General features: G+C 41.5%; 2 protein-coding genes across 2 annotated transcripts in view; both read right to left on the reverse strand.

The window, feature by feature from the left end:
- Nucleotides 1–22,719: 22,719 nt before the first annotated feature.
- TEX26 (testis expressed 26) lies at nucleotides 22,720–55,631 on the reverse strand. The gene is made up of 7 exons (XM_035003598.1): nucleotides 54,955–55,631; nucleotides 49,615–49,696; nucleotides 45,124–45,289; nucleotides 40,639–40,795; nucleotides 30,500–30,676; nucleotides 28,614–28,775; nucleotides 22,720–23,361 (listed from the first exon to the last, which is right to left on the reverse strand). Exons 1-7 carry the CDS (start codon nucleotides 55,175–55,177, stop codon nucleotides 23,267–23,269), a joined length of 1,062 nt encoding a protein of 353 aa, XP_034859489.1. The 5' UTR covers nucleotides 55,178–55,631; the 3' UTR covers nucleotides 22,720–23,266.
- A 5,173-nt stretch (nucleotides 55,632–60,804) lies between these two features.
- MEDAG (mesenteric estrogen dependent adipogenesis) overlaps nucleotides 60,805–72,089 on the reverse strand; it is a 17,217-nt gene continuing 5,932 nt past the window's right edge. The window contains exons 2-5 of the mRNA XM_035003599.1: nucleotides 67,621–67,730; nucleotides 64,512–64,624; nucleotides 63,800–64,085; nucleotides 60,805–62,009 (exon numbers count right to left, since the gene is read on the reverse strand). Of these exons, the coding sequence (XP_034859490.1) occupies nucleotides 61,885–62,009; nucleotides 63,800–64,085; nucleotides 64,512–64,624; nucleotides 67,621–67,730 (634 nt within the window). The 3' untranslated portion in view covers nucleotides 60,805–61,884. The remainder of the gene's footprint in view (nucleotides 62,010–63,799; nucleotides 64,086–64,511; nucleotides 64,625–67,620; nucleotides 67,731–72,089) is intronic.

A 72,089-nucleotide genomic window follows, 5' to 3' on the forward strand; every position in this document is an offset into this window, starting at 1 on the left:
CTATTGTTATTCTACTTATTATCCAGCTTAGCTGAATCTATACCCCCCCAAACCTGCAGCTAGTCTACTAGCTCCTGAGTTTTGGAAACGGTGACCCTTCAGAATGAGGGTGGGCATGGTGGCATAGCATTGTTGAAATTATCTGTTCATGTCTTCATTCATTCTCTTACTTGGATCAACATTTATTAAGCCCATGACCTATAGACATTGTGTTAGACCCTGACACTATGAAGACAAAACAGTACAGACAGGTGAGCCAATAATTTTAACACTGCAATAAGTGCCATGTTGGAGGGTCTCTGTTGGAGCCCTGTAACAACAGAGGGGAAGCACTTAACTCTGGCTGGACAGGTTAGGGTGGGGAGGTACTTCCCAAAGGAGAAGCCATTGAAGAGATAAGTATTAGTTTTCCAGGAAGACTAGAGGGACTGTGCCTTCCAGGAAGAGACAAAGTGAGTAAAACAGAGGCAAGAATGAACTGGATGCTGGATGTAGTCATGGAGCTGCAGGCAGTTGAGCAGGGAGACAAAAGATAGAAGGGCAAAAAATCAGTGGAGGGTCAGATCCTGAAGGAGCGGGTATGTCGTACTAAGGAGATTTCATCCTTAAGCAATGGAGAGCCACCTCAGCAAGACATTTTAGAAAGGCAGTTCGTTCTGCAGCAAGGAGGAGAGATGAGAAGGGACAGAGGCTGTCTGGAGCAGTCTAAGAGAGAACTGCAGAGGGCCTGAACCACAGCAGTAGCAGGAATGGAGATATGGGTAGATGTATGAAGTAACAGGCTTCCGTGACTTTGTTGTTGGGCAGATGAAGAATGAATGGCTCCAGAGTTCTGGATGACATAAATGGGGAGAGTTTGTTAGAAAACCATGGGGGAAGAAAAAGACGTGCCACTTCAGATCAGACTGAACTGAAGCTCCTGTTGAGATAGCTAGGAACAGGGGTCCACCAGGCAATCAGAAGTAGAGTGCTGGAGTTCAGGGGACTGGTCTGGGAGACCTCCCCACAGAGGTCATTGTAGCATGAGGGGAGGCAAGGAAGGAAGGTGTGTGGAGAGTGTCCTGGTCTCAGAAATGTCAGTGTCACTGACATGCCTATACACAAAGAGCCAAGCACCTAATGGTGATGCTCAAGGTCAACATTTCAGAGGGAAAAATGCACACAGGTAATAAAAAAGGATCAGGTCTTGGGGCAGATATTGGGAAATATGAAGCCAGAAGACTTGAGAACAAGGGAGAGAAGAGCAAGAGGCAAACTCTGGAGCCAGAGACATTGGTGCTCGCAGCAAGGTGGAGGTGGGGGTTCCACTGTTCCTGAAATCCAGGGCAACCTTCACTGGCTGCAGGATCTCTCCTTTTGGTTGTCCTTATGGCTTCTGGTCCCAGCATGCTGAAAGCTGCTCCTGTCTCATTTCCTGGGAATGACCCCGCTGTTGAACCAGCTGCCCAGTCCCAGAGACTGAGACCTTTTTAATTCTTTCTTCTCCCTACTTTCCTGGAAGCAGAATCACCATTTGAACAGCTGCCCAAACTCAGAAATGTGGACATCATGTTCCTCTTTCTCACCCTCCATCCTCTTGATCTGCCCAGTCACCAAGTCATTCCATCCTGTTATCCTCTGTTCCCATGACCCCCAACCTGAGTGGTTTCTGGGTCTCCCTGACTTTTGAATCTGTCATCCCTGATTCTTCTCAACCCCAGATCTGCTTTCCTGAAGACCCTTTCCTCATGCCATCCCTCTACTGGGAGCCCAGCAGCTCCCCACTGCCCTACGGTCTGTACAAACCCGCCGCTCTCTGGTTTTCTGACCTAGGGCAAATTGTTTAACTTCTGTGACCTTAATTTTCTTGTCTGTAAAGTGAGGTGGTTGGATCAACTGATCTTCCAAGGGCTTCTTATGATTTCTCTGCTGCAGTTTAAAGACTCTCTTCACCTCACACCTGTTAGGATGTCTTATTATCAAAAGACAAGGGATAACAAATGTGGGCGAGAATGTGGAGTAAAGGGGATTCCTGTGCACTGGTGGTGGGAATGTAAACTGGTGCAGCCATTATGGAAAACTGTTGGAAGTTCCTCGAAAAATTAAAAATAAAAATACCATATGATTCAGCGATCCCACTTCTGGGTGTTTATCCAAAAGAAAAAATAAGGAAATCCTGTCTTTTGCAATAACATGGATGAACCTGGAAAGCATTATGCTAAGTGAAATAGACGAGATGGAGAAAGACAAATACTACATGGTATCAATTATTTGTGGATCTAAAAAAAGTCAAACTCATAAAAACAGAAGAAAGTGGTGGTTGTCAGGAGCTGGGGGGAGGGAAAATAGGGAGAGGTTGATAAAAAGGTATAAACTTTCAGTTATAAGGTTAATAAGGTCTGAAGATCTAATGTATAACATGGTGACTACAGGTGATGATACTGCATTATATAATTAAAATTATATACTCCGTCTCTAACGGAGTAGAACTTAAATGTTCTCACTTAAAGAAAGGTCGGGGGAAAAAAGACTCTCCTGATGGGTCTCCACCCCTACTCACATAAACCCACATGGTTACAGGGCTCCTCCCCAACCTAGGAATGAACAGTGCTAGTCTCACCTAAGATCCTCTGCTCATATTGTCACCTGAGGCACCTCCTGGCTGTAGTGGGTGTATAAACTGAGGTAGAAGCCTCAATCACAAGTCAAGGCCTGTTGCCATGCAGTGGCAGCGGTGGGATATAGCCTAGGTCTCTCTGTCAGTTTGCTCTTCTTTGAATCTGACCAAGACTAGGGCCAGCGAGGGAGGACAGGTCATGTTATAGCATCATAAAACATCACCTAATTCTAGGGAATGCAAGTTGGTACAGCCACTTTGGAAAACAGTGTGGAGGTTCCTCAAAAAATTAAAAATAGAGCTACCCTATGACCCAGCAATTGCACTACTGGGTATTTACCCCAAAGACACAGATGTAGTGAAAAGAAGGGCCATAAGCACCCCAATGTTCATAGCAGCAATGTCCACAATAGCCAAACTGTGGAAAGAGCCGAAATGCCCTTCAACAGACAAATGGATAAAGAAGATGTGGTTCATATGTATAATGGAATATTACTCAGCCATCAGAAAAGATGAATACCCAACTTTTACATCAACATGGTTGGGACTGGAGGAGATTATACTAAGTGAAATAAGTCAAGCAGAGAAAGTCAATTATCATACGGTTTCACTTATTTGCAGAACATAAGGAATAGCATGGAGGACATTAGGAGAAGGAAGGGAAAAGTGAAGGGGGGGAAATTGGAGGGGGAGACAAACCGTGACAGACTATGGACTCCGAGAAACAAACTGAGGGTTTTAGAGGGGAGGTGGGTGGAGGGATGGGTTAGCCCAGTGATGGGTATTAAGGAGGGCATGTATTGCATGGAGCACTGGGTGTTATACGAAAACAATGAATCATGGAACACTACATCAAAAACTAATGATGTACTGTATGGTGACTAACATAACTTAACAAAATAAAATAAAATTTTTAAAAATCACCTAATTCTAAATGTTTTCATAATTTTTGTGAATATCAGTGTCTCTCTCATCTGGAACATCTCATAATTCAGTTTGTGTCCCCACCCAATATATATGCTGAAGCCCTGATCCCCAGAGTGATAGTACTTGGAGATTCAGTCATGAAAGCAGAATCTTCCTCAATGAGATTAGTGCCCTTGTAAAAAGAAACACAAGAGGGATGATGTTTTTCCATAATGTGAGTATACAAGAAGTTGATTGTTTATAAACTGGGAAGAGAACCCTCAACAAGACTCCCACTGTGCCCACTATGCCAGCACCCTGATGCTTGGGCTTCTGGTCTCCAGAACTGTGAGAAGTTAATGTCTACTTTTATGCCACCCAGTCTGTGGTATTTTGTTATGGCTGCCTGAGCTGACTAAGACAGACTCTTTTGACAATGAATTCTGGTTTCTGTTGACATATTTAAATGGAACCATCATGGACCATTCCTGTGTGCCCTCCCTTCCTGCAGCCCTTTTAATGGGACCTGCCTGCCTCTCACCCCATTCCCAGTATTGGCATTTGCCCGACCACCTTCTCCTTTCCCTTCTTGCCTTTTTGTTTCTTGCTCTTGTTTTCTCAACCAACATCTGATCAGGCCCTCTTTGGGCAAAGACCCATTGGGCCCAGTGTTCTAGTTTACTAACCAGCCTGTTCCCTCACCTCTGACCTTCAGCAGCTATGGCAGAGTTTCTTGTCACCTGCTCTCATCCACACAGCTCCTTCCATGGTCCCCACTCTGTCCCCCAGCCTTCTTAAACAGAGTCACAGAAGGGATATTGAAGAAGTCCTATGCAAATAGGAGTTTTAAAAAGCTGAGCAGTTCAATCAAGAACTAATCCAAACCATCACAGGGGTGCATTTGTGCGGCGGTCAGATCAGAGCCAACACTAACATCCTTGGCTCCCTTGGATTCTGTCTGCAGAATGTGCTTACCAGGCTGGGAGACATGGGCCTGTTTCAGATCACGAGCTGGCATGCCCTGGTTGCCCATGGCAACCCAGCTGCGCTGGAGTGTTAGCATTTGTAAATGTGTGTGGGCTTAAAATTATATTATTGATTCTGTCTGGAAGACGATAGTCTGATTTGTATATAGCTCTGAATAAATTACTCATTATCCTTTACAGCCATCAGAGTATGAGTCTCTCTCTTTCTCCTTTTAAAAAAAAATTAGAGAGGCAGAAAATTGTGTCAGCAGATGTGAAATGAAATGTTTCCCATAACAACCATACTACAGGAACCAACATCTAGGGCACCAGCCTGGGAAATTGTCTGGGCATTCCTGAATAGATAACTAATGGGATGCCTTTGGGAAGGATGGAGACTATATCAGGTAGTCTATTCCAAAGGGACTGTAAGGTGTAGTTTGAATTACAGTGACAAGCAGATGGGAACAGAGAAGAAGCAGTCCCACCCTGGGCTTGATCAGTTCAAGCTGAACCCAATCTTTCTCTTCTGTTTTCTTTCACATGTAGTATATACTCGGGCAGATAGAAGTATTGTTCTGATTCATCACCCTTCCCATATCCATGCAACTTGCCCTGTAACTCAGTAGATGGTCCCACAAAAGGCATCATGTACTGCTCTTAGTCTTTTAGCTTGCTTTGACTAGTTGGCCAAAGAGGCAGTCTGCCAGTTACAGGCCTGGGCTTTAAGAGGCTTCAGGTGTTTCCATTTGCCCTCCTGTGCCTTTATTGTCATCACCATGAGAAGAACTTCCCTTGGGAAGCTGCTGCCCCTTTGGTTGGGACCCACAAGTGGAATAAAGTCACCCCCTGTCAAACCCAGCTTCAAGAACTACCCCAGCAATGCCCAACCTAGATGAGCCACTTCAGCCAAGCTGAAGATGCATGGGAAATAAATGCTCATTGCTCTATGCCATCAAGATTTTCTAGGTGCTTATTAAGCAGCAGTAGCTGACTGGTGTAATTCTCCATCTTTTCAACGTCATAGCTTATTAGCATCATTGATGATGGAAAAGACAAGAATAACATCTCTCAGCTTTCCATTTCATTAGTCACTGATCACAAGCCTTATTGGGGGAAAATGTAGGTCATGCATTACAACTTCAATTCACCCTGGGCTCTCATCGTATGCTGCACCACCAAACACGGCATTGCTACCAGGAGCAGTATGGGGGCCAATGCCTCTGAGAGAAATTGTAAAATTTCATGTCCACCCCTTCTTTAGTGCTCATGGAAGTCCTGTCAAAAGATTGATGGGATTATGTTTGAATTGGAGAGGAAGAATGGCATTGTACCTCTCAGAAAGTGCTGTGAATGTTTCTTTCAATTTATCCCAGAATGAACATCTTTATCAGAATGTCACCCATTATTACCCTCATGCTTTTTCTAACCTCCACACTTCCATTCTCCAGTCAAGGTATGTACCACATAAGCACATTCAATCAATTTTCAACAAATATTTATTGAGCACCTACTATGGGCTGGACCCTTGGAGTGGCACGTTAGAGCCATGTTGAAAAGTGGTTGTGATGGACAGTTAAGGAAGGTAAGTGTCAAGACGGACTCCCACACATCTGTTCTGAAAAACTAGGCAGATGGAGGTGCTGTTTACTAGGATGGGAAAGCCTGTAGAAGGGCTGGTTTGGGGGAAAACTAAAAGTTCAGTTGATGTACATGTTTGAGATGCTTCTGAAACACAAAAGTAAGCTGTCAAGTGGGTAGTTAGATGCCAAATGTGGAGCTCAGAGGAGAGTTATGGGCTGAAGATATCAATTTGGAGGGTTGCCAGCATGTAAATGGCATTTAAAACCATAGGACTGGATGAGATTTTCTAAGCAGAGTACACATAGAGAGGGGAAGAGGGCCCAGGCTGAGTCCTAAGGAATCCCAATATTTCAAGGACAGGCAGAGGAAGGGAAGTAAGAAGACCACAAATGAGCAGCTAAAAAGATAGGAAGAAAACCAGAGTGCCCATGCATTTCTACCCAGCAGCATCTCTCCCCCACCCTGCCTTTGATGACAGAACTCTGCCTTTGTTTGTGTAGGTGTTGGGGGCCATGCCCTTCCTGAAAACAAGGCTCCTCCCTAGTCTCAGGGGGTGGTGAATCATGGGGTCTACAACAACAAAAGTAACCCACTGTCCTTGCTGGTTTGGGTTTAGTCATGAGCACGTAACACAACTTGGCCAATCAAATGTGAGTGGAAGTCCACTGGGTGGCTACTGGGAAAAGTTTCATGTTTTTAAAAAGTGAAGAAAAGGACACAGAATTCTTCTCCTGCCTTAGATGTGGACTCTGGTTGGAGATACTGTAACCACATGCAACCCAGATAAATGTGAGACCAAAAGCCCGAACAAGGAGGATAGAAAGGATACTTGTGTTAAGTAACACTTTGAGTTGTTGAAGTAACCAACCTCGGAGCACTCCCTGCCAACAAAGTGATGTTGTGAGGTAATCAATTTTCTAAATGTGTAGGTGTTGTGGGTCTTCTATGACCTGTAGCACTAAGCCTCCTAGATGGTACCTGTGGTTTCACAAGACAGAGAGTAAAGTGACTCACACCTACTGGTAACATGATTATGCCAAGGGCTTGAAGGTGATGTTTTGGCCATACCTTAATGGTTTCTTTTGACTTCTTTGAGGAACTAGCAATTAACCAATTTTTAAGTGTATTCTTTGTCAATATAAATATTAATTTAATACTCTGTTTACAGTTTGTTTCTTTCCACAGTCAAAAAACATTTTTCTGCCAAGCTAAAAGCACATTTTGTCTTAGCCAACTCAGAAAACATGGATCACTTTTAATTATGATACTTCATCAACACTTGGCCAGTAAGAAGGATGGGTTGAAAGACTGAGTTGGAAATATTCTAGGGCTTCTTTTTCTGCCAATATGACTGGGCAATGTGAGAAAGAAAAAATAGACACCTAATGGTCAGGACAACAAGAAAATTAGATGGAAACAAATATAAATAAAGTACCTTGAAGTCAAAATGTTTGATGACACTTAGTACTTTAATTAGCCAGATTTTAAGATAATGACTGCAGAGTCTGTACCTTCAAATGGTTTGGGACGTCCTTAAAGCTCTTTGAATAGTGTTCTTTTTATTCAATTAATGCTTCTGAAAGAGCTTTAATTTTGTATTAATCAAAAGCCCTCTCGTGATGTTCTCAGGACTTACTCAAATTCAAGGTTTGTTTTTTTCTTAAGTGCAATTAAATTATCAAGGCAGAGGCTCTGATTACAGATACAAAATTCCATAGCAACAGCCAGTTAAGCACACTGAGCCCAATCCACTGCTGCACACTGATGTTCGTGCCAGGCCAGGGGGTGTGGTCAGGCTCCACAATGAATGCGACAAACTTCCCTTTACCTTCCTTCTGAGGAACAAAACCTGCTTCCTTAACAACATAAACCATTACATTATAATATCCACTGTTATGGCAAACAGCTCTCTGTACTCAAGCAGAATTCTAGAAAATTCTATGAGATTAAAAAAAAAAAGCAAGGAATGAAGGTAACTTTTCTTACCTGTTAACATGAGATGTTTCTTTTTTTTCTTTTTTTTTTTAAAGATTTTATTTATTTATTTGACAGAGAGAGAGACAGCGAGAGAGGGAACACAAGCAGGGGGAGTGGGAGAGGGAGAAGCAGGCTCCCCGCAGAGCAGGGAGCCCGATGCGGGACTCGATCCCAGGACCCTGGGATCATGACCTGAGCCGAAGGCAGTCGCTCAACCAACTGAGCCACCCAGGCGCCCCAACATGAGATGTTTCTAACCTTCCCAAAGCAGAGCCTGCTCTTTTTCCTCTCCAGTTCATGCTATCAGACAACACAACCTGCCAGGTACTCCTTTACTAATTAGAATGGTGTCCACTCGGTCCCCTAGAACAATTACTAATGATCAGAGAGATGCCAGCTGAAGAAAATCTTGCTGCTTTTTTGCTGGGATCAGCCAATGCTAATGAGCTCTGCCCACGGTGGTGGCGTGCCCTTCACTGCCAGGGTTTGTAACTGGAGTACCAGGCTAGGTTCCTCTTCTCTCTGCTCCTCCCCAGGTACATTAATCCCATCACCTGAGAAGGTAATTGATGCTAACATGAAGTTGGGGGTGGGGTGAGGAGGAAATGCCAGGGAGTGAACAAAGAGGAAAATAACTCTGGTATTAAATGTACTCTCTTATCACTTTGCCCTGCAGGGGCACAATAATAATAATAATTATATTTGAGTGATACCCACTGTCCAAAACTGAACCCTTGATTACCCAACCCCACTCCCCCACCTTCCCTAACTCAGATAGCAACTCCATTTTTCCAATTGCTTATGGAAAAACTCTTGGAATTATCTCCTTCTATTTCCTCCCAAACACACATTCAGTCCACCAACAAATTCTATAGGTTCTACTTTTGAAATATCTCCAGAATCCAACCATTCCTTACTTTCCCCACCAACACCTCCTAGTCTGAGCTAACTCATGTCTCTTGCCTGGAATTGGCACTAGCCTCATGTTGGTTTCCCTGTTTTAATTTCTGCCTTCCTACTATACATTCCGTGTAGAGAGACATCTTTTAAAAGCAGAAGTTGGATAATGTCAATCTTCTACTCATGCCATGACTCTCATCTCATTCAAGCAAAATCCATAGCCTGACCTTAACTCCTACCACTATCTTCTGGCTTCTCTAGGACCACACTAATCTTCTCTTAGAACATACAGGGCTTCTGCCATTGTTCCCTCTATGTGGAAGGCCCTTCCTTCATCTATCCACAAGATTCCTCCCTTCTCTCTGACTTCTGTTAGGAATGAGCTCAATGCCCCCTTATAAATGCCTTCCTGACCACCCCACCGAAAACAGCAACCCCTCATGCCTCTCTTTCACTAGTCTGCTGTATTTTCCTTCATACTTCTGAATTCCACAATGTATCATATATTTACATGGTGTATTATATGTGAAATACATACTTGTATTATGTTTATGTTTTTCTTCATACTGCTGTAACTCTCATTGTATCATGCATTTATTAGTTTGTTATTAATTTTTTTAAAGATTTTATTTACTTATTTATTTATTTGAAAAAAAGAGCACGAGCAGAGGCAGAGGGAGAGGGAGAAGCAGACTCCCCACCGAGCAGGCAACCTGATGTGGGGCTCCATCCCAGGATCCTGAGATCATGACCTGAACCAAAGGCAGAGGCTTCATCGACTGAACCACCCAGGCACCTCTGGAGATGCTCTGACTTTAAGCACTACATGTGATATATCATTTGGTAGCACTCTGATATCCATTCCTCGAGATAAAGTGCACCATGTTAGACATCAGTGTATTTTTGTTTTATTTTACACTAATGTGAAGTTGTACAATTTTATAGAAATGGCATAACATCATTTTGTATTCTACTTTTTTCACTTAGCAAGATGTCTAGATTGTGTTTCTTTATCAATAGAGGCCTTACTGTATGCATGGTGTTCCATTCTGAATTTACTAACACTCCCTTATTAATGGAAATAAAAATCATTGACATTTTTCTCCAGGTTTAGGGAAAGCTTTGATTTAAAAACCAAACTGGGCATGTAACTTTCCCCATTCAGGCAAAGATCTCATTATGGTAAATTCATGAGGGGGAACTCTGAAACGTATTGCCAAACTGAGGTCATACTGCATAGGGTGGGCCCTTGTCCAATTTGAAGAATGTCCTTATGAGAAGAGAGAAATTTGGACAGAGACACAGAGGTAAGATGGTCTTGCGAAGACACAAAGACACAGAAAGAATGCTGTGTGCCATGGAAGCAGAGGTTGAAGTGCTGATTCTACAAATCATGAAATGCCTAGGGTTAGCAGAAGCTGGAGGAAGCCTGGAAGGATTCTCTCCTGGAGGCTTTGGAGGGAGCAGGGCCCTGCCAACACCTTAATTTCTGACTTCTAGCCTCCCAGACTGTGAGACAATAATTTCTCTCGTCTCAAGCCACCCAGTTTGTGGTACCTTGTTTCAACAGCCCTAGCAAACTAATGCCCACCCCAACCACACACAAAAGCATCCTTTCCCACCCTTGCCAACTCTGTTTGGTTCATCTTTGCCAGCATGGCATACCTTTGCTTATCTTTCCGTTAAGGTGTTTGTTAATTTCTGATTGATTTATAAAAACTATTTGAATCTACTATTGCTACTTTGTTATATGTGATACTGATACTTCTGTTGTCTCTCACTTTTATGGCAGAGATTCTTTGGGGTGGGGGCTATTTTGGCCATACTGAAGGTTTTAATTTTTAGGTGGACAAATTTAGTAGTCTCTTTATTTAAGAATCTGGGTTTTTTTACCCTAGCTAGGAAAAAAAAAATTCTTCTAGTGTCTGGATGATTTCATTTTTTAAACATTTTACATTTATTTACTTTATCCATCTGCAATTTATTAAGCGAGTGATGTACAGATACCTTTCAATGACATTTATTTGATAAGCCATTTCCTTCCCATGGTTTTATACTGGCACCTTTATTATATACCAAATTGTCATATATACTTTAGTCTTTTCCTGGCCTATTTTTGTTCCATTAATCTGTTCATTTTCCCCTGCACCTGTGACAGAGGGTCGTATGGTAACTTTACCACACATTTTAATATTTGTAAAGGGCATTTTAACTCAATTATTTTCTCCAATTGTCTTCTGGATTAAAATTTTCATGGTTATTCTTGACATTTATTCTTTCCAAATGAGCTTTAGAATTTTTTTGTCAAGTTACATACACAGCTATCCATACTCATGAAAATACAGTAGGAAATTTTATTGATATTAAGTTTATAAGTCAGTTTAGGAGAAAGTGGCATTTTTACAGTATTGAATCTTCTGTATGAAACTATACTGCTTCTTTATTTACTCAAGACTTACTTCATGTTCCTTAGAGAATTTTATGAGTTTTCTTCATATGGGTCCTGTGCATTTCTAATTAAATGTTACCCAAAGTATTTTATGGGGGTTTATAGTTACTATAAAAATAAGAAAAATTAAACTAATAAAATAAAACTAAAAAACTAATAAAATTAGTTAATAACTGACTACTGATTATTTATATCCACCAATTAATTATAAAAAGCGAGTCAATAAGATTTTTAAAAACACTGTATGATTTTTAGTGATATAATTAACATGCCAAAGCATTCATCCTTTTAATTTTTTTAGTTTTATTGAGATATAATTGATATATAACATTGTATAAGTTTAAGGTATACAATGTAATGATTTGATACATGTTGATATTGTGAAATGATCACCACAATAAGTTTGGTTAACATCCATCACCTCATATAGTTACATATTTTTTCTTGTGATGAGAACGTTTAAGATCTATTGTCTTAGCAACTTTCAAATATACGATACAGCATTGCAAATTATATCATGCTGTACATTGCATCCCCAGGACTTATTTATCTTATAAATGGAAGTGGGAAACTGTTAAAAGACAAATAAAAACCATATTTCTGACTTTCAGTTTCTGCTCAGGGATCTGGAGACCTAGAAAGGGTAGAATTTCTACCCTTAGAAGAACAACAGAAAGCTGGACAAACTGCAAGTTTGCAACTTGTTTTGTGCCTATCACAGAGGGCAACCGACTAGCCCCAAGTCTAAGGAGGCTACAGACATCTGCAGGATGAGATGGGAAGTAGTATTCGCTGACCTGGGACAGAAGCAGCTGGACACCAGAAAGAATTCAGCAATAATAGTTAGTAATCTGATGGAGACTGAATATGGGCTGGCAAGAGTGTGTGGAGCCCAGGGACGCAGCACATATAGGAGGAGTTCCCACCCCCTTACAGACTTCTCCATGGACCCCACAAGGAGTTCATAAAAGGGACTGGTGATTCTCCGGAGAAAACATGGCGCAGGCCTTAGGGAGAGTAGCTACCACAGACTCCTTTCTCCCCTAAGAAATAAAGGATTTAATCTATAGGGGGAAAGAAAATAACACTGCCTTTAGGGTACAGGTGAAAACCCATTGCTGCTGAGGGAAGGGAAGTGAAAATATCCTCTACTCATGGGAGAGGAACAGGAACAAGGACTGGACTCAGAACTACAGCTGGAGGGGAGGCAGGAGTCCCGAGAAGGCCACATCCCAGGACCCAGGAACACAGTATCTGCCTAAGAATAAAGCTTAACCAGACAACAAAGAACACCCCTCCCCCCCCCCATCACCACCATAAGGCTAACAAGCTCTGTAATGAGTAATAGTAGAATACTGCTGGGAGAATTGCAAGTGCATTCTCAGGAGGTGCATTATATAGGAAAGACCTAAAGTTGAGGATGGAGCAGGAATTGAAAACACCCTCTGGAAAACCAGCTGCTACCCTACAAGGTACTGTTACACTACAAGGTATTGTTAGAGGAATCTGAAGCCTGTGGTGCTACTGAGGGTAACCATAGCAAGTTATACAGTCTCACTCCTGACTGTATAAACCCTAACTCCCACACAAAAGGTCTACGAGAAGAAAAAGCACACCAATTTCCAGTCATGAAAACTGTTTACTCTAGTTTCTACTGTCATACACAAGATGTTCAGCTTTCAGCAAAAAGTTATGAAGCACATGGAAGCACAATTTAAAAAGATAAGTACACTGCCAAGAGACAAAGCAACCAACAGAAAAAGACTCAGATATGGCACACATGTTGGAACTGTATGATGGGAAATTTTAAACAACTATGATTAATATATTAAAGTCTAATGGAAATGCAGACAATATACAATATCAAATAGGGTAATATCAACACAGAGATGGAAAATACAAGAAAGAATCAAATGGAAATGCTAGAAATGAAAAATGTAGAAATAGAGATGAAAAACCCCCTTTGGTGGACTCATCAGTAGACTTGACACAATCAAGAAGAGAATCAGTGAACTTGACAGGCCAATAGAAATTAGCCAAACTGAAACACAAAGAGAAAATAGAGCAGAAAAAAATGAACAATACAGGATATTCAAGAGCTGTCTGACAATGTCCGATAAGAAATGTGTACTTGGAATCACAGAAGAGAAGAGGAGAGAACAGGGCAGAAGAAATATTGAAGAAATAATGGCTAAAAATTTCCCAAAATTGATGATAGACACCAAACTATAGATATAAGAAGCTTAGAAAACATTGGGCAGGATAAATAACAAAATCAAACAAAAAAACAAACAAAAACCTCAATATTATCCTCAAACTCCTGGGCAAAAAAAGAAAAGAAAAGAAAAGAAAATTTTGAAGGCAGCCACAGAAAAAAAAGACATACTGTAGAGGATAAGAATAAGAATTACAGCATTCCTTGTTAGAAATGATGCAAGCAATAAGGCAATAGAGTAACACCTTTAAATGTTGAAAGCAAAAAAATCTGTCAAACAAAAATTCTGTACCTAGCAAAAAATATCTTCAATAAATGAAAGAGAAATAGACATTCTCAAACAAAAACTGAGAAGAATTTGAAGCTTTTGTCATACCGAAGATAACCCTACCAACAATGAACCTCAAAGCCAGCCCAGCTTATGACAAGATTAACATTAACTCTCACACTGAAGTCTAAAAGAAGGAAAAGCTTTGGAAATGTTAAAGGAATATAGCATCAGACAGAAACTGCGCAGACATGAAGAGTGTCGGAAATACAATAAATAAAGATAATATAAAATTTAATTTTTCTAAAAGAAAGCTGCCTGAAAAATAATAGCAATGTATTATATACTTATAGCATAGGTAAAAATAAAATGTATGATAACAACAGTACAAACGAAAGAAGGGGGGAGTTAAGAATATACAATTATGAGGTCTTTAAACTATGTAGGAAGTAGTAAGATATTTGATGGTGGATGTATATTAATTAAAGATGTATATTGGAGAAACTAAGGCAAGCACTAAAAATTATTTGGAAAACAGCATAAATAATAATAGTAGAAACAAAGATGGAATAATAAAAATACGCTGAATTAATCCAAGAGAAGATAGAAAAAGAGGGGAAAAAGAACATACAAAATAAAATGGAAAACAGATATCAAAATGATAAGTTTTAATCTGATCATATTGATTATCACATTAAATGTGAATGGCAGGAGGACACCAGCTGAAAGAGAGAGATTATCAGATTGGATAAAAAAACAAGTCAAACTATTTGCTATCTACAAGAAACCCACTTTAGTTTTTTAATTTTTTTAAAGTTTTAATTTAAATTCCAATCAGTTAACATACAGTGTACAATACAGGGATTCAACACTTCATACAAGTGCCCTCCCTAATCCCCATCACCTATTTCCCCCATCCCCCCACTCACAAAATACTAATTCAAATGGATACATGCACCCTGATGTTGATAGCAGTATTATCTACAATAGCCAAATTATGGAAACAACCCAAGTGCCCCTTGACTGATGAATGGATAAAGAGGATGTGGTATATATATACACAAAGTAACCCACTTTAAATGAAAAGACAAAAGTAAAAGGGTGGGAAAAGTCATACCACACAGAAACTAACCAAAAGAAATCTGAAATAGCTACATTAATATGAGACAAAGAAGACTTCAGAATATGGAATATTATCAGGGTTAAAGAGGGCCAATATGTAATGAAAAAAGAGTCAGTTCTTCAGGAAGACATAGCACTGTGTTTGCACCTAACAATGCAGCTTCAAAATACAGGCAGGGAAATGAAATGATAAATAGATAAACCACGATTATAGTCGGAGACTTGAACACTCCTCTCTCAAATAGAAAATCAGTAAAGATACAGATTTGAACTACACAAACGACATAATTGACATTTACAGAATACTCTACCCAGAAGTACATACACATGGTTTCCAATGTCTCTGATTTCTGTATCTAGCATGGCATGGTGTTTAGCACACAGTCTCTTAAAAAATATTCTGAAATAAATGTTGAATGAATGATAAAGTTTAAACTGTTCATAATCACATACCTTAGATTTTCTGGAACAGTCCCGATTTCATGAAAGGTGATTATTTTTTAAGATGATTCTTTAAATAATTTCACTTTGTTTTGTAAAGCATTTTATAAAATTACATTTAGAAATCATATTCAGTACTTGGCCGCACACTCTGCTTTTGGTTTTGGTTCAGAAAGCCTGGCTAGTTGTGTTGCTTAAATTTGGTGTGGCCCCCCAAACCCTTTTAATGTCCTTTTCTAGTCACTCTGTGCCACTGAGGGTTGACCCTTTGGACTGTATCTCCCTCAATACCTTTCTGGTGGGAGTCCATTGGGCTTGGTCAATGGGAGCCATTGACAGGGGTTCAGATTCTATTAAAGAGCAGGAGAAAATGAGAGCAGAGTACTTCTTCCCCCATCTCTCCCTGTTGCATGTCTCTGGCAGTGGCTATCCCTCCATAACTACAACTCCCATGGGACAGGGGCTTCTCCATGCATCTGGGTCTCACTGGGCTCCAGTCACATTGTCCATCAGCCCTAGAGCTAATAGCTAGGTAATAGCTTCCTTCCATTGCTAGTCAACTGGTCCAGGGAGTGGCCAGGGCATCAGGATTTTAAAAAATCTCTCCAGGCCATTCTGCTGTGCAGCCAAGGTTGAGAAGCATTGCTCTGGTTCATACACTTCCTATACAGAGAGATTTTTAGCACATAATGAAAATTCAACTTCAAATGCCCCATTGTGATTTTTCTTTTTCTTTCATTTTGTTTAATAAATTATTGCAGTCTTTAATTTCAAGTGATGTTATTTTTCTACTCTTCCATTCGTGAAAGCACTTTTTAAACAAAATAGAACGAATTTAAACATATTTATATCACAGTTTCCTCAGGAGGTTAAAACAAAGAACAGATGTTTCTGGAGAGCATAGAAATCTGTTATATGTACATTTTTTTTGATTGGATGCGTGTGCGGGGTGAGTTTTGCAAGAGACTAGAAAGGGAATCAAAAAAGCCATCAGGGGATTCCACAAGAGAAACAATTTCAGAATCATTATCTGTGTTGAAAAACTACTCTCTTTGAAATATAATAATAGAGGTACTAGTACTACATAATTAACTCATGTCAGATGCATTGACTGATCTGGTCTCGACAATCCACTCTGAGAAGGAACCATATTAAAGCAATCATTCACATCCTTTGGCACATTAAAATAAGCAGTGGCTACTGGCCTCATGAGAACCTTTGAAGTTTTCAGTGTTTAAAATGCCTTCACCATGAACAGGGAGAACACAGAGGATTTTTAGGGTGATAAAAATACTCTATATATTATAATGATGGATATATGCCATTATACATTTACAAACCCATACAATGTCCAACACTAAGAGTGAACTCTAAGGCAAACTATGGACTTTGGGTGATTAAAATGTATTAGTGTAGATTCATCCTTGGTAATAAACGTACCACTCTGTTGAGTGATGTTGGTAATGGGGAAAGTTATGCATGTGTGGGGGCAGAGGAATATACAGGAAATCTCTGTACCCTCCTTTCAATTTTGTTGTGTAACTGAAACTGCTCTAAAAAAGTCTTTAAAAAAAATAAACCTTCAAGGGGGACTCATCCCCAGTGTTTTGTGAGATTTACTAAAAAAATAAATAAATAAAATAAAATAAAATAAAATAAAATAAAATAAAATAAAATAAAATGCCTTCACCATTTGGCAGGCTTTAAAATACAAAGGAACCACAACCACACTCTCCTATGTTAAAAGACACCCACTTTTTAAACACTATCTATTTTTAGTGGTGATCAGACTTAATATTTTTAAGAGGGTGAACTGATTCTGCCAAGCCTTTCATTTCATCTTGAGGTTTCCCAATGTCTCATCTAAATAAATACTGTGCCTGGATCACGTAGCTATGCTACATTAATCTCAGTAGCATGCAACAAAAACCATTTATTTCTCACTCACCATTTGTGGGTCCCTAGGGTAGGTCGGCTGGGGTAGCTGTATGAGTACATTTGGGCTGCTATAACAAAATATCATAAACTAGGTAGTGCATAAACAAGAATCATTTATGTCTCACAATTCTGGAGGCTAGAATTCCAACATCATGGAGCCAGCAGGTTAGGTGTCTGGTGATAGCTTCCTGGTTCACATGGCAGTCGTAGGGTCCTCAAAGGCAGAAGGGGCCAGGGGGCTCTGTGTGTCCTGTTTTATAAGAACACTAATCCCAATCGTGAGGGCTTTGCCTTTCAAAGGCCCCATCTGCTAATAATCACTTCAAGGATTAGGATCTCAACATATGAATCTGGGGACACACAAACATTCAGACCATAGCAGTAGATCTCCTCCACAAGTCTCTCATCCTTCTCCTGGGACCAGTGGGCAGCCCAGGCTTATGTCTGCTACCATCCTATTGACTGAAGCAAGTCACATGGCCCAGCTCCCAGTCAAAGGTCTACCTACATTTCATCCTTGGTAGGAGAGACTACAAAGTTGCATAGCTAAGGGTATGGATTATACACAGAAAGAGATGAAGAATTAGAGACAATACCACAGTTACCACAGTGCCTCAAGAAGAAGTCAGTTAAATAGCACATCACAATGCTGTATTTACAGGTAGAATTTCTGGCTCTAGAGTGGCAGCCACTTACCTGTCCTACAACTCTGTATGTATAATGCCTTTTTGTGTCCAGGCAGATGGATGTTAAGACTCAGCTGTAGGCTGTCTCCCACGAGGCAATAGATTTGGTGTTGGCTTTTCTTGGCCCTCCTGCCCTTAGAATATCAAAACCATTTCCAAAAGAAGTAATGAGAGGTTTGGGAAGAGCAAGGGAAGGTGGAATAGGTGTTGGCCAGGTGATATTTTAGGGTGGTGAAAATATTCTGTACAATACTATAATGACTCTATGCTTGTGTCAAAACCCATAGAACTTCACAGAACAAAGAGTAAACTTTGTAAACATTAAAAAAAAAATCATTTAAGAGGGAGGTCAGGGATCCCATTTGGGACTCCCAGAGTGTGGAGCCTTCTCCTTAAGATGCATCTACAACATGGTGTGCAGTGGCTAAGAAATCCAGTCCTAGACAAAGCTTTCCAGCGAAGTTTGAAGAGGAGGATTAGCATTCAACCAAGCCATGTTCATGAGTGATCCACAACTTGAGTCAACAGAAATGTATTAAGTAATCTGGAGCATAGAAACAAGAAGAACAGAGTCCATGCTACCAGGAATCAGCGGCATTCAGGCCATGCACGATCTGAGCCTTGCCTCCTTGGCCTCCTTTTCTATGACTGTGCCCAGCCAACTCCCCATATGTCAGTCACTCTGCATTCTGCCAGTTTCTAGAACACTTCAAGATTTTTCCCACCTTAATGCCCTTGCTTAGCTATTTCCCAAGCCTGGAAAGCTATTGCCTCATCTCTTCACCTGGCTTGCTCTTTCTCCTCTTTTTTTTTTTTTTTAAGATTTTATTTATTTATTTGACAGAGAGAGAGATAGCGAGAGCAGGAACACAAGCAGGGGGAGTGGGAGAGCGAGAAGCAGGCTTCCTGCCGAGCAGGGAGCCCGATGCGGCACTCGATCCCAGGACCCTGGGATCATGACCTGAGCCGAAGGCAGACGCTTAATGACTGAGCCACCCAGGCACCCTTCTTTTTTTTTTTTTTTTAAGACTTATTATTTTAGAAAGATAGATTAGGGGGAGGGACAAAGGGAGAGGGAGAGAGAATCTCACGCACACTCCCCACTGAGCACAGAGCCCAAAGCAGGGTTCGATCTCACGACCCTGAGATCATGACTGGAGCAGAAATCAAGAATCGGACACTTAACCAACTGAGGCACCCAGGCGCCCCGCTCTTTCTCCCCTTAAAGGCTCAGTTTAAATTATCCTTCCCCATAGAAGCCTCTCACTATTCTCTATCACAGCACCATTCATATTTTGTGTAGCACTTATATTCTGTAATTATACTGTTCATTTTTACTTGTTTATGATCTGTCCCTCCCTCTAGAATATATGCTCCATATCTTTCTTTTCACTACTAATGTATTTCTATTACCTAAAACACTGCTTGGCATATAGTAGATGTTCAATAAATATTGACTGAAGTGGCTATTCATTGTTTAATATTTGGCTCAAGATCCCAGTGGAGTGTGGACCATGCCTTGGAGTGGGTGTCATGAAGATAGTCAGGAAGTCCCACACCGCACACACTAAACTTAGAAAGATTCCATGTGAAATAACTGGCTGGCCACAGCTAAATCCCTAGTCCTCCAAGAAAGGCATCAATAGCAGCTTGATGTTCAGGTGCTGGCCCACAACTGCTAAAGTGGGGCAAACACCAGCTCATAGGTAGAAAATCACCCATCCGAAAGAAAGAGACACCACCGGGACATTACTGCTTCAATACAAAATGAAAGTGGAAAGAGGAACAGGTCCAAATAAGAGATCCATAAAAACCTTAGTGGTCAAGCTGTCCCCCCGCCATGCAAATCTTGCTGGTAGTTGCCAGTCAGGGCAGGGAGCAGAGGAGAGATGCTGCACAGGACTTCCGGGGAAGCAGAGAAGGGGGTGAGATAGAGAAGCCTTGAAGCTACTCCAAATCTCTAGAGCTTCAGACACATTCCAGTGCCTCACAACAACCAAACTGCACACTATTGAGAGGGGCCTGGGCTGTGTGTGAAGCCACAGATTCTTCAGAGATTTGGAGTAGGTACAAAGCTTGTTTTCCTTGAACCCTGTGCCATGATAGAGCAGTAGGCACGGAGCCACGGGAGAAGGCACTCTGCTGGAGCCCATGGCAAGAATCTCGGATTTCAGGCTTCTCTGATAGGCCAAGATGGGCAGATGTGGGAATATGCCTTCCAGAATGGCCATTCCTGTCCCCTTATTAAACAAGCTGCCCAAGCCTGATAACCATATACAACCTGGAGGGGTTTGCAACAGTGGGATAAACTTTTCCTAGTCTGTGCAGCTGAGGAGGAGTTGTCCATCCCCTTCTTGGAGGAGTCCAGAGGGAGCATGGGACTCTTGCATGTACTTCAGCAGCAAGTGAACCCCTTCTGTGTTAGCCCAGCCCCTTCGCTGCTCATCCAGTAAACAAACACTGGCCAGCCTTCCCTTAAGGCTCATTTTTCTTGGCTCAGAGGCCCCAAAGGACTGGCCTAACCTGAGGGTACAGACAACCCATGATATCCTCTTTGAGCTCTCCATATGTTGAGGGAGAAGACCAGACCCAGTAATTAGAAAAGGTGGTTCCAGTGAAGACAGAGTCAATGGAGAAGATAAGGATACGTTTAACAAAAACAGAAGTAAACTCTCAAGGAGATTCAATCATAGAGGGGAAAAAAAGGACTTTTGAAAATTAATGGTAAAATAAAATTTGATGCCTGGATTTTAAAATAGGATAAACAGAACATTCATTGCTAAGAACCAAACAGATGTTCTGAGTGGGCAAAAGGAAGAAATATTCAACAGAAGTCAAAAACATTTTTCAAAATGGAAACTATGGGATGAGCCCTGGGTGTTATACGCAATTAATGAATCATTGAACACTACAACAAAAACTTATGATGTACTATATGCTGGCTAACTGAACATAATAAATAAATAAATTAATTAATTACCAAAAAAAAACCAAAACAAAATGGAAACTATAAACAAAAAGTCAAAAAGACTCAAAGGACAGATCTAGGAGGTCTCTCCTGCAAATATTATTATATTCAGAAGGAGAGAAAGTATCATAGAGAGTAACATAGAGAAAAAAGGCCATAATAAAGTATGAAATGAAAGAAATTACCTGAAGTTAAAGAAAAATTCCAAATGAAACTGAATATAGTCTTAAAAATTATTGAAATACTACAAAGGTAAAGAGGCAATCTTATAAACTTCCAGAAAAACAAAACCAAAAAACCCAGATCACTTATGACAGTAATTGAGCCAGACCAGTATCTGAGTTACAAACTATACTCTCAAGCAAAAGACAATGGAATGACTGTGGACTATTAAGAAAATCAAAGTTTCAAGAATTCTACACACAGGCAAGATATCATTTAATGCAAAAGAATGATATTTTAGGACAAGTAAGGGTTCAACATGTCGCCACCCTTGTAACCCATGGGAGGAAATACATAGAAACTATTCAAACTGAATAAAAGTCAGAGCATGGATCTGAGCATTTGGGAAAACAAGAGAATGCATGAACAAGTGATAGTTAAACATAAATGGATCATACTGATGATGCAATGGAAAATTTATATGCCTTAGGTCTTCTTTAAATAGGACAGGAAATTGTAAGGAAATCCCTAAGAAAATCTTGAAGGAAAAATTCCAAACTATCTGAGCAATGAAGAGCGTGTGAGTGTGTGTGTCCGTGTGTCCATGTGCATGCACAGATGGAGTAGGGAGTACAATATGGGATGGGAAATTAAAGATCTCTCAGTTAGTGGAGAAGGGAGGAATTATGAAGGAAAAGGTACAGGAGGCATAGGAATGTGTAATTTTTATATATTAATAGAGAAATCCGTATGTAACAATGGCCATTGTGATTTTTTTTTAAAACTCTAGTATAGCGAAAAATAGTATATTTTAAAAATTAACTGTGTATGGGGTGCCTAGGTGGCTTGTCGGTTAAGTGTCCAACTCTTCATTTTTGGCTCAGGTCATGAACTCAGGGTTGTGAGTTGAGCCCCAAGTCGGGCTCTGCGCTCAGCAGGGAGTTTGCTTGAGTTTCTCTCTCCCTCTTCCCCTTTCCCCACTCATGCTTTCAATGCGCACTCTCTCTCTCAAAACAAACAAACAAAAAAATTAACAGTGCAAGAAAAAAAGTAAATTAGGAAAAGTAAGACTAAAAAGAACAACAAAGAATAACAAAAATAATATGGAAATCATAAACAAGTATGTCAAGCATCATAATTATTGTGTATGAATTAAATTTTCATATTAGTAATAATATAAAACCCAAATATAAGGTATTTCTAGCAGCATACTGAAAGAAATTTACAAAGAAAGATTGGAAATTAAGGGAAGGCAAATATATACCAAGGAAAGGTAAAGAAAAACAAACCCAGCATGAATGGCAACCTTAATATCAGTTAAAATGCAATTCATGGCCAAAATTATTAATGAAGTCAAAGAGGAATAGCATGTAGTGGGGGAAAAAAATTAATCACTGAAAAAGCTTTGTATGAGTCATAAATACTGATAAACAACATAGCAGCTATATATATTATACATTTACATATATAAATATATACATAATATATATTATATAAATATATGTGAAACCCTAGAAATACAAGAAAACATAGATGAACACATTTTTACTGTGGGATGTTTTTAATATTATTCTTTCGGAATTTGACAGTTCAAGTTCACAATTATAGCAAAGATATAAGGGATTTGAGAAATACAATAAACTATACATTTTTTCTCTTCTTATATTCATGTAATATACAAATTAATCACATACTTGGCATAAGAGAAAACCTTGCTAAATTTCCCAAAACAAAGATTTTTTTTTTAAAAAACTTTGAACAGAAAGTCAACAATGAAAAGTTTTTTAAAAATCCTCTAATTATTGGAAAATTAAGAAGCCTCTTCCGCATAATTTCTGGGTCAAAGAGGAAATCAAAATTGAAACCACGAATTAAGTATCCAGCAGAGAATAGGAAAAAAAACATTATAGCAAAACCTATTGGATACATGGTGGGGGAGGGGAGGATTTATGGCCTTAAATGATTTTATTGTTTAAAAACAAAATAAAACAAAACAAAATTACACAAAGCCATGAATATATTATCTGGAACAATTTGGATCTTATTTTTTTTCATTATTGAGAAAATGATCCAGTGCTTTTATTGATTTTCAATTTTTTTTTTCATTTGAACTGTTTCCTTTATTTTTCTGTCCCATGCCAAAGTCACAGTGAGAGCGGATAAAGCGATCGAGAATTTGTCTGTCTGAAAATAACAAAGAAAAACAGGATGAAATTTTCCATTTAACTATTTAAGTGCTAAATAGAGAAATTCTAGGAAGGAGGCAAGTATCAGATAATAGTAATCTATATACAAATTTGATGAGACCAAAATAATCAAAGGGTATATGTCTAACATCTAAAAAAGGCACAATTGTATAATTATTGATTAAAAAAGAGTAAACTTAATAGTCAAAGGATCAGCATGGCTTCCTGGAAAGAGCATGGCGTTTTGAACAAAACTGACCTAGGTTTCCATTCTGCCTTGGTGAGCATTAGCAAGTCATGTGACCTCTCCATTCCTTCATTTCCTCATCTTTGAATACATACAATAGGACTTACCTTGCACAGTTGTTGGACTGGATTAGGAATGCTGTGTGTGAAGCACCTAGACAGGGCCTGGTCCATAAGAGACAATAAATGGGACAGCCTTACCCTTTATTATTGAGAACACAGTAATAAATAGTGATGACAAAAAAACAATATAGGCTTATTATGAATATTATTATATTCAAAACGCCATGCTCTTTCCAGGAAGCCGTGCTGATCCTTTGAATATTAAGTTCAATATGGTTCCCAGAGTTTCTTCGAAGTGGGGGGCTGTTTTTCTTCCCACCAACTGTTGGTGTGCTTTACTATCTTTGACTGACAACTGACCACCAGAGGGCCCTTCAGCTCCCTGGCCTCCATTTCCTCATCTGGAAAGTAAAGGAATCTTGTCTGGTTCTGAACAGCTACAGTTCCCTAATTCTCATTGCCTATATATAATATTTTTAATATTATATTTTAAATATTATATTATATATTATAAATAAATATTATATTATAAAAATATATTTTTTAATATTACAGAGTAGAACTGTATAATTTTTCTCACTCCTAGCAATTGTCCTCCGTGCAGCAAAAACCAAAAGAAAGGAAGAATGCAAGTGGTACATGTTATCATGTTCAATGTCCCTGTTACCATGCTCAGTGTTAGAAATGTCAGCTGAGGTGTAAAGATCAGGAGTGTGTATGTGTATGTGTGTGGTGTATGTGTGTGTGTGGTCCTGGCTTACTCTCCAGTTCTTCGTGGTTCTTTGTTTTTGTGACCTAACATCCCCACCCTACTCCATATCTTTTTTGACCTCAACACTGTTTTAAATTGAGGTATCCTTTTCACCAGTGAAACACACTGGTCTTTCACAAGCAGTTCGATGGGTTGATACTTGTGTGCATGTAACCTGTACCCATATAATAAGATCACTGCCACCACTCCAGAAAGACCTGTCATGCTCCTTTCCAGTCAGCACCACTCCTACCCCAAGACAGTCACTGTCCTGATTTCTTTCATCACAGAGAAGTGTAGCCTGTTGGAACTCTTTGAATTAACGTAATCACACAAAATGTAAGATTTTGTGTCTGGCTTCTTTCACTCAGCATCATGTTTTTGAAGTTCATGTTGTTGACTACAATGATAACGGATTCTTTTTTATTATCTAGCATTATTTCATTTTGTGAATATACAAGGTTGTTTACATTTTGCTGTTGGTGGAAATTTGGGCTGTATCCAGTTTGGGACTTAAGAAAACAGTGGCTGCGGACATTTTTGTATAAGTCCTTCAGTGGACACATGTTCTCTTTTCTCTTGGGTAAATACCCAAAAATAGAATTTCTGGGTCTTGGGGGTAAATATAGGTTTAACTTTATGGGAAACTGCCAGGTCTATTACGAATGTTACAGTGATGCTATTATTTGATATGCCTACCAGCAATGGATTGCTCCATATTCTCAACATTTGCTAGTTTTAGTCCTTGTCATTTTAAGCCTAAAATGTCTCTATTTTAAATCTTACACCAAAGAGTTAATTTTAAATAAGCAAGCAAACGAATAAAAAAAATACTCCTTATGCCAAAGATAAGCATACAAGATGAATCAAGTTCAGCATGAATGAATAAAAAAGATGAGATGGTATCAAATTTAATATCAACTTAAACAACTGTTCAAAAAGGCTACCAGTTGTAATTCAAATGCTGCCTGTATTTATTATGCATCGATGCAGATTCATGTCCCCATGTTTTTGCTTATGCTGTTCCCTCTGCTCCCTCTGAATGTCTCTGCTTCTGCTTATCATGTTGATTCATCCTTGACCTTTAAAAGAGGTTTCGGAGCAGCCTTCCCTAAAGCCCTTTCAATCCAGCAGGCTGGGAGTACCCCTTGTAGGCTTCTAATATACCCAAAGACCATTTTGATTACAGAGTTTATCACATTCTACCTATGTGTCTGTCTCCCACACCTGGTGACAAGTTCTTTGAAAAGGAGGAATTGTTTTTTATTTATCTTTGGATCAAGTGAGCATTACAGGTATTCAGTCAATGAAGTTCCTTGAGTCACTGAATATATTCTTAACAATACTGAATCACAGCCTAGGAAGAAATACCCTTTGGATAGCCATATGCATGGGAGTTTGGATTGGAAGAGATGGGGAGGAAGTGATAGCTGAAAGATTCTGAAAACCAGAGTTCAGATAATTTTGTCTTTTAAGGTGGGGGATAAGTAGGGAGATGACGGTCTTTACCAATAAATAACAGAGGCCCAAAGAGTAAGATGTTGGGTGGTCTGAATCACTCAAGATTAAAACAATTTTGAAAACAAAATGGCCACTAAATTCATTTAGTTCAAATCTCTCAAGTTATAATAGAGAAACTCAATACCAAATAGCAAAACATAGAATTATTGGAAACAAAGGGTTTGCCTTAAGCTGCTCCTCCTTTCTTATTTCCCTAGCTTCATTTTGTGTCTTCCTGGAATCTTCTCTATCCAACCTCACACCACCATCTCCCTAGCCCCCTGATTTAGGCCATGATGTTCCCCTCTCTCTTTCAAAATGTACCAGAACGGGTATCAATACTGCCAAGAGGGATAATCCAGTAAAATACTTTAAGCGAGGTAATAATAGTTCATTCAGCCTAGTGTATCTGCCAAGTTTTTTATTCTCTTGCATACTGGCTCAGCCCTACCATACATGAGCTCTGCTGAGACACTCACCATCCGGAAAGAATTAACGTCCTCCCAGACACTAATGACAACTAAATGGCAAGAAAATGACGAGAGTTTTGGGGCATAAGAATTCAAAGGGAACCTCCTACTTGCTTGTCAGCCTCTGGCATAGCTGGCTGATGAGTAGGTCATTCGCATGCAAAACTAGGAAAGAGAAACTAAAACCCATAGCAAGCAGATCCTACAAACGTCCAAGTCAGTGCAAAATGTCAAGGCTCTGGGGCCTGAGCATCTGGGTATCTGCCCCCAGTGCTGTCCTAAGGGCACCAGGAAAGCAGGATACCTGAAAAGCAACCAAGGTCTAGATCGGCCCTAAAGCTACCTTGTTAGGTAATAGATCATGTGTTACTTGTTTGGGGAGGAAACCCAACTGGAAAAGCCCAACTGAATCAGCTTAGGCTAGGAATCTTGGAGAAGGTAGCTCTGAGTAGAGCAGAGGATGTCAAAGCACCTGCCGAGTCCTCAGTTCACCCTTGAGGGGCACCACTAAGGCTCGATTACAGATCACACACACACACAACCAAGGACAGAGGTGCTGGCAGCCACCGTGGTTTTCCCATGCAGGCTGAGAAGCACCAACTCCACCCGCATCGCAAGTCCCTGGGCAGATGGGAGCATCTGCTTTGGGCGCACTCTGTAGGGTCAAACAGATGTAGCTCCAAAGGTGAAAAGAACACATTACAAAATGCTGACTATGGTTTTATATATACGAACCCGAGCTGGGATGGAAAGAATGGAAAGCAGGCTGGAGCTTGATGGGTAGCTTCTGCTTTGCCTTCCGGGAAGACCTGAGCAGCCGACCTCAAGGAGCCTCTTGGTTTCCTTCTGAAGTGTCACACTGGCCCAGAAGCTGCTGTTGAGAGGAACGAGGCTCCCAATGGCAAACACGGGCTTCTGCCTGTGCCTTAGGGTGAGGCAAAACACCTGCTTCTGGTACTTCTTAAAACCCAACGTTCGAGCTCTTTTAAGGGCCTTTGGGTCATCAACCCTCAGTCTGCAATCATGGAAAGTACCCTCTTTCCCTCCTTACACACACATGCACACCCCCTCGCCAGTCTTGCCTATAGCAGGGTTTCGGTTTCGTGTGGGGCACAAGATCCTAGCCTAACAGGGTTTCGGTGAGGATTTAGCTGGGGACAGGCAAAGGACAGAGATTGGGGACCCAAGGCAGGCAGGAGGCAGGGAGCAGTTGGAGGGTTACTGAGGAGCTGGTGGAAGTTCCAAGTTAAGCCTGACCAGAGGGCACAAAACAAGGCAGTGACCGCCACAGAGCCTGAAGCACCAAGTGGCAGGTATAAGATGGTCCATGGTGTGCAGGAAGAAATATTAGAACCTATATTTATAGTCTACATATCTATGTTCTATAACATTATACTGTATCGTTTTTTACTTCTGTTTTCAGCATTTAGTATGTTTTATAACTTACATAGTACACTAGTTTAGTGGCGTATGGATACACTTTATAGAAATAAATTATGTCTGCATTGGGTCATGTGCTCAAAAACGGGGAGTAACAGGGAGTGTGATCACTAGCAGGGGATGCTGAGGGCAGCTGCTGGAAGAGTTTAGTTTCCTCTCCTCCACCTCCTAGTCTCTGAGTTGACATCTTATACATGCACAGACTGACCAGTTGCCCCTGAGATGCTCCCAAGCAGATTCCAGTCCCCGGGGCCCGGAGCTAGGATAAGTGTTTGTTATACAGAATGAACTAACACCGTCCTGAGAACGGCCTTTGCTCTTTTGGTGGATATTCTACACAGAGATTCTCATGTACCCTAAAAAGCCTGTCACCAAAAGTACCATCAGACAGGAAATAAAGATTATGCATAAAACAAAACTGTGAGACAGCATAAACACCCACAGAAGAAATCACTTAACTGTAATAAAACCAGAAATCATCCTGGAGAAATGCAACCACGGGTTGAAGGAGGGAAATGAGTGAGATCAGAAAGGAGTGAAAGGCTAGATGTTTCTTTTTTAACAAGCCGGGCTACTGTCACTGGGGCCTCTTTTAAGAAAAATTTATTTTCAGTGGGTTGAGGTTTACACAAAACTATGGGATTTCTTTGAGGCAATGTTTATCTTCTTGTGAACATTTAACTCCAGTGGCTAAACGTTGGGATTATTTCTATTTGGCATAAAAAGCAATGTATTACGATCTGTAAATTCATTCAATAGTAACTCAAGACCTCCTCCTACCTTTGTAGGAAACACTCTGAAGGTACTCTGTGACTTGGGAGGGAGTAAACGAGTTTAAAATCGTTAAGAAATCCAGATAGGTTTTTCCATAATCGCTTTGGTATGTAGTCTGCTTCTTTGTGCGTTCTTGATTCCTCACGTGGCTGCATAGCACAGCAGGGACTAGGGGGACACAGGGGAAGGAAAGACATGGAGGCTGTCACTGAGCAAAGAATTCCTGCCCTTATTTGCCAAATGCGCCCCCAACGGCCATGAGCCCCACTTGGAGCTTAATGAGCAACCTTGAGGTACTGGAAAGCGAGGCACAGTAGGAGTAACTCTTCCCACGATTCAGGCTATGCAGAGCTGCTGTGACTCAGGACGGTTGCTGCTGGCAGTGGGGGTGACAGGGGCTGATGGCCAGAAACTCCAGTGTGACTACCATTCTCAGAAAAGTTCTCCCTGAAATCGACTCTTCTGCAGGTCAGCATGTTGGGATAGTAGCATTCACTACCTCCTTAGTAAACAAATGCCTTCATAGAAGCTTCTTTCCCTTTCGTACCATCTCCTGTGCAGACGTGGGCTGACACACTGAGGAGTCCCTCAGGGACCCAGGTGAGTGCGGATGAGTAGTGATGAAATGTCCAGCCAGCACTCACTGCACATTCAGACTAATAAAGGTATCAGGTGCAAGCAAAACCTAAATCATTTATGTTTGATTCTGAGTATTGCTCATTTAATGTGGGTTCTGATAGTCATGGAATTATAATGACAAAAAAAAAAAGCAATGAAAACATGATGTGAGAACCTAATTTCTACAACATGCCTAATCTTTGTAAATCTTAAGGACACCTTAAATACTGCTTTTTGTTCCAGGTGTCCCCTTTACAGGGACCACCAGCTGGTGGGAGGAAGAGACTGGTGAGGGTACTTTGATGCTACATCCTGAGAAGAGTGTTTATAAGGTCTGGAAATGTTTTAAGAAGAGAATATGGAAGATACGTAGTAAGATTTTCATAGAATAATTTATACTAGTTAACCTCTGTAGGAAGAAGTAGAACCAAAGCAAAGTTTATGCAAGAGAGTTTCCAGATATTGGGAACTTTCCAACAGTATCCAAAAATGAAAAAGTTGCCTTGGGGGGGGGCACTCCCCCAAAGAGTGACGACATCACCCCTTGGCAAGGACGGGATAGAGGGGATTCCCACATAGTGTGAGGTGACTTCTAGGCTGTCTTCTAACCTCGAGATGCTAAGTTTCTATCCTGTGATTTTTGTCTGCAGCACTACTTGATTCCAACTCCATGCCAGGAATAGATCACTATCTCAGACTGACACCAAATTATACTCTTAACCAGTAGCGTCGAGGTGGCTTGGCCATGGAACTTTTAAAAACTTTTTTGTTGAAAACAATAGGAATCAGGATCATAAAAGATCACTTGAATAGAATGGTTGTCAAATTTGAAGATGCTTGATGGATATACCATATGGTTAAGCTTCCAGTGGATAATTGACAAGTCTAATGTGAGTCCTATCCAGTCTCTTTTTTGGTCATTTGATAGCAACTAAGTCCTTCCTTTTGTTTTATAAAGGGGAAACGTCTGCCAATCCCAACAACTGCTTCCACCCTCCCCCATTACCGCACCTTCCTCCTCCGCCTCCCCGCCGCCCTGCCGCCAGGCAGAGCAGGTACTCATTTCATAGCATAAGCAATCAGCTCTTTTCCAAGGCTTACTCATTCCCTGGGTGTGAAGCTAGGCATAGTTTTGATTCCTTGCAGGGATGCAGGGATCGCTGGCATTCTTCATAACTGTTACCAAGATTACCTGCCAGGGCCCCGTGTGCCGAAGAATCTTGGAACAAGGACAGAATCTATGAAGTTGCTTTAAAAGCTACAGGTGTACTTACCTAGACCCTGAGAAGCAACTGGTAGGCTTGAGTAGCATCCATATTTGAAACTAAAATCCTGCAACTCAGGAATTTTAGCTGGAACTTGGTAATTCCGTCGAAATTCAGTGTCTGCAGGCCGGGGAAGTAACTTTTTCCATTCCAGAGACATGGGAGAACTTTCCTTAATCTTCTGAGCTGGGGTGGGGTTACAAATGCAGAAGTCCTTGTAAGCTATTTAAAATAACATCCTATTTTCCCCTTTTTGCTTCTGGCAGTACCTTCCAATTGATCACACTAAACCTGCTCTTCTTGTATTTAGAGGTACAATCAATGTAGTTTTTATGGATATTTCAACCAAGAAATAACTTTCTGCTTTATCAGGCACAGGAAGTATACGCTCCCATGATTAGAAGCAGCTTCTAATGAAGATATCATATGTCAGTTAAGAGTGCTCTTTTGCTCTGCTGGGTGGACACAGAAGGCATTCCTCTTTCCAGTAGGCCTGCCTAGTCCCTGGGGCAGGGGTGGGGAGCAGAGTGAGAGATTTTAGATAAGGCTAGGGTTGACATATAAAACATAAGATGGCAGTTAAATTTGAATTTCAGATAAATAATGAATAATTTCTTGGTGTAAGTGTGTATAAGTGCTCATTGTTTATCTACTATGTATAATTATTCAAATTTAACAGGCCATCCTATATTTTTATTTGTTAAATCTGGCAGCCCTAGATGGGACAGTGCATATCATCAATTTTCCATTACCTGGAAAAGAACCACTTGAAGCTTATCCCTTACTGCTGGAGGGTTAGGTAACATTGTTGTCATTGGTGGACAATAGCACTATTATTTCTTTGAAATAACTCTGCTAACAACTAGTTATTAAATATATAATCGTTAAATATCTATGAAGCACTGACTGAATGCCAGGTTCCACAAACACTACCAGATAATAGAGGACTTGCAAGCCATCTCCCTTAGAATGAGTTCATCCTTAATCCTTGCCATCAAGTGTTGGTTCAGAGGCACATCATATATAACACCAACTTTATTCAAGACAAAAGTGTTGAAGACATGGAAAGCATGCACTATATCCAAACAGTGCTAATTACTATTGAAACTAAACTTGAATCTTGTTCTGAATCCATTCTTCAATAGGTCTTTTCAAAATAAATTCAAATGTACATTAAACAATATATCATGTTATCTACTGGCATCCAAGAGCATTTTAATATTGATTTTTAAAAAAATGATCTCTGTCTAGACCAGAAGAATGAGAGAAAGTTTCACTACATGCTGCCTCTTCATTTAGATGACTCAGGAAAAGAGGACGTGATATTCAATGGGCCTTATAATGACCTCATACACTGCCCAAGGAGAAGACAAGGTTATAGGGAAGAGGCAACTCTAGGGCTTAATATCGGGACATCCTTTAAGATATCTTGGAAAATCATCTGGTATTGTTCCTGGTAAGCACCATCTATAACTTGGTTTATGTAAATTGCTGATAGCTTTATAGGAGAAAAACAAATTCCTGTTGAAGTACTTGATATGTATGCTTATCCTTCTTCCCTAGAGTGACCACTCAATAGCAAATGTTTTCAGTTCCTATATGTGTTCTGTGCCAAAATTAAATATAATGTAGTCATTGTTCTACCTTAATACAACCTCAATCTAGTGTGATTAGAAAGATATATACAGGACAAACAGATGTGGAATGTGATGTCTTATAACCCTAACACTTGAAACCATGGTTCTCACATGGAGATAATACATCAGACTTACCAAGGAAGGTTTTTACAAAACATATTTGCTGAACCTCCCAGACATTGAGAAGCTCTAGAAGTGGGGCCCAGGTACTTACACTGTGAACAAGCTTCCCATATACTTAAGAATCACTCCCTCAGAGCCTTCAGTAGGTGCTACAGAAGGCCAGAGAGCATACAATGAGCTCTGTTAAGGGAGGGAAGGAAGACAAGAATTAAAAGGCAGACACAGCAAAGGATGTGCTTTGATGATGTGTCAACACCGAAGCAAAAGATGTGCAGGGTGTTTTTGAAGTATGGTCTGGCTGGCAGGAGTATAAGATATGCAGGGCAGGGAGAAGTAGCTGAGGGTGAAGCAAGAGAAGTGAGGAACCAGTTTGCAAATCGTCTTGAGGGGCTGGTCCACGTAGACCATGACGAACCAGCATAGTGGAGCAATTGGAGATGAAGACTCAGAAAAGACAAAAATCAGGGCCTAGACTTGCTGAGTTCCTTTGAAGATAAAGATTGTCTTACTCTTCATTGCTACCTTAGCACTTATTACAGTAACAGACCTCATTAAATGTTTATCAAATTAATGAGGGAGTGAAAGAAAAAATCAGGAACAATCTGAACCACACTCTAGTGACTATGTGATATATGCTTACAGTAATCTTTAGTTCTTCTCAACTCATGTTTTTATTGCCTTTATAAAATTTCATGTTAATGAGTTCCTTTAGCATTATTAAGAAGAGAAGTTCTTGATACAAAGGATCCAACCAACCTCTGAAGTCCCCATAGTGGTACTGAAGTTTGGACAGACAGGATAACCATGACTCAGAGCTAAACAGACCCAATGCTAACAGCACCTCCAAGGCCTGGACTCCTCCCAGGGAGCCATCTGTGTTCCTCAGGACCTCACCTCCCACTGTTTCTTTTCCTCTTGATAACAGTGATGCTACACTAGCGTAGCTATAGCCCAAAGAGAGAAACCGGCCCATTGAAGATTAATATGGCATTTGCAGAAAGGCCCAGTTCAAAAGTACATCTACAGCAAGGACTATTCAAAACCACTAGGACCACTGGCCACATAATCTACAGCCAAGTGAGAACTAGTTCTGCTGTCCCAATTCATCAAAGCCAAGTTCTCCAAGCCTGAATGTGAAACAAGTACCCTTCAGTGCTTCTCACTCATTTGCCTTAATACCATAAGGATACAAAGATAAGATATGGTCCCTGTGTTTCAGAAGCTTAAAGCATTAGAGAAACAGGTGCAAAAAAAGAGAATTGCAATATTAGGTGATAAATGCTGCAAAAGAGATTAGAATAAGATCTATAACATATGGGAGGGCCACCGATCCAAACTTGGAGGATCAGAGGAGATTCCCAGGAGAGAAGTGAAGCCTATATTTAGACTTAACTTACGGGTACACATAGGCTAAAAGAAGGGAGGGACAGGTGTTCCATAGGAAGGAAGCAGTGTGTGCAAAAGGCACAAGGCTGCCAGAGCCACGGTGAGTCCAGAGGAAGGAGGGCAGTGGGTCTCATGGAGAGTGTGGGGGGTGGCAAGGGAGAATGTTGGCACAGCAGGCAGGGACCAGATTGCAGACTCACATTAAGGCATTTAGCTTTTATCCTGAGGACAATGGGTTTTCAGCTGGAAGGTGATATCAATTTGCATATCTGGAAACTTGCTATGACTATAGGATGGGCTGTGGATTGGAGGTGACAAAACTGGAAAAGGGAGCTGGATTAGAGGTCATCCAAGGAGGAGACATGGGTAGCAGTGGCTTTGGGGAGGAAGAGAAGCAGATGGAGCTAAGAGATTTAGGAGAGACTCTTGGCAGGTCTTGGGTATTTATCTACACATGGGGAAATGGTAATTTGTGCACACTGAAAGGACTTTGATTAGAAGCTCGAAGACATCTTTTAAGAATGCTGACATTTCAAAAGTCTTCCCATCACCCTTAATGTTTATCTGAAGTATGGAGGTCTTTTGATTCTGTACTCATCTAACTTCAAAAAGTGCACTTCCCATATATTTTTTCCATCATTCAGCAAATATTTACAGAGCGTCTCCTCTACACCAGGACTAGATTATATATTTTGCACTAGATTCTGAGTGAATAAAGGCCTTTGGGGCACCCACTGAATAGTGAAGGAAAGAGCAAAACAAAAACAACAAACAAGAATCAGTAAACAAACAACTGAAAATGCAAGGCCCTAGAAGGTAACAAATGAGGCGGTGGCACCCCTCTTCAGATAAAATAGTAAGGAAAGCTCTCATAGGCAAGGTGACATTTAAGCTGGAGTCCATAAAATGACACAGTAAAGTCACAGAAGGAGCTGGGAGAAGTACAATGCAGGCAAAGGGGACAGCCTGCACACTGGCTGAAGGTGGGGGAAAAATTGACATCCTATAGGAATTTTAAAAAGGCCCATGTGGCCGGAGCCTGGTGAATGAGGGGGATGGAGCATGAAGGAACGGTGAGGAGGGAAGCAAAGTCTAGACCAGCCTTGCAGGACATTATGAACAGAGAGAAGGAACTGAAACTTGGATTTTATTCAAAGTGCAATGCAAAGCCAGTGAAATAAAGCAATAGAATAATATGATCCAGTTCAGATTCATAAAAGATCATCTCTATACCATATTTGGCTCCTCCTTCCCCAAATTTCACCAGAATGATAGTATATTAGAGGTTAACACATTTTTAGAAGATGGAAATCAAACACAGATGTGCCAAATGAATTAGCAAAGTAGAGGAAGCTAAAACTAAGTGACTGCCGAAGGGTATAACAAAACAGTGAGCTAATCTACACTACAGAATGCCAACAGGCTTCTGTAACAGGTACAGGGGAAGGCAGGTACTGCAGCTCAGGCTGAAAACAAGAGGCTTGGGTGAGAGCTTATATACAGAGTGAATAGAGTTCCTGCACCATCTTCTTAACTTCATGCAGTCATTTGGCTGTCCTTTCCTAACCAGAAGTTTATTAGGTGCAAAACTGAACCAAAGAAGCTCTGGATGCCAGGACATCAGGCACAGTGGAAGTGGGTGTAGTGGGATGCCCAACAGGAAAAAGAAGTGTTCAGTGAGAATCTGCACAACATGCAGGAAGATCCCATTTACCTCCCCAATCCTGGTCTCAGAATGCCAACAGCCAAGTGTTTATCTCCCTGAAGAAACTGACCTTTAAATACAGGCATTTGGGGGTTTCCCAACCAAAAGAGAGCTTATCAACTAATCACCTAAATCAAGCACCAGCTAACAAGCCCCATCTCTGTATGTAGCTTCCAATCAGATTTGAGTATCTCCCTTGTAGGTTTTGTGAACCTAAGAGATTAATATTTTGTATACTCTCACTTCAAGAAAAAGAAGTGTCCACAGAATTGAGACAAGTTTTATTAGTGTGATAGTAAATCTGCCTCTGCTCTCTTGTAAATATGAAAAGACCAAATTTTCATTAGACCATTAAAATGCTCAGAGAAAATAGAGACAAAGCAAGGAATAGATGAAAATGTTGAAAATTAAATATATCATAAATATCCTAAAATTTGTAAGAGAATTACTACATGTATAGAACAAGAACAGAATGCTATTTAAAAAATAATCATGTTGAAGGCAGGGTCTATATATCGCAGTAAATATGCTTATTAATTTTATTCTTCAAACAAAAAAAAATTATCAAGAGGAAAAACGAAACTTCCAAACTCATTTTATGAGGCCAGCATTACCTTGATCCCAAAACCAGACAAAGACCCCATCAAAAAGGAGAATTACAGACCAATATCCCTGATGAACATGGATGCAAAAATTCTCACCAAAATACTAGCCAATAGGATCCAACAGTACATTAAAAGGATTATTCACCATGACCAAGTGGGATTTATCCCTGGGCTGCAAGGTTGGTTCAACATCCGAAAATCAATCAATGTGATACAATACATTAACAAAAGAAAGAACAAGAATCATATGATCCTCTCAATAGATGCAGAAAAAGCTTTTGACAAAGTACAGCATCCTTTCTTGATCAAAACTCTTCAGAGTATAGGCATAGAGGGTACATACCTCAATATCATAAAAGCCATCTATGAAAAACCTACAGCAAATATTATTCTCAATGGGGAAAAACTGAGAGCTTTCCCCCTAAGGTCAGGAACGCGGCAGGGATGTCCACTATCACCACTGCTATTCAACATAGTATTGGAAGTCCTAGCCACAGCAATCAGACAACAAAAAGAAATCAAAGGCATCCAAATTGGCAAAGAAGAAGTCAAACTCTCACTCTTTGCAGATGATAGGATACTTTATGTGGAAAACCCAAAAGACTCCACCCCAAAACTGCTAGAACTCATACAGGAATTCAGTAAAGTGGCAGGATATAAAATCAATGCACAGAAGTCAGTGGCATTCCTATACACCAACAACAAGACAGAAGAAAGAGAAATTAAGGAGTCGATCCCATTTACAATTGCACCCAAAACCATAAGATACCTAGGAATAAATCTAACCAAAGAGACAAAGGATCTGTACTCAGAAAACTATAAAATACTCATGAAAGAAATTGAGGAAGACACAAAGAAATGGAAAAACGTTCCGTGTTCATGGATTGGAAGAACAAATATTGTGAAGATGTCCATGCTACCTAGAGCAATCTACACATTCAATGCAATCCCCATCAAAATACCATCCACTTTTTTCAAAGAAATAGAACAAATAATCCTAAAATTTGTATGGAACCAGAAAATACCCCGCATAGCCAGAGGAATATTGAAAAAGAAAAGCAAAGCTGGCGGCATCACAATTCCGGACTTCAAGCTCTATTACAAAGCTGTCATCATCAAGACAGCATGGTACTGGCACAAAAACAGACACATAGATCAATGGAACAGAATAGAGAGCCCAGAAATGGACCCTCAACTCTATGGTCAACTAATCTTCGACAAAGCCGGAAAGAATGTCCAATGGAACAAAGACAGTCTCTTCAACAAATGGTGTTGGGAAAATTGGATAGCCACATGCAGAAGAATGAAACTGGACCATTTCCTTACACCACACACAAAAATAGACTCCAAATGGTTGAAAGACCTCAATGTGAGACAGGAGTCCATCAAAATCCTAAAGGAGAACACAGGCAGCAACCTCTTTGACCTCAGCCGAAGCAACTTCTTCCTAGAAACATCGCCAAAGGCAAGGGAAGCAAGGGCAAAAATGAACTATTGGGACTTCATCAAGATAAAAAGCTTTTGCAGAGCAAAGGAAACAGTCAACAAAACCAAAAGACAACCGACAGAATGGGAGAAGATATTTGCAAATGACATATCAGATAAAGGGCTAGTATCCAAAATCTATAAAGAACTCATCAAACTCAACACCCAAAGAACAAAGAATCCAATCAAGAAATGGGCAGAAGACAGAACAGACATTTTTCCAAAGAAGACATCCAAATGGCCAACAGACACATGAAAAAGTGCTCAATATCGCTCAGCATCAGGGAAATCCAAATCAAAACCTCAATGAGATACCACCTCACACCAGTCAGAATGGCTAAAATTAACAAGTCAGGAAACGACAGATGTTGGCGGGGATGCGGAGAAAGGGGAACCCTCCTACACTGTTGGTGGGAATGCAAGCTGGTGCAGCCACTCTGGAAAACAGTATGGAGGTTCCTCAAAAAGTTGAAAATAGAGCTACCATATGATCCAGCAATTGCACTACTGGGTATTTACCCCAAAGATACAAAAGTAGGGATCCGAAGGGGTACGTGTACCCCGATGTTTATAGCAGCAATGTCCACAATAGCCAAACTGTGGAAAGAGTCAAGATGTCCATCGACAGATGAATGGATAAAGAAGAGGTGGTATATATATACAATGGAATATTATGCAGCCATCAAAAGGAATGAGATCTTGCCATTTGCAATGACATGGATGGAACTGGAGGGTATTATGTTGAGTGAAATAAGTCAAACAGAGAAAGACATGTATCATACGATCTCACTGATATGAGGAATTCTTAATCACAGGAAACGAACTGAGTGTTGTTCAAGTGGGGGGTGGGGTGGGAGGGATGGGGTGACTGGGTGATAGACACTGGGGAGAGTATGTGCTCTGGTAAGCGCTGTGAATTGTGCAAGACTGTTGAATCTCAGATCTGTACCTCTGAAACAAATAATGCAATATATGTTAAGAAAAAAAAAAGAAGAAGAAGAAGAAGAAGAAGGTAGAGGGAGGGGAAGAATGAAGTGGGGGAAATCGGAGGGGTAGACGAACCATGAGAGACGATGGACTCTGAAAAACAAACAGGGTTCTAGAGGGGAGGGGGGTGGGAGGATGGATTAGCCTGGTGGTGGGTATTGAGGAGGGCACATTCTGCATGGAGCACTGGGTGTTGTGCACAAACAATGAATCATGGAACACTTCATCTAAAACTAATGATGTAATGTATGGGGATTAACATAAGAATAAAAAAAAAGAGGAAGAACTAAAGCTTGGACATTAAAAATTCAATAGAAGAACTACATTAAAAGGTAAAGAATTTTTCAAGTTAGCACAAGAAAAATACAAAGAGAAAGATACTAGGAGAGAAAAGGTAAGAAAATTGGAGGATCAATCCAACTAATAGGAATCCCAGAAGAGAACAGAGAAAAGAGATGGGAAAAGAGTAGGAAGGAACTATGCAGGAAACAATGCCCAGAATTGAAGGACATGATTCTAGCTTCTAGAACCCCTGAATGTCCAACATAATCAATGACAAAAGATTCTTACTAATGCATACAGCTGTGAAATTTAGAATGTCAGGAATAAAGAGGATCTTAAGCACTTCCAGAAAAAAAAAATACAACAGGGTCAGGAATCAAAATGGCATCAGTCTTCAAAAAAGAAATTCTGGATGCTAGAGGACATTTGGAGGAATGGATTCTAAGGGAAAGTGATTACCATCCTAGAATTTTATATCCAGCCAAACTATCAGACAAGAGCAAGGAAGAAAAAAAGGACATTTCCAAATTGGAAAGAACACATTCAAAAAAGTTCCTCCCATGTACTCTTTCTTAGGAAACTACTGGAAGATGTGCTTCAGCAAAACCAGGGAAGAGGGACAAGAAAGAGGAAGAGGAAACAAGATCCAATGCAGGCAGGCAGAGGCCAAAGCAATTCCCAGAATGATGAAAAAGGAAGTCTCAGGGCACTGTTGGGCAGCAAACCCACAGAAAAACCAGTCTAGATTAGAGGAGAATGATGAAGAGTGTCAGAAAGATCATCTCTGGGAAAAATACTAGAAGTGGTAGAGTGTTTGAAACTGTGTTGGGAAAAAATCCTGGTAAGTATGTGACAAAGTATTTGGAAAAAATTAGTGACAGGAACATATAAGACTAAGCATATGAAAAAAAAAATTCAATTATTAACTCTGGTAAAAAAACAAAACAAAACAAAACAAAGAAAGAAAGCAAAAAGGAAAGGAAACAATCATAAAATACCACCTGGATCAGCAGTGAATGTTTACATAATCATATCATCATATCACCACAATATAAACATTAGCAATTGAATTAAACAAGAATTTGTAATATAATTATTGAGAGAATGGATGGCAAGGGTGTGATAAAGAGTTACAGGAGAGCCAAATCCTCAACCACCATAACAGGAAGTCAATAATAATGTCTAAAATTGATGAATCAAAAATAGCAGTATATGCATATTATTTTAAAACATGGAGGATTACATAAGAAACAGTTGAAAGGATTGAGATGATTACCAATGGGGTCAAAGAACTGCTGTTATTTTGTAATAAGCCCTTATGTTACTATTTGATTTCACTGTATGCATACATTAGTTTAATAAAAGTAAGTTTTAATTTTTAAAAATAGCAATAGAGATGAACCATGAGAGACTATGGACTCTGAGAAACAAATTGAGGGTTTTGGGTGGGGGGGATGCCTTAGCCCGGTGATGGGTATTAAGGAGGGTGTGTACTGCATGGAGCACTGGGTGTTATACAAAAACAATAAATCGTGGATCACTACATCAAAAACTAATGATGTATTGTATGGTGACTAACATAACATAATAAAATTTAAAAATAAGTAAATAAATAAATAAATAAATAAATAAATAAATATAGCAGTAATTGGAAACAGCATGTTTAACTTGACCCCTTCATCTTCGTCATGTTCTTTCATGCTCGTTTTTCAGGCCAGGAAGGCCTTTCTTTTAGGCTCCATGTCCTACAGCACGCACCCACAGCATTTCCCACATGGTCCACCTTTTCATACTTGACTATCTTTGTTTGCCAACCTGCCTTTTCCTGTGTCTATACTGTGAGTTCCTTGAGAGAAGAGACTGTATCTGTGCTGTTTACCACTGCAATGCCAGCGTACAACACATAACCAGGAAAAGGAGAAAAATGAACACGTTTACCTTTTGCTCTGTCCACAAAGTCTCTTCTAGTATTGGAAATAAACTGATTTGATATCGCCTTCCTAATCTCTTCCTCTGTAGCAGCGATTTTCCAAGGGAGGTAGCTCTTTATTGATGCTGCTGGTTGACCTTGAGGTAGTGTCCAGAGAAAGAAGTCCTATCAATACAGACACAATTTTTAAGAAAATTCACATGGGTTCCTCTAATGGAATGAACACTCTGTGTGTCTGCATGTACATATTCTTCTGGGTCCTTTACACCCAGCTACCACACTGCAATGTATGCAGGAGCCTGTCAACAGGAACCATCAGTTTACCCAGCTGTAACACAGGTACTTTGTAATTTCTTTGACTTTTCATACTGAGACAAGAAAATGTGATTGCAAAATTCAACGAGTTGTACCTGCAACCAAAAATCTCCAGCCAAGACCAGAGGAGAAGACCCATGCTAACTCTGGCTCTAAGTGCCCAAGCAGACAGCTGCTGCTTTCACTCAGAGCCCCAAGCTTTGAGAGACACCCTGCCTCCCATGGAGAGGCCTCAGAATCAGCCTGTAGGAGGGGGAGGGCAGGCCCTTTCTCCTCTTTGCCTGCAAAGGAATTTTATGATTATGAAACTTGAAACCTCCAGGACCTCTTTCCACCTTCCCACTCTCTCATAACCTTGCTTCCTATTTCCCTGAGAAAACTGAAGCCATCTAACGAGGACCTCCATACACAGCCCACCACACTGCCACCCAGCCACCACATCTGCATTCACTTGTGCTGTGATGGGAATGGAGTGGCAGGTGCTCCTAGCAGGGCCCACCACATCTGGTATGCCACAGCCCACTGCCTTTAGTCTACTCCGGCCCATGACCCCCAAAATTCTCACTTCTCTCCTGCAACTTCCATTTCTCCCTCTCTTTGGTGTCATGGTCGTCAATATCCAAACTTGCCTCCATTTCTCTTAGAAGAGAAAACTCTCTCTTCATTCTACTTTCCCCTCTAGTTATTAAGATATTTCTCAGTCTGCCTTTATATTAAAATTCCCCCAAATAGTTACATATATTCCCTGTCCCCAAAATGTGTCTTTTAAGTGTCTTTTAATCTTCAGGGCCCCTCTCCATCCCCTTCTTTCCCTTATAATCTATTGAAGAAACCAAGCCATTTGACGTGTAGAGGTTCCCACACTCCAGATTGTGTGGAATGCATACTCATTGTGCAGGTTAACAAGTTCCTCTGTTCCCTGTATTTCCTGCAATTGGCAGCTAGATCCAGAGACTCACTTACACTCAGAATAGATCCCTTTGGCAAGACTGTATTTGGCAAGGAGGATCATAACATACAGCTTTTTCTCTTTGTGTGATGTTAGCAGCTGTTGATGCTTAATGCCTAGATTAATGGATGCAAAGGGGTGATATTCCATCATTTCCTTTTCATTTGTTAGCTAAAATATGTTTATAAAGAGACACTTCCCTCATCTACCACTTGGCTTACCAGTGGCATAGTTCATATAGATAAGGCAGAAAAAAAAGCTTGATTTTTTCCCCCTTTGTCAGTTTTTAAGATAATGAATTGGTTTCTTATCCTCTGAAAGTGTCCCCAATTTTTTTTTTACAGAACTCACAGATCTAAGCATATTTGGTGTGTTTCAATCTATTGCATACATTATCCAAATAGAAGCTCAAATCATTTTTGGCCTGTGGGCACCTCTTTAATTTTAATATAACTCTAGTAGTTTTTTATGGGATTTTTTCCTATGTGGCGTGACATGATGTTCCAGATTCATCTTGCACATTTCCCACCCCAGATCTGGACTCAGCCAGTTCTCCAAGAAGCCCTCCATCTCACACTAATCAAGCATTCTTCCACCACAACTGCTCTTGTCAAGGCAACCAAGGAACTCTATTCTGCTAAAGTCAATGGCCAACTTTATCCTCATCTTCTTTGACCTGCCAGCAGCATTTCACATAGTGGTCAGTCCTTTTTCTTCATTTTCTTCACTTGGCTTCCAGTACAACACACTATGTTGGGTTTTATCCTTCACAACTGGCTGCCCCTTCTCAGTCCCTTTTGCTGCTTCTTCCACTGGCCTCTTAATGGTGAAGTGCCCCAAGGTTTGGTCCTTGAACCTCTTCTCTTTTCTAGTTTGATGATCTCATCCAGTCTCATTTTCTACCTGACTGCCCACACCTGGATGCATCATAATTGTCACCAATATATCAGCCGGCCCTTGTTTCCCACCACCCTTTCCTTGAAGGAAACCACTAGTTCTACATTTTAACTCCCAGGGCAACTGTTCTTTAGCAGCAGATCTTCTCTGTTAGCAGAGAAGGAGCATCTTGCTAGTCTCATCCTAGTTCAGGCCCTGAGCCACAGTCAAAACCATTCAACGGAAACAATAAATGGCAGAGCAAGAAGGTTCAGCAGAGTAAACAATGCAGCACACCCTCAACTCAGGTCAAGGGGAAGAGCATTCACGTGCTGGAGCGACTTCAGCCTGGTGTGGAACCCTCATTGGTTGAAAGCACAGAGGGCAGTCTGCCTCATTACCGCTCATCGGCTGAGAATGCACAGGACACCCTACCACTCTAGCTCTCATTGGCTGGGAACCTTCAAGACACCTAAAGGGAAAATAAATGCTTTGTGTGTATATGTGTGTGTGTACGTATACAAACACAGTATAATATTGTAACTAACTGCTTTTCATTAATTTAAAATCTTAAGGCAAATATTTAAGGGGTAAATTCATTAAAATAAATGGGTGCCATGAGGAACCAAGTTAAATGGCATATTTATGTTCTAATGATTCCCAAGTCTACATCTACAGCTCTCCTCTTCCACACAAACTCTAGACCCGTATATGCAACTGCTTGTTGGACATATTTACAGCCAATATGTCTTCAACTGAATTCACATTTCCCCCATGCCCTTTCCCACCAAACCTGGTCCTTCTCACGTTCCAGCTAAGGAAACAGCAGCGGCATACACCCAGATGTCCAAGTCAAAAACGGAAACATCATCCTTCATTCTTCTTCCTTGTCCTTTATATCTTTTCAGTAGCCAATTCCTGCCCATTCTACCACCTTATTATCTATTGAATGCATCCAGGTGGCTCCACCCCATGTGGCACCACGCCAGGAAAAAGCCAAGTAAATGAAATCCTTTACTACAATTGAGCATTGCTTTCTATGGTGGGAGAAGGCTATATAGTGCCAAGGACACAAAGGGAGTATCAGTTACTTCTATCTAGAGGAGAAGGGAATTAGAGATAGCTCTCTTTAAGCTGCGTCTTAAAGAATGTATAAATTTCCTTGGTGGACAGGAGAGGGATTCTAGATAAAGTAAATAAAATGACAAAAGATATGGGAGTTTGAGAATGCATACTGCCAAACATAAATACTTGTGAGTGCCAGCATTGCTGACAATAGCCAAAAGGTGGAAACAACTCCGATGTCCACCAATGAATAAACGAATGAACAAACTGTGGTATACACATACAACAGAATATTATTCAACTCTAAACGGGAACCATAAAAAGAATGAAGTACTGATAGAAACTACAGTGTGGATGAACACTGAAAGCATTATACTAAGTGAAGAAACCAGACACAAAAGGTCAATATTATATGATTCCCCATAAAAAAATATCCACATAGACATCCACATAGGTCACCCACACAGACAGAGAGCAGATTGGTAATTGCCAGAGTCTAGGGAAGAGGGAAGCAGGAAGTAATTTCTTTTTTTTTTTTTAAGATTTTTTTTTATTCATTTGACACAGAGAGAGACAGCGAGAGAGGGAACACAAGCAGGGGGAGTGGGAGAGGGAGAACCAGGCTTTCCACTGAGCAGGGAGCCCGATGTGGGGCTTGATCCCAGGACCCAGGGACCATGTCCTGAGCCGAAGGGAGACGCCCAACGACCGAGCCACTTAGGCGCCCCAGGAAGTAATTTCTTAATGGATGTGGGGTATCCTTTTGGTAGATGGAAATGTTTTGGAATGAGATAAAGGTGGTAGTTCCAGAACATTATGAATGTACTAATTGTCAATGAATTCTTCATGTTAAAATGGTTAATGTTGGGGTGGCTGGGTGGCTCAGTCGTTAAACATCCTTTGGCTCAGGTCATGATCCCAGGGTCCTGGGATCGAGCCCTGCATCGGGCTTCCTGCTCAATGGGGAGCCTGCTTCTCCCTCTCCCACTCCCCCTTCCCGTGTTCCCTCTCTCACTGTGTCTCTCTCTGTCAAATAAATAAATAAAATCTTTTTTAAAAATGGCTAATGTTATGCCCTGTGAATTTCATTTCAATTTTTAAAAATCTTTTTAAAAATTTGGAGGATAAGGGAGAAGTGGTTAGAAATAAATGTGAGAAAGTAGACAAAACATAGTATAAGAAGGACCATAACTACAGATGAAGGATTTTTTGGGATATACTCAAACTCTCATTCTTATGGATTACTGGTACAGTATTAAATTCAATAGATATGTAGATATTATCTTACTTGACTGGGGTGAGATTTGTGTCTCCTGATTCCTCTTGAAGTCCCGTTTTTGATCAAATCTTCTTTCGAATATGTTTTCCAAACATACTCATCATTGTACTGTGTCTGGTTGGGAATAGGGTCACTAAGTGAATATGTATATCCTAGTCTTCTGATACTTTTTTGGCTATGAGAAAACATAGTGGAAATCAGAATAAGGGATTAAATACCAAATCTCACAGCAGGACCCACAGGGTTATTTTTTTAACCCAAACATGTCAAATAATTTTGCTTATTACATTTTTTTTTAAAGATTGGCTGGTTCAAGACTTGGTGCCAGAAATAATTTAATTTCCAGATTCCCTTGAAAAGAAACAATCCTGTATCTTAGGATGGCTCTTCACAAAAGTATGGGAAGCCTAAAATGGAATTTAAAAGAACAGCCATCTGAAATTCAATAATTTTTTTAATTAATTTTTTTAAAGAGCTGGTACTCTGCTCTCTACACGGTACTTCAACATAACCAAATACCTGGTGAAGAAATGTTTCTCTATGGAAGTGTTCCAGTTAATAAAAGGAAGATACAGAAGAACTGGGATATCACTAGTTTTCAAGGCCCTAATGAAATTATGCATCCAGGCAATGATCACCAGTTCCTACTCACAGTTCAAGAAGAGGTTTCATCAGCTATCACATGCCCTGGATAGACATACACAACACCTATTAAATATTTTTGTCAAAACACCCGGCTTGAACCAGATGAAGACTTTGAAATAGTAGATTACAGGAAATACATGAAAAGAGGAAATTTTAAACAACACAATGGGGCTGAAATCAGAAAAGTCCAGAACAACAATCTGTTTCTTCAACAAAGAAATTCTCAGAAAAGAAAAAGAAGGGGAACTTATAGATTAAATGAGGTTAAAAAACAATAACCAAGAGCAATGTGCAGAACATATTTGGATTTAATTTCTAACAGACTGGTTGTTGTTTTTTTTTTAATTTTGAGACATTAGGGGAAAATTTGATTGCTGATTGGCCATTTGATACTAAGGAATTATTTCTTTTTGAGCTGAGACAATGGTATTGCATATTTTTAAGGAGTCCTTATCTTTTAGAGATACATAAAAATAATATTTGGAATTAAAACGATAAAATGCCTGGAATTTGCTTCAGCATTATCCAGCGGGAAGGCTGGGTAGAAGGTATACATAAAAAGTGTCCTTGTGTTGATTATTGTATTTGGATAATGGCTAGGGATTCATTGTATATTCTTTTGTGTACGTCTAAAATATATCATATTGACTTTTTCTTTAAAGAAGCCTGGGTTTCTTTAAAGACAGCCTAGGTACTGTGTATAAGAAATCAAACATCTGGAAAGTGGGATACATCTGCATGATGGACTATTTTACTTGTCATTCAGATGTGTAGGCTCAGGTAGGACTGTGGTCCTGAATAAAACTGAAGTGATCAAAGGCACATGAAGATTTTCCAAAGGCAACACAGCACAGATAGCTTATAATCCAAATTCCATACCCTTACCTTGGACTTGCCTTCGCAGGTCTGAGAGAGTGGGGAGGGCGTAGGGAAGGGGGATGGCGGAGGGAGTGCATTGCTCTGACCAGGACATGTGGCCTGTGTGGGGATGTCCTGAATTTAAGTACATTGTAGAGTGCTATGGCTAAGAGTAATGTGTAGTTTTTCATTTCCTAACAATTACAGAATGTTCAGCCCCTTTGGTGGGGGGAAGCCTCTGAGAAGAGAGCAGAGAATATAGAATGCTTCAAATGACTCTTTCCACCACATATTTAAACATTTTTTTCAGCTTAAAAAAAAATCCCTAAGACATGTCATTAGCTAGAAAGAAAAGCATCTCTGAACAGGTACAGGGCAGCAATGCTGATTCTTTTGAATAGAACCGGAATCTTTTCTGAGACTAGCAGATTTGAAAGATTCACTGGGTAAAACTGGTACATAAAAATTTTGTTATTTTTTTCCTTCAGATTTTGTATTCGTCAATCAGGTACTTAAGTCTTATTTTTTTAACCCAAACATGTTATGAAATATTTAATCCAGTGCAGCCAGTCCTCATTTTATCTATATTGTAAAATATGTAACGACACATGGCAGTAAATGCCGGCTTGCCAGACCAATTAATTTTCAGCATGTAGAACTTTCTCTCTCATTAAATGTAGAGTAAATGTTTGATTTGTATCTATGAGAGAAGATGGATGTTAGCTGAATCTATTGTGGCAATCATTTCACAAGGTATGTAAATCAAACCATCATGCCGTATGTCTTCAACTTATACAGTGATGCATGTCAATTATTCCTCAATAAAACTGGAAAAAAATATCAAACAAGTTTCTTCCAAGTGAAAGAGCAACTGATGTAATTTAATAGTCATTTGTTAAGATGTAGCTTTTCAGTATACTCTTCTGAAAAGGAGTTAGGGAATAACTCAATAACTGGATGACATATCATCTAATTATTTCCTTTCAATAAAATCAAAAGACTAGCCCAACCAAGTTGTCAGCTGCTCAATCATAAAAATCACCTTGTAATTTTTGGTGTATAACTCAGGAAGAGTTCAAAGTCTTGAATGACAACACCACACTTAACTCCTTTCATTCACATCTACTTATTTATGTGAACAAGTTTGCTTAACATTAGCATCTATAAATTGAAAAATAAACATGAGAAACAGAAAAAAAATTGATGCTAATTGCAGTCCCGTTCCAAAAATAATAACACTTAAAACTGAATACATAAATTAATTGCAAACAGAACAGTCACATTTATCTCATTAAATTACAATTCCAAAGAATTTACTTTTTGTGTTAATTAATTATTAACATTTGTAATGTATTTATTGCTTTGAGCAATTGTGTACTAAAAATAATTGTGATAACTCAATACTTAGGGTCACATAACATGTTTAAAAATTAATTTCAATTAATATACTAAAATAGTTTCAACAAAGTATAATGGAGTGATCAATAAATGGCCTTCAAACACAAAATACATTACAGCAGGGTAAGATTCTATGGAGGAAGTGGAGTGGAATAAGAGTTCAAGAAGCAAAAGGAATGAAATAAATGGTCTATTAAAGAAGAGTTTGTGTATTTTTTTAAAAGATCAAAGCAAGTATCTATTTGTTAAGGTGTTTAGGTTACCCATTGGCTGTATTTTTTTAAGTGACTTAATAGTTTTATTTTAAAATGTCAATGTTTAGGATGGGCTATGCACTTTATCTTTCACAATTATTTTAATTTACAATGAAAACTTTTCTGTGAACTTAAAAAATATGCGAATTTGAAGACCACTGACCTAGACTCCATTAGTACCCACTTGCTTTTGGCTTTCATCCCAAATATTTCTTCTTGAGACAACTGTTACTGACTGGGAAGCTGGCATGATCATTGCCATCAGATGATAAATCTCCCAGTTAGGGGACATAATGTAACTCAGTGGGATAGACAGCAACTCAGATATCAAGAGTCTTGCAACCTGTAGTGTTTGAAAGTCTATCAGGTATTATGCTGGGGAAAAAATTAATGAAAAATTTCGAATAACTTCTTGGTGCTAGTCACTGTTCTAGTGCTTTCATTCCATCCCCTGAACAACCACCTGCGGCAGGGATCATCATGCCCACTTCACCAACCGTAAAACTGAGCCATAGATGGCTTGTTCCCTGCCAAAGGTAGCAGAACTAATAAGGGTCAGAGCAGGGAGCAGAGGTTAAAACCCATTTCTGCCTGACTCTTCAGCCATGGTCTTGCCCATACTCCATGTGACTTCTCAACAACTTGAACTTTGGGGGTGAAAAGGTCCTCTTTTTTGGAAACAATTCACACAGGCAGGTGAAGGCTCTCCATGTTGGTTTCCTACCCACCACGGATGCAATGAATGATGACAGGGCTTTCCTGATCCCACTCTCACTCACCCACCAATGAGCTTAAAGAAGCAGCTGATGGACAGACATTCCCACCATTCACAATTCAGGTGGAAATGGAGAAGTTGCAAGCCATTTGAGGAAGCAGTAAGCGGCGCTGTGAAGGTAAGGGTGAGTGTGTTATGGCCATCCAGCTTCCAAGACCAATGTTGGTGATGGAAGTGCTAACAATTCTGCATTCAGCCATTCATTCAATTGTCATTGCCTGCCTACTATGTACCAGGTAATGGATTCGATTCATACTCTGTGTTCAGGTAGCACAATTCTGTTAACCTATATACTGGCTCTGTTGTAAAGCAGGACCCGCAGTGAAGGGTCCTTATGAAGGATTCATATGTTCCTTTTCTTAGTTCTCCTGTAAGAGGTCTGGATACTGTCTAAAGGGGGGAAGGCTATCTGGTGCTTGGAGGAGCACCGTGCATGCAATAGGTTCTCCATGCGTACATTTTTATAAGCCTTCTCTGATTACTCTTTCACTTGGTTTTGGATTCTGAATAATAGAATACAGGTGAACAGTTTAAGGTATGTACGTCAACCTGACACAAATCAGGATCTACCGAATTAAAGCAGGCACAGCTCCAGTCTTGGGCGTGTATGCAGTCCTCATGGTGGTGGCATAGGAATCCCAGGTGGTATCACCTGTCAAAAGTACAACAAAACAGTTTGAAATGTGGCAAACCAGAATATTTCCATCGTATGCTGTTTTAATAATTAAAATAATTTTGCAAGAGAAAAGATTTTTTTGGATAGTGATTTAAAGTCTAAAGGAACAAAGTCCAACTTGCGGCCTCTTATAGGAAAGAGGAAAGCTCAATTGAATGAACTGAGTTCCTCCCTAAATAGAAATAAGTCCATTGTTTTTCCTGAGAACTCGTACATGCTATTTTGAAGAGTTCAAGCAACACATGAAAAATATAAAACAGAAAGTTTGTTTGAGGTGCTATAACTTTAAGATGCCCGCTTTGACTTTAGTGACCAACTTCTCATACACCGTAGTAGATAAACCTATACACACATGACATGATTTTACACAAAGTTTACATGTCCCGTTTTATCCCGGGCACCTTCTCCTCTCTCCTTCCTTCCTCTGCTCCTTATCACCCTCCTCCTCAGCCCTCCTCCCACCCCATGTGAACAACTGTGCTGGTTTCTTTCCATGCTTTACATCTGCTGATAGAATTATCTAGAGATTTACATATACATATATAACTATTTTGACGTTGGGTTTTAGTTTTCACCATCTCGTTTCACAAAAGTGGGCTCATAATTCACAAAGTGTCCTTTTCTTCTCTCTGTCCCTGAACAGTGTCCTATTCCCATAGGAATAGCCCTCCAACTCATCCGGAGCAGCTCTAATGTGTTCTTTGTTGGGACTGAGCAGGATTCCGCAGCACAGATGAGAATAAAAGCGGTGAGCATGGGTGGGACCAACAAGAGAGGGAAGATAGATGGAGGAGACCAGTCCAAAGGCTGAAGGAATCAGAGGAGGAGGTGGAGAAGAGCAGTCCGTAAGGGCAGAGGAATACCAGGGCATGTGGTGTCCCGAAGGCCACAGGAAGGAGGGGTTTACAGGAGGGAGGGGGAGGGATCGCCTATGGGAAATGCTGCTGGCTGGGCCCAGGAGGACAAAGACAGAGAATTAACTGTGGGGCATGAGCTCACAACAACAGAATTTTTCTGCCCTAACCTCTCATTGTCCACAAAGTACCACCACACTTCTTGGGAGTAAAGATTTTAAATTTAACTCAGTCGTTCTCTCATTCTTCCTACCTGGGCAATTCACCTGTTTACATTTCATTGGAACCTGGGTTGAAACGGTCCCCTTTAATGTCTGAATACCCTGCTGTGTGGGGTCGAGCGCCTCACTGCTAGACCCCCGTAGCCACCTCATGGCCTGTGATGTTCCCACTCACACATCCTAAATATAATTGTTATACAGTATTCTTCTCGAATACATCTTCAGTTTCCAAATAGTCCTAAAATCTATATGCACTGTCTAGCATATAGGGCCCTGACCAAACATTTAGTTTTTGCTGTCTGTGTACTTCTTCCTGTGTCATCTCCCCATCTCCCAGCCAGTTCTTTTTTCTGATTTAACAGGCCCTTGGGTGCAGCCGGGCAGCTGGACTTTCTCCTCCGTGACCGTTTCCCCATCGCCTTCTCTCTGGTTGGGATTCACCTCCACCAGCTTCCCCAGTCTAACAAAAGTCTAGCCCCTGCCTGTTCCACCCTGTGCCTCTGCTCACACACACTCTGGATGTCCCCACCCAGGTCCCACTTGACGAGAAATGACGTTCTTCTCTGACGCTGCTGGTTTGTGGGAGTCATTTCGTGCTTTCAAGCATTTTGTTCCAACGGCAGAATAAATGTTCCTTGTTCAGAGAATTCCAAGTATGGACAAGTAAGTGGGAAGAAATTGGGAGGCAGAGTTGCTCTTAAAAGAAACCTTCGCTTAACCTGATATGAACCTCGGAGTGTGACTCTTGCAAGGCTCAGGAAAGATCCTCCGCACAGAGACTACACAACATTTCACCCTCTTTTTCCTAAAGCAGACAATACTAACCCAGACCAGACCAATTTCCTTCTAGGCCCGCATATGCCTCAAAAACCCTGGCAACACAGCATCCAGGCAACATCTCCCTGTCAATCACACGGGCAAGCCAGATACACCTCTGGGTATCCCTGTCTCTGGCCTTTCCCCTTCCTGAGGACAGGCTGGGGGCTGGCAGCCTCCTTTGCTAAGAACCTATTCCAGAAGGTATCAGGTTCAGGAGAGGCCATGCCCAGCTGCCTCTAGGACCTGAGACCAAATGGACCTCCCTCACCCTAATTCTAACCCACTTGGATGACTAAAATGACGAGATGCGCAATTTCCATTACATCTTTCTACAATTTTTTGTTTAATGACTTTTCTTACTAGAAGTCTTTACATCAGGTCTGTGTCTGTGCTTCCTATTTCCATTGACACAGCTTCTGAAAATACAGTGTGATTAGAATTAATCCTCTTCATTAATAGAAATAGTAACTTAAAAATCTATGATCTTAAGATTCTAAACACCTGTTCCCGGAATGTGCTACCGCCTGTTTTTGCATTCACTCTCGGTAAGTATCTCAGTGTTTTTCCCTGTAATCTGTGTCCACCTCTCTCAGGATTCTGTCTTCCTGTTTCTACCTTCTCTCATTTTTGTTCATTCTACAGTCAAGTCCTGAGCCCCTCCTGTGGACCAAGCCTCCTGCTGGGCCCTAGTACATAGAGATCCTGTCCTGCCCTTGGGGAACTCCTAGGTGAGTAGAGGAGACAGCAAATCTCCAGTGAGCACAAGCTTATAGATGCGCAGCTGGGCCGTGTGCCATGGGAGCCCCCAAGGAAAGTGAAATTCTTTCTGGGTGGATGAGAGAAGGGGCATCGAGGGTGGGTCCAGGAGGTACTTCATAGAATAGGTAGCATCTGAGCCAGGACTTAAAGTGGGACTTGGACAGGGACCACAGGAGGACGCGGAGTGAAGCATTTTTCAGAGGAAGGAGCATGAGGTATGAAAGTCTGAGACCCGGCAAGTGGCCCAATGTGAGCGAGGCAGGGGAAGAAGTGGCCAGTGACAGGTCAGCAAGGCCTGGTTTGCCCTGCTCTACCCTGGTGCTTTATCACCCCTGAAGGTATTCACTATTATGAAAATTTATGATGAGGTTTTGAAAATATTATAAAAAAGTAATTAGCAGTTGCATATTATATTACACTTTACAGAGCATTTCCACATATGGAATCTTGTTTTATCCTCCACAATAGCCCAACAGATGGGCAGGTATGAACAGTACCTGATAATTCTAAGTTTGCCTTGCTGTTGGGAGGATTAAAGGGGACGGTAGAGTCAAGCATTTAGAGTAGGCTGAACGGGGATCCAAAAGATACATCCACATCCAAACCGCAGAACCTGCGAACGGTACCAAGTAAGGAAAAAGGGCCTTTGCAGATGCAGTTAAGGATGATGAGATGAGGAGATCGTGCTGGATTATCGGTGGGCCCCAAATGCCATTTCATCACCCTCATGAGAAGCAGAGGGAGATGTCACACAGAAGAGTACGCGATGTGACCCTAGAGGAGCAGACTGAAGTGAGGAGCCCACAAAAAGGTTGACAGCCCCCAGAAGCTGCAAGAGGCAAGAAAGAATTCGGTCCCCGAGCTACTCTGGGAGTGCAGCCATGCCAGCACCTTGATTTTGGGCTTCTGGTCTCCAGAATGTGAGATGATAAATTTCCTTTGTTCCAAGCCACCAGTTCATGGTTATTAATGGCAGTCCTTCAAACTGATACAGCAATTACAAGCCCATATCTAGTAATAGTTCAATAGCAAGTAGCCCATGGTAGTCAATGTCAACCTCATCTTATTTTTGGATCAAAGCTAGCCAGTGACACCTCAGTCCCACCTTTTGGAACATGACACTTCTAGCAGTGGAAGATAGAGTGGCAGAGAGAGCCCCAAGATTGGGCACGAAGAGTCAAACTCACCCACAGGAAGGGAAACTTTGGGGGCAGAACCAATGAGCCTTGCTGATCAAAGTGAGATGTCAGCAAAGCACCCTCCTAACTGAGGCTGCAAAGTCTGGGAGGACAAGGAGTGTAATTTTGTACATAGAAGTTCGAGGCCCTTCTATGACATCCAAATGGAACTATTTGGTAGGCAGTGGAATACTTTGGTTTGAAAATTAGGAGTGAGTGACAGAGAAGATTAGAAAGCCACCGGCATATTTCAGTAGACTTGAAGTCCTTGGTAGGACATGGCCACCACACAGAGAACCAAGAAGGATAGATCTTGGAGGACTCTCACATTCCCCCGACAAGAAGGGGGAGAGGAGGCAGTGAAAGAAACCAAGACAGGTGTCTGAAAAGAGAGGAGGAGATTAAAAAGGAATGTAGTGGGGGAATCCTGGGAAGGAGGTTCTCTCCCCGCCTCTTTTTTTTTTTTTTTTGCCTTGTTATCATATAGAAACAGTGTTTTCAATATATTTTGTACAAATTAAGTATTTTCATTTTCTATCCTTAATTTTACAAAGGGATGAATGGAATGAAAATATGCATTTCGTTCTTTCTGGCAGGTCTACAATTCTAGGGTATTTGCAGCTGAACGGTTCCCACAGCTCTGTAGCCACCATGGAACCACAATTACCCAGCTAGAGGGCTGCGGTGGGTTATTATTGCCATGAGAAAGGCCAGGATGGAGCTGACTACACAGTAATCACGCCACTAGCATCACAGCTAGAATGCTCTCCCTCCGCTGACACAAAAAGCTGACTTTGTAAACCTGCTGCATTTGCATACAAAATTAGCATCAAAAGCTCTACCTCTGTTAAATGCAAAATCTCATTGAAAGAGAAATCAGCAAAGGTTAGGTAGAAGTGGCAACTGAATGCCAAGTTCCCAGCCTCTGCTACAGCCACGTGGGGGGAGGCTGCCTCTGCAGATCCACTTAGGGGTCCTGCATTCTGCACCTGCCAGCCTTCTGTGCTCTTCCCTAGATCCTGCGTGGGGATCGGTCTCTGCTGGGTCTGCTGTCTTCAGAGCCTCTGACTTCGGGTACCTTCTTTGTCTTTGACCTTGTTCTCCTGGAAAGGCACTGTTCTCTCCCTTCTCCTGAACCCTCCTAGGCATTTCGTGGGGGGTGTTTAAAAACACTTGAGCGGTTTAGGGAGAGGATCTGCAGAAATATGGCGAAGGGCTGTAGAGGTCTGACTCCCAGACTCTCCATGGATTGAGTCCCACCCATAAGAGGGAGGCAAACAGCCTTGCAGACAGAAGCAGCCTTTGCTCTAGGGTACCCCATTCCCAGGAAAAAGCCTGCCCCCCTTCCGCTGCCCCCCCCCCCCCCCCCCCCCCCCCCCCGCTGGCAGGGTCCGCAGCCTTACTTGGCTGAATCTTGTGGCCGTTTTGAGAGGGGCACGCGGCCTCAGGCCCAGTCCGTGCCATTCTGCTCAAAAGAGGCCGTGACGGTGCCCTCTGCTCCTGCTGGACTGGGTGCTGTGGGCTGCGCGTGGCTGCTTTGTGACGCGTCGCCATGGAGACGCGGGTCACTTTCCGCAGCTCAGCTGGGGGCCGACAGGTGCGGGAGGGGGAGGGCGAGCGCTTCATCAGGCAGGCTGGGGGACGGGGTGCGGAAAGCCCAGATGTGTTTCCAGCAATACGGCTGCTTACTTCCGTGTGTTCCTATAGTTCTGGCAGTGAGCTTTCCTGAGCATTGTCTTGCATATCTGGGGAGAGAAGCGAAAAGATGAGTTGTTGAAGAGAAAGTCCTATTGTCAGATTTGCGATTGCAAATTTTCATCTCTTGGTAACTTTCAACTTTCAGTGACTGTAGGCAAAGTTGTCATAGATCTTTGCATTACTAAGGAAACAAGAGTGGGCAGGGATGTGTGTGACACCTTTCTCTTCACCAGGGGAGGTTTCTGGCATGAACCATTGAGTTTTGTGATTGTCAATGTAATTGTTCTATCCCCACAGACTCAACTGTGTCTCTCCCCGCCCCCGTGTGTGTGTTACAGTTTTCCAAGAGTGTGGAGGGTCTTTTATCTTCATATTCTTGGCAACTAGCTTGGTAGTTTGACACATAGTAGGCGCTTAGTAAAATTGAATGCTTCCAGGCTAGGACACAGCTATTAGCCACCTGGGTGCAAAGAAAAGAGAGGAAATACTCATTAGAGACTGCTGGCAACGCATTTAGAAAGCAATTTACAACCATTCCTTCTCTGCAAAGGGGTTATTTGAAAAAGTAGGACCTTAGGTGAAGTTGGTGTTTAAAAAAAGGAGTTTATCAAAGGACACAGAATAGGCATCAAAGTAAGCATCCCAAGTGCATATGCAAGGTATTGCTTAAAAATTAAGAACTAAAGTAGAATTTTCTGAGAGGGGTCCTATCCATATAATGGAACACATATAACACATTCTAGACTCTCAGATTTTATAGCTATGAATGGTGGTGGAGCACATAGAAGGTATAGCATTCTGTCGATGTTATTAAAAGGAATGAGTCTAAATTAGGATTTAGTAGTGGCATCTAAATGAGGAAAATAACACCCGATAACAGATTACTGTCTGAAAATGACAGAGCTAATTAGCATAGCATAATTTAAGAAAAATATTTTTTTTAAAACAGAGCAGGGAGTCTATAGAATTTTGAAAGTGAATTCTTTTTTTTTTTTTTTAAGATTTTATTTATTTATTTGACAGAGAGAGACACAGTGAGAGAGGGAGCACAAGCAGGGGGAGTGGGAGAGGGAGAAGCAGGCTTCCCGCAGAGCAGGGAGCCCGATGCCGGGCTCGATCCCAGGGTCCTGGGATCATGACCCGAGCTGAAGGCAGACGCTTAATGAATGAGCCACCTAGGCGCCCCCGAAAGTGAATTCTTATTAATATCTTACATTTGTCTCCTCTTAGGCAAGATGTGAAATTGTGGCCTACGCACCAAATCGGGAGCTGGGAAATCTCTTTGTACTTTCTACCTGGGGCCCTTGGGATCAAGCAGATACTTCTCTGAGCCCCAAGTTATCTGTAAAATGACTATACCAGTGCCTGTCTTGCCGGGCTGTAAAGATGAATAATTCTAACAATAATTTATAAATTATAAAGCCGCATAAACCTAAGGTATTGCTCTTTTGTCTTATTGCTATTCTGAGCTCCATTCTTTTTATAGTCTTTCATTCCTGCTTCAAAATGGATTTTTGGTACAAGTCCATTTTATCACGACCGGTATAGCACTATTCCTGCCTCTGAATTTGGGTTGCTTGAGGCAACCCCTTTCAATGATTAAGATGATTTTTTTTTTCCTTTCTACTTTCCCTCAACAAACACTGCCTATGTACTGAAAATGAGCTGCATGATGACATTAAGGGCAATGCCCTGGATAGGGAGCTTGGGGAGCTGGTCCTAGAACAGGAAATGCCCGAGCTGAGTTCTCAAGGATGCCTAGGAGGCAATCAAGGGGAGACAGAGAGCTGCCACCAGGCGGAGCAAAGGCCCAGGAGGCAGGGGATAGCACAGCATGGGATTGCCGCACTGGAAAGAGTGAAGGGGGAGCTGGGGAACACTGAGCCAAAGGCCCTGCGGGGCATCGTGCTGAGAAACTGGGCTTCCCCTGAGCAGGAGAATTATTCACTGGAGTGGGTTACAGCAACAGAGCAAAGCGATCAAGTCAGAACCTTGCATAAGTCCTGGCCTCTTTTTCCAGGGGAAAGAGAAGCAACATCATCCATATCACCTACCAGAAAGAGTTAACCATTTAGAAATTAAGACATGCAGCTTACTAATATGCCTTTTACAGAGTTTCAAATTGATCAACAGTTTGAGAGTAGCTGTATTGAAGGGGCTAAATGTTAAATGGTTTTTTCCAATTTAAATTGTTATAATAAATTTCTTCCCGTGTACGTACACACATACACACACACAGAAGGAACATGACGTGAAGGAGTAGCAACAGGTGGGTGGTAGCAGGAGGGGACAGCAAGGGTAGAATACCCAGCTTTTGGCTATGAAGGAGAAGGAAGACTCCAGCTGGAGGAGAGGGAGTGGGTCAGGTAGAGAGTTAGTACCCAAACCGGAGAGGAAGAACCAAGTTCTTAGGCTGTGGGTAAGAAGCAGGGAGAGAGATGGAGCTTGCCTGCTGTGTGGAAAGAGCAGATGGGGCCCAGACCTGGAGAAGACGAATGTGCTCCTCCTCAAACCGAGCGTATCCACCAACACCTGGGCATCTAGAGAACACGGATTCTGACTCAATAAGTCAGGTGGGGCCTGAGATTCTGTTTTTCTAACAAGATCCCCAGATGATTCAATAAGTTTGAGATGGACAGTTCCAGAGCCTGGTCCTAGGATGAGCAGCCTCTGCATCACCCAGGAGCTTGCTAGAACACAGACCTACTGAATTAGAGTCTGCAGCTTAGCAAGACCTCCAAGAGATTCCTAGGCACATTCAAATTGGAGAAGTTCTGCTCCAGGAAATATGACAGGCAAGGGTGTCTCCTGAATGAGAAGGAGAATGGGAAATTAGTTGATGGGAGGATTCAAAGAGCAAGCCAACAAAGGATGTGTAAAAGATTTGGCAGGGGCCTGCTTCCAAAAGCCTGGGAGAGGTCACAAACGATCTCCAGTGTTGCCCAAGTACTCTGGATATGGATATACTGAGTGAAGTTTCTCCAGCTTAGTACATCTGGGCAAAAGTCTTTCTATTACTAAGTAATATGCAATGCTTTTATTCAAGTGTCTTCATGTTAAAAAAAAAAAAAAAAACCTATTGCTTTTTCTCCTTTGTTTTAGCTGATTGATTAATTCGTAAAACATGTTCTCAATTTCTGTGATGGAGTCTGTATTATTCAGGGTTTTCTAGAGAAACAAAACAATAGAGAGAGAGAGAGAGAGAGAGAGAGAGAGTGTGTGTGTGTGTGTGTGTGTGTGTGTGTGTGTGTGGAGAGAGAGAGACTTATTTCATTTTAATGAATTGGCTCACACAGTTGTGCAGCCTGACAAGCCCAAAGTCTGCAAAGGAGGCCGGCAGTTGGGGGGCCCAGGGCAGAGCGGATGTTGCAGTTCAAGTTTGAAGGCCACCTGTGCAGAATCTTCTCTTGCTCAGGGGAGGTCAGGCTTTTGTTCTATTTAGGCCTTCAACTGATGGGAGAGGTGCACTGATATTGTAGGGGGCAATTCTGCTTTACTTAAAGTCTGCCAATTTAAATATTAGTCTCATCCAAAAATACTCTCCTAGAAATATCAAGAATAATGTTTGGACACCATGGCCCAGGCAAATTGACACATAAAATTAGCCATCACAGGTCCAGATCTTTCTGAAGTCACCTAATTCATTATCTACCACTCGGAGGGGTTGTTGTTAAGTAGCCAAGAATGATTGCCATCCTTTTACTGAAAGATCCAGAAAAGAAAGTTCTACAATGTTCTCTATTTTGTTAGGACAGTCCAATCTAATGGGGCAGATTCTAAGCCCTGCTTCTTATGTGCCACTCGCCAAACTTACTCACATTTAATCCAAATAAAGCCATAGCAGCAAGTTCAGACTGTTGATTCTATCAAAACCTTGTCAATCCAGTATAAATGTCACCTCCCTCCTGGGCCAGCTCTGCCCTCCTGGGTTCTTGTGTGTTCCTCTTCTCTGAACTCGAGAGGTTAAGTGGGCCAGGCCAGCCATTGGGTAATTACTAATGCTTTACACTGTTGGTTCTTTCAAGTGTATTCAAGTGTTGAACATCAAGTGTGAACATTCCTTTTAAATCTGTTATACCAGCATTTACCCATCCAAATGAATGTTCTCTTCTTCAAAGTAATAATTTATTCTAATGACACTGCCATTGCTTAAAGCATTGAAATTCTTTAGAAACTCCTTTCAGAACTAGATGCATGTTCTTTTGAATTTCTTAAATAGGGGCATAACTTGGCTCTTTGAAGATAGATTGGGGATTTGAAACAGTAAAAAGACATTCACATTCGAGCTGATAATTAAGGTAGGCAATCAAGTTGGGCAATGTTATCCTTCAGCCAAAAATCAAACTCTAACCATGAGGTAATGAGAAAAAAACCTCCCTCACTCTGTAGATAATGTCTGGATTTGCGTTCTTGTTGGAATAAATTAATAGCCTCCAAGGTGACTCTTGTACTGAGAGCTTCAATAAATCAATCACTTGGATACATCAGTCCTCACATATTTGTTTTAAAACTAAGTTTTATAGTTTTACGTCATTAATTTTACCTCCAAAGCTGGATCGCTAAGTGTTTTAGATGTTCTCTTTTTTGAACGTCTCTCGTAGCACTCATTTTATTTTTCTTCTCAGCTTGCACATCTGTCTTCTAAGACTGGACACTCCTTGAAAGCAAGGGCCGTGCTTTAGACACTTTACATACCAGCACCCACCTGAGTGCACTGCACAGAGTAGGCACGCAATCATACGTGTTGAATGAATGACTTGAATGAATGGATGACTTGAATGAATGGATGAATTGAATGAACGGATGAATTGCTTAGATCATTGTTGTCCTATAGATTTATTGATCTTGAACTGTTAAAATATCTGAATTAGGCTGCATTTATACCCAGATTGAAGCCCACTTAACCCAGAAAGATCTGTCCCAATATGCTTTTCACCAATTTTAAAGATCACCCAATAGCACTTCTGTGTGACGCATGCTAATAAATATATTGGCATAGGGTATATTCCCTTAGAAGCACTTCATAAAACTTTGCTGAGTGAATACTGAATGAGTGAATGTATTCAATGAAAATTGCTTTTAGTTCAATGAAAAAAAAAAGGTTTTAATTATAAAAGAAAACTTCCAGATCTTTAGTCCATTCTTGGAGTGATTACTGATGGTTTTTCTCAGTTCAGCTACTTTTAAAAAATTCTTCTTTGTCAACTTTTGTGAACAGAGTCCCTATTTCTTTTGGGAAGTATTTAATATTTGATATCCATCTAAGGTTTGTTTGCACTGGTATAAAACTTATTTTATTGTGAACACTCTTCATTTTGCACTGAGTTGAATAACAAATGTGTAGCCTCTTCTGTTCTTTTTAAGGAACTTTTCTTCCTTTTGTGAAAGATCAGTATCAGATTCTTTTTCTTTTCTCCAAATGCTTTGGAGACGCGTTCTTCCAAAAGCCCTTCTTGAGAAAGTAGCTGAGAAAACCACAATTCTAATTGTCATTTAGTAAGTTACAAGGCAAATATACCACCTGCAAAGCACAGTGACAAGATCACACATACACGCTTGGTCACAAATTTAATTGATTCCGTGTTGAATGTTAAGAAGAGTTTTAATTGCACAAATAGAGTACCCAGCATATCAATATAAATGAAGGGACAATCAGTAGTGCTATCAAAATGTATAATACCGGAAGTTGTTTAAAAAGGATAGAAAAATTACACTCAGGACCCATAAATCTTCCTCATTATAAGCATATGTAGTGACTCATTCATGCAGGTTTTTATATGTAAATAGAATTTTTTTTTTCTTTTTGAAGAATGCCATTGTAGCTATGAGATGAAAAATGTATTGATGTAACAGTGTATTATGGTCATGTTATAGCTTTTCTATTTTGCTTTCAGTGGTAGGATGGCTTAAAGCTTATTTAAAGTACCCAACTGACTTAATGTGTTTCCAAAGAGAGGATCCTGCCCTGTACATTATCTTTCCCCTGTCACTGTTTGGTACCACATCACCTGGCCACTTTCCACGCAGGCCACTTTGATGAGAGAGATCAACAAGGCAGCTCACATTTCAGGCAGTGGGTGGCAAGGTCACTGTCCTCTCAACCTGGCCAATCCTCCGGCACCCCTTACTAGAATGTTCCTCCTAAGGATGAGAAACCTACCTGTCTTCCAGTGAAAAATGTCCTAGGCTTTTTGTAAGCCATGTTTGCAAGAAAACAGCACTGCTAATCACCTGCTTGCTGGGTTTGGGTTCAGACAAGGAGGTCCCAAGCAGAGGGCCACTGACTTATGCAGCATGGAGAGTGAATGCTCAAAGGCTGCCAGGAGAGCTCCCAGGACGCCAGGATACTAAGCAAAGTGTTCAGCCTGGCAGGACTCTGCTGCTCCCTCGGCCTCTCTGGAGAAGTGTTACAAGGAGAGGCCATCCAGCCAAAGCCCTCCCTGTCTGAAGTCAGCTGCAATGGGCCTGCCAGGGCGTGGCCCAGGAAATGGAAGACAGGAGCCCTCTGTGGGAGCAGAGGGGTTGACAAGCAGGTGGAAGTGCCCGCCTCCCACTGCCTCTCGCCTCCCCTCAGCCTTCTGTCCTCCAACAGGCCTGCCTGGCGGGTAGCAGTGACCACAACATGTTCAATCCAATCAGATAAATTGGTCGGGTGTCTCTTCAGATTCCAGAACGCTTGGAAACGGCAATTCTGCCAAAAGAACCTCAGTCAGAGATGATCTGGGTGACAGATTGCAGTTGAAAACTTCATCTAATGAACCTGAGGAAAGTAACAAGGCACATTATTATCATCACTGGAAAAACAAGAACAAAACAAACAACAGTGGCTTAAAACTCCTACAACATACAACGTAACCATTTCGATAATTAGTGGAAACTCCTGACTTCCTCAGAAAAAAGAAAGCTGAAGAGTTTTTTCTGGCTGTTTGTCTACCAGCAGGACATGGACCATGTGCTTTTCCACGGGACGGAGTAGATGCGCAGTTTTCCCACTTGTGACAAAAGGCCCAGAGCTGGGGCCCAGGGGCCTAGGACAGAAGTCCGTTTTGGCGAGGTGGACAGAGCTGGGCCGATTCACCAGGGCAGAGCCAGTGGACGCCAGGGCAGAGGATGCGTCCTGGCTGGGCCACCTGTGGTGCATAATGAAGGCTCAGGAGGCCTGGAAGAATCCCTCCCCACTGCTCTGGAGTGCAAGTGGCCCCAGGCCTGGCTCCTAGCAAACTTGCAAGGAAGCGCTGCCCAACTTCCCATGCCCCTCGGTGTCCCCTGGATGGCAGTGGACATCCCAGGGAGCCACACACAGAGGGAAAGGGGGACGGATGTGCGACAGAAACCCCCACCCCTACAGGCTGCCAAGGCCAGTGGGTGGGGTTGGAGGGGAGTCACAGGAGGGACCAGGCACCCGGGGCTGCAGCAGGGGCCCACGTGCCTGCAGTGGGGCAAAGCACAAAGCATCTTTGTAAGGAACACCCAGACAGAGAAGGCCAAAGAGACAGGGAGGGAGAGGCGGAGGGAGGGAGCTGGAAAGGAGGACACAGAGAGGGAAAGACAGAAAGGGTGGTGGCAGAGGAGCAAGGGAGGAGGAAGAGGGAGAGAGACAGAGAAAGAGGGGGCAGGGAGAAGAGGGGAAAGAGGAAGGAGGAGTAGGAGGGTGAGGGAGAGCACACGCATGCGCAGGAGTGGGGGCTCCTTCCAGGATAAGAAATACTTAGGAGTAAGCACTTTTGCTATAAACATTGGAAGAAAGCAACTTTCATTAAATAGAATTAATCAAGACTCTGTTTTTTACATCTGAACATTTTTTAAACTGCAGGTTCATAGAGATTGGTGTGATTCTGTTTGTCTTTGTTTGTGTCTTTTCTTCTTGCAATTGGCAGCAAGAGTCCTGGTTCAAGGAAGTTTCTTTCCAGCCCAGACTAGCATGGGACAGGAGAATGGCTCAGCAGAAGGCAAATCCAGACAAGACCTGATGGATGTCATCTGCCTTAGCCGCAAGCAGACTGAAAAGTCTCACCAACTCCTGGGGAGGAGGCACTGGATATTCAAATCTAGATTAAAATCTGTTAGGTAAAGCGTTCTCCAGATTTGTTCTTTTGTGGTCTTACAAACTCTGGAGAACCCTTTCACATATTTTTAAAGATAGATATCTTGACCATGTACAGTCCTCCCCCAGCTGACACTGTTAACATTCTGTTGCCTTGGATGTGCCCATCAGGAAAGCATCATTCTTTCCTAATATTTCAATTATTATTAATATTTAAATGAGCAGTAATATGTATTTAAATGAATAATATATTTTAAAATTATATTCTGGGTTTGCTGCACATTATAACTGCTGTGTCAGAAAACTTTAAGGAGCCTGAAAAGAAAAGTCACTGTGTTTCTTCTTAGTAGTAAACATTTCTTGCTTCTTTCTGAATTATGTGATATTATATTTCCCCTTTATCAAGAGGTCTTTCTTTTTCAGTTAATTGACTTTCCACTCCCGTGATATTATTCTACCCTTTTATTTAACTACCTTCCTCAGGTACTTGGGAATTTTTAACATACCTCTGGAAGTTACACTGAATTTTCGGTCAGAGAAACTGCTCCTTCGGATTAAAGGTTCACTCATTTTTTCCAGAAATAATTTAATTGTCTCCTTCTTTTCTGGACTTGTACTTGACAAATTCAGAACTTTTCCTTTCACCTTTACAGTGGAATTGCTGAGCCCAAACCAATAGAAGAAATCAAATAATGCATCAGCTTTGAATTCATACACAAAGCTCAAATTTTCTCTGTCAACCACCTCATTTCCCGGAGGGAAAAAATTTTTTACTGCCTCTTGAAAGTCAAACTGAAAGAGAGAAAAGCATTTAATTAATGTCATGGATATAACTATAATGTTATATTACAGAATTATATATTACTATGGAATTATAGCATTGAATTAACAATAGTCCGAATATCCAAGATGCCACACCCCTTATTTCTTTTTCCTTCTGACAGATATTTTTAAACAGTTGGCTTTTGTTTTTTAAAATAGACCTTTGCATTTGCATCCTAGCCATCCAAAGCCCTTGAACTGTGTGGTCAAATTGACATTTATTGTTTCTAGATCAGTTGCTAGAAACCAAGTTCATTTTATTGGTAGTGATAATGAAACAATAGAAAATCTATGTGTCTGGTTATAATTAAGCTCTAGGGACTCGGCCTTGCATGAAATGCACAGACCCCTTTCTATGTGGTTAGCAGCCCTGGATTCATATTGACCAAAGCTTACCTGAAGCCGGTAGCTTTCTCCAATCACTGAGGAGATGACCATGTCCATCCCTTGCTCTATCTGTCTTCTTATTTTGGGGTGCCTTGTGTTCACAAGAAATGCGTATGTTCTTTCTAGAAATTAGGAAGCAGAATTCAAATAGAAGTGTGCATGTGTGACATAAACATATCTCTTAGCATTTGATAAAGCAGTGATTCCAACCTTATTGGGAGATTTTATTCATTTGTAACGTCCCTCAAGGCTCCCTCAGACCCTCACTGCAAAGCCTAACCAGATTTCTAGAAATGTTCCTGAGAATTTTGTAGATATGAAGGAAGCTCTGGGATACTGTAATAGCCGGTTAGAAAATCAGCTCCCCTAAGTGCACTTTGTCATCCTAATGATCACAGATGAGAACTGAGTCCCAGGGCATGCGTCCAGCATGGGGGGCTAAAGTCAAAACAACCTTGCTGGATAGTTAAACAGTGATTTGCCTCTCACCAACATTTCCTCATTTGCAAAGCAGAACATCAGCCAAGTCCAGGGAAGGAAGCTGCCCCATGCCTTCTCCCCGCATCACCCGTCTCTCCCCATCCTTCCCCCAAAGACCTGGCATGCATTCTGCCAAAGGGCTAGTCCAGGGTTCTAAGGATCAAGACAATTTGAGACTGAGTCTCCTCCACGCCGCACCCCAACACTGTCTCCAGCAGGAGAAGTCCTTCCCATTGTTTAAACAATACCACATCTCTGCCCAGGCAGACAGTTGTTTTGTTGATGGTGGTGGTGGTTTGATTTGGGTTTTTTTTTTCTTTCTTTGTTTCTTTTAATTCCTTATGTCCAATTCTGTCTGATTCTATATAATCTAAGCAAAGAGAGGGTTGTTTGCTCATTAGGAAATTTGAAATATTATAAACCAAGAGTTTCTTAACTTTTCCAGGCCCCAGAATCAAGCTCCGTGGCTCTAATTAGTCAAGCATTTTTTTTCTAGACGGACACGTAACATAGATGGTCACTCTCTGTTTAAAGGCCATGGACAGGGGCGCCTGGGTGGCTCAGTTGGTTAAGCGACTGCCTTCGGCTCAGGTCATGATCCTGGAGTCCCTGGATCGAGTCCCGCAACCGGCTTAGAGCCTGCTTCTGCCTCTGACCCTCCCCCCTCTCATGTGCTCTCTCTCTCTCATTCTCTCTGTCTCAAAAAAAAAAAAAAAATCTTAAAAAAAAAAAAATTAAAGGCCATGGACCAGCCATTATGTGATTTTGAGAACTGAGCATTTTGCATAGGCTTTGAGAGACAAACCTGTGGTCTACCAGTAATGAGTCTTACATCCCTGAGGAATATATATTGAGCTAATTTTTGCACTAACCTTATTCATCTTATTTTTTCTACCCCTGTTTCCTTTCTCCCAAATTACCATTTGGGGGGGCACTTTAAATATAAATTACCTTATATGCTCTTTGAGGTAAGAGATAAAGCAAGCAAGCTATTTGATACCTTGAATTAACTTTCACATAAACAAAACTAAGATCTTTAGGTTCATTAGATACTAAGGGCTACCACACTCTACAGTTGTGCTGATTGGGCAGGTTATGCACTGCACAACTCAAGAGGATGCCATTGACATTCATAGACATCGTCTATTTGTATAGTTGTTACGACAAACTTCAGCAAAGGATTAGTAAATTGTGTTGAGTCACTGGTGGCTTTTTTCTAACCTGCACAAAAGTGCCGTTTAGCAGCAAGGTTGGACGTGTTACCTTACTTAAAATTTTCATAATTTAAACTTGACCATCTTAAGCTTCTGTATCATAGAAGCTCTTTAGTTCATGGTTTTCCTCACAATTACACAGCACTGGGTTTCTGTACCTCCTTCCACGATAGCTGTCATACAACTGTGTACCTTTTGTAGGCCACCTGCAAATCCACAAATACCTCCTGTACCATTCCCTGCACTTTCATTAAAATGCTAAAATGGAGAGGTCTCTTATTCTTTCTTAAGATTTCCTCCTGAGAGGTCGACGCAGGAGGTGTACTTGATATGTCTGTGAATTACATTCCTGGAGAACTCTCCAGCTTTCCGGTCATCATCAAGCCAAATAACATCAGGGGCTCAGATGCTCTAACAAGCACGGCTTGTTACCTTGTATTCTGCTCCCAGCCCTTCCTGCCGAGAGAGCATTGCGACTGAATTATTAAGTGAGCAGAGAATCTGAATGATTCTGAATGAAATGAACAGAGAATCGGCTCCACGAATCTGAATGAGAATGAATGTTTGAGAAAGTCTATTTGGAATTTGTAGATCGTTTCTCATTACCTTGGACTCATTTTAAGAATGCTATCTGGAAGGAGAATTAAGAAATTCTGCTTCCATCCCAGAGCATGATGCCCGTTACTTTCCCCACATAACATGGAGCAGGAAAAAGGGAAAATGGAAATGTTTTCATATCAGAACTGGAATTAATAGAGTTGTTAGCAGTTAATCTGATTTCTTGGAAGAAGCAATAAAGAGATACCCCTAAAATTGAAATTTGAAGGCCATAGCGTGAAACGTAAAAGCATCTACAACTGTTATTATTTCTTTACCTTAGTTTCCTTATCTATAAAATGGGTATAAGCACCTCATAGGTAGGATGACTATGTATCCTATTTCCCCTGGGTCAGCGCCCGTTTATACCTCAGTCCCAGCATAGTTATTAATAGTCCCTACTTTCATGCTCAAAACTCTTCCCATTTGGATGAAAGCCCTACAGGGCTGTTGTGTCAATTAATGACACAGGAGTACGCCTCACATATGTAAGCAATTGGTATGTGGTAGACAGTATTACAGATCATCACCACCATTCCAGCCATTTTTTCAAGCCCGGCCAACTCGGAACACAATAGCACTTCCTGCCTAGACCGGAAGTTAAGACAAAACCCGGAAACAGAGGGCTCTGCCCTCAGATCACTGAGAGGTTCTGCAGGCTTGTGCTGTGCTGCGGGTGGTCTAATACTCCAAGCTCCTCCTCGCTCCCGGCCTTGTCACAGCTGACACCCACCCTGCTTACCCCATGCACAATTTCTACCTCATTGGCGTGCCACAGCCCACAGCCTCAGGAGGCAGGATCCAACCAAAAATATTTATATACCTACCTTTGGAGGTGTCTTTTTTGGTCTGTACATTAACAAAGAACAGCATTGGTTTGCTCAGGATAGTTTCCCTGTAATCTTTATAATCGCAGTAGTTGGTCAGTTCCACATATCTATGGAAAAAGCAGAGATAATTGTAAAGGTAATATACCCTCCTATCTAGGTCGGGAGGAGGATGTCCTGGACAGGTGCCTGCCACATCCACAGATCTCGTGAGGGAAGTCACCTAAAATGTGTCCTATGGAGGGAGTCATATTTTATAACATATATTTAAATCCCCTCCCTAGTCCGATGAGAGATCGGGACACAACCCTAAGATGGCTGTGGTCTTTGGGGTGGCCTGGTACCAATGCTTGGCTCTCAGGGGCAGCCCTCACAAATAACGGCCAGTACCATCTATTTTGGGGGCTATAAGAGTTAATTTGGAGCAATGAGAGCTGTGTCTGTCCAGATTGAGAAGGAATTACACTCAACGAGGGGGATAAGCTGGGTCTTCTCCAGTCATCCTGCCAAACTGGTGGGTCTGAAATTTTCCTTTTCTTCTCCTCCCCTCCTCCCTTCTCTAATCCCAAGATAAGATCCCAGCCCCTCCGTAGATTACACAGTCAACCAATAGTCATATGAACTAATTCATATCTCCCTGCCCCTGAGCTTTGTGCAATGAAAAAAAAAAAAAAAAAGACCACACTAATGTTGGACTTTTGCCCATGACCCTATTCAACTTAGCCTCCTTGGTTTTCATTCATTATTCCAGCCTGGGGAGTTCTTTTTTGCATTTTGACTCTGTCATCCAGCATGCCAGCTTTCTCCCCCTAGCCTATGAATTTTCCAAGTAGTCTTTCTACCTGCATTGGTGAGAAAAAGACAGATCGAAGTGCAAATCGGCTTCCCTCAAGAAGATGGCTAATTTCCTATCCACACCCAAACTCAGAGACCACGTGGACGCAGGCAGGCAGAATGGCATCCAGCAGGCTGGAGGAGGCACCTGCCACAATCCCTCGCCAACACAGACCTGGGTCCCCATTGACAGGCACAGCTGTGTGCATCTGCATGGAGTGAATGGCTGCCCTGGCTGACAGCATGGGCTACTTTTGCTGTGCTGAGGTGTGTTTGCTTCTTACATCTAGTCACGGGCAGAGACAGCGCGAGTGTTTCTCTCTGGCTTGTTGTCTGTCCAGAGCCTGACATGAAAATCACAGCCTTGGAGGGATCTCCGCGGCAGGGAGCTGCGACCACGCAGTGCTTTCGGCCTCCCGCCCCATCCCACTTCCCACAACCCACTCAGAGGGGCCGTCACACGAGACCCGGACCCGGGCATGGTTTGTGAGCACGTGGGAGAATATCTACCCCCAAGGCAGAAAAACACAGCTTCAGCTTCTCTGTCTCCCAGCTTGGCTTCTTAGAAATCTGTATCATTATCTTTTTCCTGTGATTGTCAGGCCTGATTTCAAGAGCTTTTAAAACCTGACCCCTGATGGAGCCTCTAAAAGGCTTCCTGCCTTGTATTTCACCAGGCTTTTAATGTACTCTCGGCTTCCCATGCCAGGGGCACTGGGGGTGGTCAGGGGGTTTGTCCTGGGGTGGGGAAGGGAATGCAGGGCGGGTGTGTTCCAGGGGAGGGAAGGGGGTACAGGTGTTGACCCTCAGGAGTGGGGTGAGGAGGGCAGGAGTCGGGGAGAAGGGGTGGGGGGCTAGTGGGAATAACAAGGGAATGGACTGAGGAAGATAATGCAGACCAGGGATTTTTGTATGGTTCTTCTGTCGTCCCGCTCACCTGAGCAGCACAGTGCCCAGTGAGAATGGGGAGAGGTGGGGCACCCGAAGGAGAGTGGCCCTTGTGTTCCATACCAGCAGGGAGAAAGTGTTCCTGTTCCTTTTTGTCCCAGTTGACCAGCAGTCAAAAGGCACTAAAAAAAGGAAGCAAAAGAGAAGGGAGAAAGGGAATTGCCATTTGCGGAGTTCATTTGCTCCCATTCATTCATTCACTCATAATCGGACACCAATTATGCACTGGGCACCAGATAGTCATCGCACATGTTTTATCACACCAGAGGGGCTCAGGACCTGCGAGGTGGGGCTGGGATAGAGGGTGGCAGTACAGGGGTTCCCTATGTCCTCCCAGCCCCTCTGCCATCCAGGACCTGGCACGGGCAGACAAGAGTGGCCTGGCAGAGGCTTCGGAGAGCCAGCGAGATCTGTGGTTACAGGGGGTGTGGGGAGAGGTGCCGAGGACGAACAATGGAAGAAAACCCTTGTAGCCATGGAAGAAAAAAGGGCAAGTGCGATTGGAGTAAACATCAACAAGATAGATGCGTGATGCTGGGGCAGAATCAGGTGCCACCTGTGACCCATCCAAGGCAGATTTTCATATTCTCCTGCCTTGTTTGCCATGGAGTTAATTTATAGTCACTTAAACATTTCATATTTTCCTCAGGGTGACTCCTCTGCTCTCAATATCCATGGTCTGAGTGTCATTCTCTAGGGCACGCACACGGCATTGATGTACAGCGCGTCTGGAAAATCTGCCATCCCAGTTACTATTCTGATCTTGCAAATGACAGCACAGTACCTGCCTCTGCCTTTGAGACCAGTCAACATCCAATCTGAGCGACCATCGATTTTATTCTGACGAATCCACAGCTTATAGGAAAAGGATGAAAATCTCAATTTAGAAATGACCACTGGTTGGGAAAGTAATCAGTTTTCCCCAAAATACTGTGGAAGGTTTTGTTTGGAATGCTTTGGGGCTCAAAGAGTTGTTGTTTCTCATGATCAGAGAAGGGGGGCCGGGCCAGGGGAGACGGGGGGGGGCTTCTGGATAGCCCCACACTGAGTTTAATGCATAACCTATACATGAGTCCTCCTTTCTGGAGTCCAAATTTAATAAGATGCCCTGAATGCTAAAACTATGCTCCACATAATTTAATCTTCCTTTGATGATTTAGAGGCACTTTTAGGATGTTAACGGGGCTGTATACATCACCACAGAGCATGTCAGTTATCACGACGCCACAGACGTGTGAAAATGCTGCTATTTATAAGAGAGCTCTGTAACAGAATTTACAGACAAGAGATTGTAACAAGATCCCTACTTAATGAACTCTCTGTTTAAACCAGGTCACAAATAAGAAATACCTTCTTAATTCATTATTCCCAGCCTACCAGTGATGGAAGGAACAGTTGTTAAACACCTTCAAATTCCAGTGAAATCAATAAATGCAAGCATTCCTTTGGAATTCACTCTTACAAAATTTGGATATGTAAGTCCCTAAAATACAAAAAGACTGAGGACCTGGTTGTAAAGTCTCACAGGTATTTAAGTATCTGACATTCAATCGCTGGTTTTAAGAGAAGCCTTACCAGACTACTTTAGGGACTAGTTATTTCATCTCTAATCATGCATATTTCTGAATTACTAATGCAAATACTGCTTCTTGTGTGCTGGGTGTTTATTATATTTGCCGAAGTTATTCAGGATAAAAAACAAAGGGTTTAAGATAGCTCCTTTAAATTCTCATGCCTTCATTGCTTCTACCCTGGCCCCAAAATGCTTCTAGGCTGAAACTTTCTATGCCTGGCTTCAGTCCAGAGATTGAAAGGCCGACCAATGTGATGCAATGCTTAGTGATTCGAAATAAGAAGATCTAATGCATACCCTAATTGACTGGCTGTGTGAACTCAGCCGCAGAGCCACAACTCACTGTGACCTTGAGTGAGTTACTTCACCTATCTGAACCCGTGCCCTCATCTGGAGAAGGGATATAACAGGGTCTCCTTCTGTGCGAGGATTCAAGGCAGCCCAAGTAATAGACACGTATGTACTGGGGCCCATAGTAGCTGCTTAACAAACATGGTTAGTATCTTTAATCCTGGCCAACTCTACTGGCCATAGGGTTAAGTTCTATAGACTCGTGACACACAAGCAGGGCTGTGTTCATCTGAGTGACCAGGAAAAAGGACAACAGGAGCATCTGAAAAATACATGAGCAAGAGTTTCTCCTTCCTTGCTCCAATTTCTTTCCTCCGTTTTTCAGTTCGGAAGGCTAACGCAAAGCTTAGTGAAGGCAATGCCTGGAAGATGAGACCAAGAACAAAACACTGTATTTTTGCTTCTAGCAAATCTGGAGTGGCTGAGAGATCATTTCCCTCTGAGATGCCTACCTTTTTCTGGAGGTTCCTTTAGCTTTCACATCATTTCTGGCATGATCTGCAAAGCTGCCCTAAATTTCCCTTGGCTCTGGTGCTTTAATGCTCAGAGGCCAATAAGAATTCAGACCTATGGCTTCCATCTGAGGGGCTGGGTGTGTGCATGTGTGTGTTCATTTAAAAAAATATGGAGCGGGGAGCCCAGCAAAAGAGGAACACATATGGAACAGTCCTTGTGTAGAAGGCCCAGAAATTGCTTCGGCTTTCATAATCCTTCGCTGTGACACTAAGCAAAAGCACCCTGCCCTTGGGAGCAAGCGGGAGGG

This window comes from Mirounga leonina, unplaced genomic scaffold (assembly GCF_011800145.1).
Source record: "Mirounga leonina isolate KUSES-001 unplaced genomic scaffold, KU_Mleo_1.0 Mir_127, whole genome shotgun sequence".
Taxonomy (NCBI): domain Eukaryota; kingdom Metazoa; phylum Chordata; class Mammalia; order Carnivora; family Phocidae; genus Mirounga; species Mirounga leonina.

Coding starts and splice junctions, on each gene's coding strand:
- TEX26 (XM_035003598.1), bottom strand. CDS start 55,177: ATGAAGCGCTCGCCCTCCCCCTCCCGCACCTGTCGGCCCCCAGCTGAG. Junction 45,290..49,614: donor GCTGTGCCTGCTTTAATTCG/GTAGATCCTGAT, acceptor GTTTTCTCATAG/CCAAAAAAGTATCAGAAGAC. Junction 30,677..40,638: donor CTTTGTGGACAGAGCAAAAG/GTAAACGTGTTC, acceptor ACCCCACCCCAG/CTCAGAAGATTAAGGAAAGT.